Consider the following 54,604-nt stretch of genomic DNA (forward strand, 5'->3'; position numbering starts at 1 on the left):
ACGCAGGTGCCCACGGGCCGAGCCCCCGCGGCCTCCGACAGCCCCTGCGAACAGGCCCCAGGACGGAGCCCGACAAGCAGGGCCCCCACAGGAACGGCTCGGCCACGTGCGGGGCCGGGGGAGGGGAGGCTGCCCACAAGGCATGGCAGGGGGCGACGGCCCGAGCTCGGCGCCAGCTCCCGACGGCGCGTAGGCGCTTGCACACCCGCGCCCGATGCGAACTTAACGCGCTTCACGCCGCGTAAGCGCGGCACTTTGTTCCCTCCGGTCAGGGCAGAAGGGCCTTCCCGGTGCGGAGCACGCGCAGCCTGAGGCCGGGTCAGCGCAACGTGGAAGCCGAGCGGGACGGTCCTTCAGGGCCCGGATTACGTCGATGGGCTTTGAAGGGTCCGAAAACCATGTTGTCTTCGGCCTCCGCAGCTCCAAGCGCCATTTCCCGGAGGCCGTGCGGGTTCATAGAACAGTTCAGTTCTCTGCAGCCCTTGGCTGTTCGAGCCACGAAGTCTAACGTTTTCATGAGTGAGACGTCCGGAGCGTACAGCCCAGCAGCTGAAGACCCCTGGGGCTCCGACGGGCAGGGCTCCTTGACGCCAGCGCCTCCCAGACGCCCAGAGGACGGCCAGGCCACGGCAGGTGCTCACCGGGCACGCGATGCCCTCGAGGGCGAGCGGGGCTGAGCGGGGGCGGCACTCGGCACCCGCCCCTGGCCGGGGGCAGCACCCACTCCGGGCGGCTCTCAAGACCATCCCCCGTTTTTTCCTGGTTTCCCCGGGATGGGGGCAGACGGGAAAGGACCGCCTCGCTGGTGGAGACGTGACGCCCACATTAGCTCCCAGGCCCGGAGCGGGTGCGGGTCCCTTCACACTGCGGGAGCAGCTCGATCCTTGACTGCCGCCCCGGGATCCCGGGATCTCTTCTTAGTGACGGGAAAGGTTTCCCGAGTGGCCCATAAAGGGTCTGTGCTTCTCGAACCCTCTACAGACACTACTCCAGGTGCTGTGACGACGCACAAACATCCCCGAGCCGGGGCCCACGTGGGGCCCGTGGTGACGATGGGTCACACAGCGCGGGCGTGAGCCCCCGGGCCAGTCTCGGCCCCCCCAGGACACAGGGGACCATGTCGGCTGCAAGAGGGCGCGGCACCTGGAATGACGCAGGGTTCAGGCCCACCCCCCACCCCCCACCCTCCCCGTCAGCCCCTCCAACGAGCCTCCGGGCTAGCCCGTCGGGGTCCCATCTCGGTGGCAGCTGGGCTGCTGTGACAGGATTTTCCCCGCACACGGGGCCCGTTCCCTTGAGGCGACCATGGCGGGCCGGGTCACGGCGGGTCTGCGGGGAGCGGGGCCGTCTTGGCGAGGGCAGGCCGCCACCTCGGGCAGGGCTCCTCTCCTCCCGGGCGTCTGCGCTGGAGCCGGGCCTCGACCCAGGACACGGCCCCACGTACGTAGGTGCATTCTGGAGGCAGGGCCTCCATCACCAAAATGCGCTTCGGGCCACTGCCTGCCCGGGGGCACCGGGGGCCGCTGCAGGTGGGACCCACCCGGCCATGTCGCCCGTTGGCTGGGACAGCGCTCCCGCGGAAGGCTGCACCCTCGGGTCGGGTCATCGGTGAGGAAGAGGCCAGGCACACCGCCGACGGGGCGGGACGCCTGTAGTGCTCGGAACCGCGCCCAGTCTGCTCGGAGGGCTCGGGGGCTGGGGCGGGGCTTCAAGGAGGGCAGACGCGTGGCCGGTGGGCGGCGGGGGAGTGCGGGTGTCGGGCCGGGCAGCGGGGGCGTGGGGGCTCGGGTGTGCGGGCCTCGGCCATGCAGGTACTGCCTGAAACCCGACGATCACGCACCGGATGTTCCTACCTTCCCTTCCCTGGTCCTTCCTCGCTTCTACTGAAAGTCACTGCGCAGCCGGTCAGGCCCCGTGGCCCCGTGAGCACGGGCATCTCGCAGACACACGCACCTTCAGTTTGCACTTCACGACAGGCTGCAGGCCACGTTCACCCCCACCGGGAAGCGCGGCCTGACCCAGTAACGGGGCCGCGGGTTGGTGGTGGGCCATGGAGGGCAGCCACGCAGGCCCCGGCCCCTGGGCTCCCGAGGCCCGGCCACCCGCCCACACCCGGGATGCGTGGGAAGCACCACACGCTCCACGGAACACCGCAGAGCAGAGTCTAGAAAAAGCACAGCAGAGATAATGGAACCGTTTTTGCAAATGTATTTGTCAGAGACACACAGTTATCAGTGAGGAACATGCCGCGGTCAGTGCGGGTACACAGGACGGGGGCTCGAACTGCGGGGTCCTCCCACGGTCTCAGGTCGGCTACTCATCACTGCCTTTTCTTCTCAGCCTGGAAATCCTATGATGAAGACTCACTACTAGCCACTGACAATAAAGACGCATTAACCCACTTAAGAGACACGAGTTAAGTTTCTGGGTTGGTCCGGATCTACGATCGATGTTAACGTCTTGAAAAACAGCAGGAGTGTGGCCCTGAGGGAGCCGTCGTCAACCTGGCTCCCTCGGCCGACGGAGGGAGACCGTTTCGGTTGCCAGCGACCACGACGAAGGCACAAGGTACTGGGCTCTGGGCATCAGGGTTTAAACGCAAGGACCTACTCACAGGCTGGAAACGCACTTCCCTGTGCTGACGTCAGCGGCATCGTAGAGCCCGTCAGACAGCAAAGCTACGTCTCCCACGAGAGGGCATTTGCTTGCGGCTTTGAATGGCCGGCGTGCAAAACGCTGCCAGGTACAGAACTCTGCTCCGCCCCCGACGCGGCCGGACACCACCTCTGGTAACAGCTGATGCGATTCTACGTGACTTGGCTTTGAACTAGGTCGCAAGTAAACCAATGGGAAAACCTGCAGCCACACGTGAAGCAGAGGGAACGAGTTCTCCAGGACAGACACATGCCGACCCTACAGGAGCGGCAGAGGCGTCCCCAGGTGGCCGCGTGATCTGTCCGACGGCCTGCGGCAGCTGCGCACCCACGTCGGGCACGGCGCGTCTTAAGCTCCACTTCTCGCCATTCCCAAAGGAGTCTCGTTCTCGCCTGGGGGTTTCGGGGTTATCTGGGAGTTTCTCGTGCCTAACACCCACTCTGCGGAGAGGGCCTTGCAGCGTTACCTTTCACAGGTGCACGAGGCCCTTCGCAGTAACAGATGTTTCTGAATTAGGGGAAAACCCGCTTGCTATCCGTGGGCTGCGGCAAATGTGCTCGTCTTTGTTTCGTTTCCCTAGAAATGCAGGAGGTGAAGGAAGAGTAGCAGGAGGGAGTCACAGGTGGGAAGGAGACATGTCGCCAGGGGAAACGTTCACGCTCTACACCGCGTGCATCTGTAAGAGAGACGAGACGTGGTTAAGCTTCCTCCCCGGGGTGCGGACCGCGTCCTCAGCAGCCCCGCCTGCCCTCCGACAGGGGAGGGGCGACACTGCCCGCAGCACGTCGCCCACGGAACCGGGGCCTTCAGCATGTGCTATTCATCCTTTCTGTGGGGCGGATGGAGGCCTTTTCTATCCCCTAAGCTGACGGATTACTCCTCTGCTGCCTACAGGCTTAACTCGGTCAGTTCACGCAGGCCACACAAAGCTTTCTGCTGTTCTGCACGTCTGGGGCAGAGCCACGTGGCAAATGTGCTTCTGCACAACACGCAGGAGGCAACACGGAGCTGCAAGCGGGGGGAAGGGCCGGGCACCTGCTGAGTCTTCCTTAAAGGCCACGCCGTGGGATGCCGTGGGGGTCTTGCAGGTGCAGGCTAGGCCGGCAGCCCCGGTGGGACACCCTGTAGACGCCAAGTGCGCGGCCAGGGGACGGCGGCCTGCCTACTCGCCCCCAGCCCCCTTCCAGGCCGGGCTCTCCCCTCAGACCAGGGCTCTCCACGGGGCTGACCCCGCCCCCAGCAGCGTCTAGAGGCCTGACAGCCACCACTGGGCTCGGAAGTGGGTGCACTGGTGCCCGGCGGGTGGTGGCCAGGGACGCCGCAAAGTACTCTCCAAGGCACACAGCAGCGCCGGGCACAGAACGGCCTGGGTCCCCGACACTGAGCCTCTCGAGAACTGGGCTAAACCTTAAGGTCTCAGAGGATTCCTGCAAGATCTAAGGAGCCACACGGTGACCAGGTAACGGAGTCAGAGCTCGTAAGAATTCACAGCTTTCCCTAAAGACTCCCGTTATTTTTAATCCTGGGTGCCCGCTGGCCGACAGCCCGTGGGCTCCTCCACACGCTACGCAGGGTCACGGCGCAATGGAGGCTCCGCCCGATGCTTCAGCGTGTGCCTGGGACGTGTCGTCCGGGGAGCAGACACGGGGGGGAGGGGGGGCAGAAGGCCCGGGTCCCGCCACCTAGGCCCCCTCCGCCTGCAGCCCGAGGTCTTCATCCCCCAGACGGGCTCCCGGTGCCGAGCAGAGGACGGCGGGAGCGAGTCACAAGAGACCACGCGCGCCGCCTGGCACGGGAGGCAGACGGGAACAGAGGGTCAAGGGACGCGCCTGTCACCCTCTGCCCTGGCCGAGGCCGCAGGAGCAGGCCGGCCTCGCGGGCCCGGGGAAGCCACCCAGGGCATGCAGACCGACCACGGTGAGGCAGCCCACGGGAGACACGGGGCCCGGGGTCGGGGGACAGTGTGCTCAGGGGCCTGTGGCCCTTCTGTCCCTGCGCCTGGGCCACGGCCGCCACCTCCACGCGCGGCTGGACCCATGGCCAAGGGCAGGGACACCGGGACAAAGTCGAGCCCACCCAATCTGGGAGCAAACCCAACTTTTATCTCGCCTGGCTCGTGCCTTGCCGGGATCTTTGTCCTTTGGGCTCTGACCCGGAGGCGCGCGCACAGCGAGCAACAACTTCTGCCCTGCAAGTGGCGCGGGTGCAGAGCGTGGGCGGGAGGGCAGGGGGCGCGCCCACGGGCGCTCACGCAGGGCAGTCCCACGGCACCGCAGGACCGGCCCACGAGCCCAGGGAAGGGCCGCACCGCCTCATCCTCCCGAGCCAAGGGGGAACGGTGCTGATGACGCAGCCGGACTCCCACTTCCAAATCCCAAACACCGGCGTCTCCCCGAAGGCCGCCCCGCCCCCGCCCTAACACGCTGACTAAATCCTACTGAGTCCCATGCAGACAGTTTCTGTGGGGTGGGGGTTTAGGATGAAACAAAGCTCGGCTCTTCCCGGGCAGCGTTCCAGGAGTGGGGATGAGCGGGGCCGAGCGGGGCCGAGCGGGGCGCGCCGGCTGGATTCTGATGGACTCACTGCTCCCTGGGCTGGCAGCTGCTCTCAGTCACGTCACACGGCTTGGGGCGGGGACGCCCGGGCCTCACCACGACGTCCAGAATAGTGGTCACGCCTGCCGGGAGGCGGCCACGAGGAGGGGCCAGTGGCGGCGGGTGCCCGCACACGGCAAGCCTCACCTGCAGGGGGCTGGGGACCGCGAGGGCAGCGTGACGCCTGGGACGGCGAAGAAGGAACAGAAGGAGGCCCACCGTCCTGCGGTTCCAGCAGCGGATGTCACGTTCGTGGAGTGACAGGGCTTCACGTTGCTCCCATTTTTGTGACGGGCTCCTAAAGCACTTTCGGGCCGGCTCAGGGCCGCCGTCCAACAAGGACGCACCCTCGCGCCCAGAAGGGGTCGCGCGACACATGCACAGGGCGAAGGGCCCTCTCTCTGTTCTCAACCGTGAGGAAGGCGGAAGGGTCACATTTCTGAAGGTCTGAGCCTGAGCTTCCTCAGGTGACAAAAAGGGACCAAGAAAAGGGTACGTGCCGGAAACCCAGCTCGCAACAGGTGCTGCTGAGGTCAGGGCTGAGGCCGGGGCACGCACCCCGGGGCCTGAGGGCTGGCACCCCGCGTCCGCCCGTCCCTTCCCACGGGGCCGCCTCACCCCGGGACGTCTCCGGGCCGCGCGCCAGTACACCGCCATGAGAGGGCAAGAAGAACTCAGGGAGGGTCTTTTTTTTTAAAAGATTAAACAAATTTTAACAAATTAACTGGAATAGCATCACGTGGAAAAGGAGCCTAAAATTAAACAGTGTCACCAAGATTCCAACCAACCAAAGTCTTCAAGAGGAGGGACTGCGGCCTGGCAGGCAGATGATGCTACTTGGTAATTTTGAAAAATATTTCCCTGGGCCACCTGGGAGCTCCGCTGGCTAAGCCCCTGCCTTCAGCTCGGGTCGCAATCGGGGCTCCCAGGACGAGCCCCACACCTGGCTCCCTGCTCAGCAGGCGTCTGCTCCTCCCTCTCCCCGCCGCTCATGCTCACGCTCTCTCGCGCGGTCTCTGCCTCTCCCTCAAATAAAATCTTTAAAAAAAAAATAAAAATAAAAAATTAAAAAAAAAAAGAAGAAAACCATCCTCCCAAAGGGAACAGATCCCGTCTCATGTGGACGATCCTGCTCCTACCCTGGTCATGACACTCGCGGCGACTCCACTCTGGCCGAGGCCCGGAGCGCCTGGGTGGGAGCAGGACAACCAGTCGTCAAGCGTGAAGCAGGTGGACGTGCTTCCCGGCCACTGGGGAGGGCTCGTAGGATGCCCGCTGCCCAGCATCCGTCCTCTCTGCCTGTCTCCCCCCCGCCCCCTGCGCCCAGACCCAGAGCGGAAACGACGGCCGAGGGAGAGCACCTCCGTGTGGCAGAAGCCCGGGTTCCTTAGTACGGGACATTTCTCCAAGGACGACTTGCAGAGGGCGGAGGGGGAGCTTGTGAAATACCAGCCACGTCACTGAGTTTTCGCAAGGGGCTGATGGGGTCTCGGCACTGGGGAGACACTGCCCATGGGGGCTGTGCCCGAGCGAGCCCCCCCCGCCCCCATGCCCCACGCCCGGCGGGCGCCCCCAGCAACGCCAACTTACCATGCTGTCGAACTCCACGGAGCCCACTATGCGCGACACCTCGTCAAACTCCTCAGGAGACATGGGCAGAAGGTTATCTGTCGTCTGAAGTCGGGAGGGGTGGCTGAAACGGGGAGAGAGGAAAGGACACGTTGGCACCAGATCCCGGGGGCAGCGGTACGACCTCCACGTCGTCGCTTTAGACTCTGATCTCCGCTACGGTGCACACACTTGTGCGGTACGTTCTGGAACAGAATGGATCACGGGGGTTCCTGTCCCCAGCCCAGCCCCTCGGGAAACGTCCAGGGCTCTAAAGATGCGAGAAATAGCCAGCCTGGAACCTGCGCCGCTCCTGCCTGTTGGACCTGCGTGCGAGCTTGTGCAGCGGGTCGCCCTGCGGTGGGGACGCCTCGGGGCTGAGCCTGGCCCGAGAAGCTCCAGAGAAATGTCTGGGGAGTCCCTCCCTCATCCCTACCTTGAGGTTTGTATGCAGATAAAGCTGCTCCAGTGTTTTTACATGAAGGCTACATCCATTCACCCCAAGACAGTGCTGCAGGCCAAATAACTGACAATGACTTTTCCAAATTTTTTTCTACCTTTTATAAAATGAAACAACAAAATAAAAGCAAGCGAGAAGAATGTATCTCAACCATCACTTTGGCCTTTCCTCGATTGAAAAGAACTTCTTTCCCACTCTCATCAATTTTTGTTTATTTTATTTATACTTTTTCAAAGTATCAGTTGGGCGGGGGAGGGGATCTTAAATACAACCTTGGATGCTGGTGGGGTTTTTTTTGCTTTTTGTTTTGTTTTGTTTTTTATAAAGGCAGTAAAATTCTGAAAGGCAGTGACACCAGGATCTCTAGTTAGGATCTTTCCAAAGAGTCCAACTGCGGCGGCAGCAGCAGCGATTATAATGAGAAAGCAAAGTACGAGCATCTTCAACAGGCCCTGGCCAGCAGCGGGGCTGGCTGCAGGGTTTTAAACACGGCTCTCTTCCGTGTTCACTTACACTTCAGACACAGAAATCAACTCAGTCTTGATGTATCCAGTTCCCTTAGGGCCATCAAGTTCCATCGGTTCTGGTGCTAGAAGCAAACACATCGGGTACAACTTTCTGTTAGCAGGCCATCCGCAGAGACACACCCAACGTTCTCTTTCACCAAATTTTACTATTTTGCTGTTATAAACCCTGGGGTGCAGATGGCCATCGACCCGTCAAGGGATAAAGCAGGTGTGGTGTGCACATGGAAACAACGGAATATTACTCAGCCATCAAAGAGAATGAAATCTTGCCATTTGCAACGACGTGGATGGAACTAGAGGGCGTTACGCTAAGTGAAGGAAGTCGATCAGAGAAAGACGTTGATCATGGGATCTCACCCATGTGTGCAATTTAAGAAACAAAACAGGATCATAAGGGAAGAGAGGAAAAAATAAGACGAAATCAGAGAGTGAGACAAACCATAAGGACTCTTAATTACAGGAAACAAACTGAGGGTTGCTGGAGGGGGGAGGGGGTAAGTGCACGATGGACATTAAGGAGGCACGTGATGGAACGAGCACTGGGTGTGATAGAAGACGGATGAATCACTGACCTCGATCTAGGGAACTACTAATATACACTGTATGTTAATTAATGGAATTTAAATATAATTAGTTAATTATTTTTACCATTTTCCCTGACAGTCAGGTTAGAGTCCTATAACCTTACGGGGCTGTGACACCTGTCTGGGTCACCTGAAATTCTGGTGGGAATGCAGAAACAACTCAGAGGGAAGGGAGGAGGGCTCAGCATGGAAGTGAAGTGGAGAGGGTTCTCCTTCCCAGCCTTGAAATCCTACAGAAGTTGGAGCACAAAATGTGCACAGTTGTGTGGGTTTGTGGTCCTGGCCTGGCTGGTAGGACTCAGCCAGCCGTCAAGGTGACGCTGGGGGCGTCTTCTTCCCTAAGCAGCCTAACTTGAATGTTCTCAAATACAATTCAGTAAAGACACAGAAGCAGGGAACCTGCGTTCTAAGCCTACGTCCGCTCCTAACAGTCATCACTAGAAATAATATGATCTCATAAATTACGGAGATCACCCTCAATGAACCATTTGCTTCCCTGGGCCTTAGTTCTCTCAATTTTAAAAGGAACAGGCTGGTATAAATCAGTTGGCCACGGTGTTCCTGCCTTTTACGACTTTGCACGTGGAAAAGGTAATAACGTGATTGATACACAAGACCAGAAATGACTTTTTCAACACGCCTGAAATAAACTCTTTGTTCATCTGTTTGTACCAGGCAGGTAACACGTTATATGTCCACTATGCTGGGTTTATACCATCTTTGGAAAGCCTGCTTACAGCAATTCGAAAGGGGCAGGTTAATGCTCAGCATGCGTGAGGTTTGTGCAGGAGCTTTGCAGTCACGGGAAGCCAAAAGCCCTGTGTGGTCTTTTTTTTTTTTTTTTTTTTTTTTTTAAGATTTTATTTATTGGGCAGCCCGGGTGGCTCAGCGGTTTAGCGCCGCCTTTGGCCCAGGGCGTGATCCTGGAGACCCAGGATTGAGTCCCACGTCGGGCTCCCGGTGCATGGACCCTGCTTCTCCCTCTGCCTGTGTCTCTGCCTGTCTCTCATGAATAAATAAATATTTTAAATAAATATATTTATATTTAAAATATAAATATATTTCTTATTATAACATATATGATAATAACATACATTAAATATACGATAGTATTATGTTTGAAATATATTTTAAATAAATATATTTATATTTAAAATATAAATAAATATTTATTATTTATGAGACACACAGAAAGAGAGGCAGAGACACAGGCAGAGGGAGAAGGAGGCTCCATGCAGGGGGCCCGACGCAGGACTCGATCCTGAGAATCTGGGATCAGGCCGAGCCAAAGGCAGACGCTCGACCGTGGAGCCACCCAGGCGTCCCCCCCGTGTGTTACTAAACCCCATCTCCAGCAAACCTCTGGACGATGATGAAATGAGAACATAATCACGGCAGATAGGACTTGTGTTATTACTCATCAGGGCAATGATCCTTCGCTTTCCCCACCTACCTTCCTTTGGCCTGGAGTAATACTTCCCGAAGGCATGGTCTTTATCAATATTCGGATACAGAAACTTCAAGGGATTCTCTGGAATATTTTCAGCAGCCATGACTTTGTAATTGCGAATAATATCGGGGAATGTAACAGCAGACAGTTCTTTCTTCGTGTAGGGCTCAACTGCATGGAAGTAAGGTTCTAAAAAGAAGGAGATCTCAGTGAGTCCCCTGGACTGTCCCCAAACAATAGGAGAGAAACAAAACACTGCAGAGTTAACGGGCTTGAGTGAGCCTGGTAAGAACTAATCACGATACAGGATTCATAACACAGTGTGCTGCTTCATTTCTAAATGAATCATAATCCTTTCTTAAAAACAGGAAAAATAAAGGCAGCCACTACTTGTTACTAATGCAACAGTGCTGCACTCGTCATTGTTTGCTTAGGTCTGTAAATCTGGCAAGAAGAGGTTACTAAACATTTTTTAGCAGCCTGCATCTTTAAGGAGGGACCCACCCACAGGTAGCTATTAAATAAGTACTAAGCAGGTCATTTTGGCTCAGATTAATAAAAAATGAGGTTTCCGGTTGCTTTTCTTTTCAGATTGAAAAATGTAACTTCTTATTACAATAAATAATGACAATACATGGAAAACAACTTTTTAAACAACAAAAAGATCCCATTCGCTACTTTTTCTTCCAGTCCTTATGCAGTACACCAGGGTGATTCACTCGTGGTCCTTCTCCCAGACGTCACTTGCATCCTGCTTCCTGACCGACCCAGAAGCCCGCGCTGGCGCACACACCCAGGCACTGCTCTGCTACTGCACCCCACGCAGGCCTCCTGGGCTGGCGCCGGCCCTGCCCCATCTCCCCATCTCTGCCCCCTGCTTTGCTAGCTCCGCCTCCCACTCCACAGGCAGGGCACTGCCTGGGGGACTGACACTACTGCCCCCTGGGCCCTAATTCCAGCTTTCCTGAGTTCTCCTTTGGAGAAAAAAAAAACTACATAAATAGGACAAGTATCCCATGTTTTCTTGCATCTTTGCTCTGAAAGCAGGAAAGTCACTGGATCCCTCCAGCCCCTTGAACAGCAACCACCAAATGGCCTCATTTGTCTTTAGCATTGGCTCAGCTCTGCTGTTCCACCTCTGCCCCGGGTGCAGGGGTGTGGGGGGACACACGGGCCTGCGACCCCATAGTCAGGGGCAGGGACGACACACATGGGGCTGGGGACCTCAGGTCGGGGGGAACACATGGGACTGGGAACCCCATGGTCGGGGGTGGGGGTCACACACACGGGGCCGGGGACCCCAGGTCGGGGGGTGGGGCACACATGGGGCCTGCAACCCCAGGTCGGGGGTGGGGGGGACACACACGGGGCTGGGGACCCCAGGTCGGGGGGGACACACGGGGCCTGCAACTCCACGGTTGGGGCAGGGTCGGGCAGGGGACCTGTGACCCCATGGTCGGAGTGGGGGACACACATGGGGCCGGGAACCCCAGGTTGGGGGGGGACACACATGGGGCTGGGGACCCCACGGTCGGGGGTGGGGAACACACAGGGCCGGGAATCCCAGGTTGTGGTGGGGACACACACGGGGCCGGGGACCCCAGGTTGGGGGGTGGGGCACCACAGGGCCCGCAACCCCAGGTTGTGGTGGGGACACACACAGGGCTAGGGACCCCAGGTTGGGGCGGGGGTGACACACAGGGCCGGGGACCCCAGGTCACAGGGTGGGGCACACACAGGGCCTGTGACCCCAGGTTGGGGGGGGTGACACATGGGGCCGGGGACCCCATGGTTGGGGGGGTCACACGGGGCCTGTGACCCCATGGTCGGGGGGGGGACACACACGGGGTCAGGGACCCCAGGTCACAGGGTGGGGCACACACAGGGCCTGTGACCCCAGGTTGGGAGGGGGGACACACATGAGGCTGGGGACCCCAGGTCGGGGGGAAACACAGGGCCTGTGACCCCAGGAGGGGGGACACACACGGGGCCGGGGACCCCAGGTCGGGGAGCACACGCAGGGCCGCTTACCGCCTCCGCCCTGCGCCCGCTCCACCCAGGTGAACGTGATGGCCCCCTCCCGGCAGCTCTCGCTGAAGCGCAGCAGGAAGGTGCCCGGCTGCTGGTCCTTGAGCAGCGTGCGTTCGCGCTCCTTGCTGATGAAGCCCACGATGCACCTGCGGGCGGAGTCAGCGGCTGAGGCCCGGCGTGCTGGCAGCTCGCACGCTGGCTTCCGAACGGACACGATTACCGAGACTCGACGGGAGCCCCCCGGGTGTGCAGGCCGTTTCAGAGGCCCTGAATTTAACTGACCCTTCAGGCAGCATCTCGCCTGTATGTGCGCACGCTCAGGTCCACACAAGCCAGTAACGTGGGGACAAGGAGATGCACAGATGATCGATAAATACTCGCTGGATTCACGAGCCTTTCATACTTATTCGATGACCTTTTTTTTCACTTGATTTTTAAAAGGCCATGAGAATGTCTGAATTTCTGCATCTTTTCTACTGGAGGGGGAGGCTCCCACAACATAGCCCCATGTCCTGGCCCTTCCGGGAAGTTAAAGCCTTTGTTGAAATAGCAACTGACCCCAGGAACAACTCAGATAAAAACGATTCACTGAGTTGAAAAGGTTTTTCTTCTTTCCTAGCAGCAACATAATAAGTAAGGGCTTAGGGAATTTTTATCAAAGGAGTGAATGCATGAGCAGCACTCAAAAGATCTTAATTAAGAGTTGAAAACATTATCCACAGGCTATGAAAGTGGAAGTCTGGTCCTCGGAGGTTCCACGATCACGAAGCCCTGGTGGACGGCCTGTAAGTGTCCATTTCTGTGAGGGGCACATGAGTCTTGTCAAAGAAGAACGTCTGTCCAGTCAGGCCAGGCTCAGCCCCGCAGCAGGAGGCGTACGCTAAAATTATGTCTCGAAAATAAATCTATCAAAGGCCCTTACCCATCATTCCAGAGGGAGAGCAGGTGTTTTTTAATGAGTTCAAGGATGCTTTCAATCCAAAGCCAGAAAGGAAAATTTTTATCATTTATATTTTCCTGCAAGTGTAGAAAACGCACACATTAGGAGCAGAGGAATGCAACAAGGTGACTTACCAAGCCTCTTCCCGCTGTCGGATTTGTTTGTGAAGCTGCCCTGCTGCCCCCACACGCACTGTCCCCCGAGGAGCCACCGCCCCTTGGCAGCAGGCGCACGCCGGGCTCCCCGCTTCCGGGCCCAGGCTCTGCTTCTCTCTGCAAACTGGTGAACCAGCCCAGGAATGGCCTCGGCTCGATCGCGGAACCAAAGCTGCCCTCCCGCTAGTGAAATCCAGCTGTGTGGCTCGTCCACACGGTCTGGGGATCTCAGCGGGTCTGGTCATTCCCTCCAGCGGGCCCTGGGCGGAGCAGGCCGGGAACGTCCTGGGCCGTCCAAGGAGGCACAGAGCTCACACGTGTCCTCGCCCGAGGAGCGAGGCTGAGGGAAGGGCAGGCTCACTCGGGTGGGAAGACCGTTATCACACCTGCGGGCGATTCCCATCAGACATGCTTGGGGACTGGCCTCCCACACCCAAGAGAGCGACCGACTCTGGGGCCAGGGCCAGGGCCAGGCGCTAGCACGCCGCAACACAGGGCGGACGGCCGGCACAGCAGGGCCCCGGGGAACCTCCACGGACAGCGAGAGCTCGGAGGCGGACCGAGGCGGCACCCACCTTACAGAACCTCGTCCACGGGATGAGGCCGTCGGGGCCAGCGTTGGGACCTAAGCAAGCAAACACAGGCTTTTTCAGGAAACAGAAGTGGATTCTGAAGCTTTGGCTGGACGGGTGGCTCCTGTATTTCCTCTCAAAAAGCCAACACCCAGCAGAGGAAGGCCGAGATTCTCAGACACGGGAGCGCGAACTAACGGCGCCCTGGAGAGGCCTCCCCTTGGTCCCTGTCGGTGCAGCATCACCTCCCCCGCTGCCTCCTTCCTCAGCAGCGTCCTCTCCCACTCGTCCTCCAGAGCTTCTTCAAACTGCAGACTAAGGCCAAGGTCACCCCTAGGTGATCCACTGCACGGACACTTGGCTCTCCAGGCTTACTTCGGGTAGCATCTGGCCATTTCCCTCCACCCTCCTCCAAACAGGACACGGGCTCGGGGAGCCTGATGCAAATCAAAAGCCAAGTGAGAGAGAGGAGAGCAGGGAAGGAAGCCTGGTGGTTATCACTGCACAAATTAAAGCAGCCCAGGCCGTGCAGGTGCTGAGGCGCCATCTCTGTAGGAACCACAAACAAGCCTGTCCAGGCAGAAAGGGCATCTGTCTTCATTGTCACCAAATAAGGAGCCGGGACAAGGTGAGTTCGTATACCTTACTGAGCAGCGTAAGACCCCTACCCTGACGGCTGTACGGCCACGAGAAGACAGCCGGAGAGCTATCGGGTGAGCGAGGCTCTCCTGGCATTTGCAATATGTGCGATCCTGCTGTACAGAAGCAAACCTGGAGGAAAGGTGCCTGTGGATGTTTAAATTGCTCATTCTTTGAAGACCTGACCTCGAGACTAGTAGGTCTCCAATCTCCTTACGTAAATGACTAATAAATCCATGATGTTAGCTACTGAAAGGGAATTCTCGTGGATTGGACCCTGCCGAGCTGTCAGGGACATCACCCTCGTGGGGCTGCGTCTCCATGCACCTCGGCCCCCTGAGGCCGGAGCCCGGGGTGTAGGCTATGTGGTGGGCGTCCCCAGGCCCTTCCTTAGTCTACTAATGCTGGGGACTTACGTTTTCCTCCCCAAGGTTAATAAGACTTCATCTTTCTTATCAAAGCATTTCTTTTAGCCACCAATAATATATTTTATGGAATTCAAACATATTTCCCTTAGGCAACCTGCTCAGAGATGCTAATGTGAGATAATCAGGAAATGATTCATTCGTTTTATCAGGTGTATACTTCCAAGGTGAACTGTCTTCTTTTTTTTTTTTTTTTTAAAGATTTTATTTATTTATTGATGAGACACACAGAGAGACAGAGGCCAAGGGAGAAGCAGGCCCCATGCAGGGAGCCCGATGCAGGACTCGATCCTGGGACCCCGGGGTCACACCCTGGGCTGAAGGTGGCGCTAAACCGCTGAGCCACCCGGGGATCCCCTGAACTGTAATTCTCATTTAGCCATAACAAGCTGCAGTTGGAAAAGCCAACAGATTTTTGTTTTTTTAACATTCTCCTACCTTGAACAAAATAGAGAGCAAAGAGGGAAAGGAGCAAGTGGAGATATTTTGTGTGAATTTCAATTTTCATAGACATGCAGCCCATACCGAGTAGCTTCTCTCCCAGCATGTTCAGCTGGTCCACATTGAGACCTCTTTTGGTGACAGAAGAAAACTGCCAACTGAGCACCTCCGAGAGCTGGGACCATCGTGCACAAGGCGGGTTCAGGAAGAAGGACAGGTTCTGGAGAAAAAAAACACCCGAAAGCTCAGGCCGTCGGTTGTAAGCGAGGCGGCTCAAACACTTGGGGACCTGCACCAAAGCTCGGTTCTAGTTTCTGTGACACACAGAAGCTGTCACACAAGAGAAACACAGTGGATTCTCGTTATTTGCAGGTTCACCTTTGTGAATTCAATCTACTCACAGAAAGCTACTTTACCGCTCAAATAGCTCCTCAGGGCACTTCTGGAGCTTTCTGTGGACATTCCCGGGAACAGAGCGTGAGCGATGGGAGTCGCCCACATGTGTTTCCAGGAGAGGCCAACAGAGCGACTGCCTTTTCGCTTCAGCTCTCCTACTGCAAACCACTGTCCTTTTTGAGGTCTATTTAGTGCCGTGTCTTTTGCCTTTTTGTGGGTTGTTTTTTAAAAATTTCATTTTTAACGTGATTCCAGGAAGAGCACTGAGGCGTCGCCTGATGTTCCTACGCACAAGATGGCCCCACGGGGAAGATACGTGTGCTTAGGGGAGCGTCGTTCGGCCACGAGGTACCGTGCCGTTGGCCGTAAGCTCAATGCCAATAGACCAACAAATAAATTAGATAAAGTGTCTTTAAACAGAAGCACACACAAGCAAGGCCGTGCCCTGACAGGTGTGCGGGCAATCGCTCAGTGCTCGCTGTGGCAGTGTGCACGGGCCCAACGAGCTGTGAGTAATCAGCAGGGAGCATCCACGCTTACGAGTGAGCTGAGCACACCTGTTTAGCACATAGATATGCTATTTTTTTTTTTTAAGAAAAGCAATAAATGAACTCTTCCACGGTAAGAGTCCCAGGAAAGCTACTGCCTGAGCTTATTCCCACAGAAGGAAAACCGTAATCCTCATTTCTAATACACGTATACGCTTCCCTTTCCTAGAATTACTCCCTATTCTTGATGAAGCCACTGGAGTCCTGTCCCTTTTCTCTGCACGTCCGGCCCTGAGGGGCTCGGCAGGAGCCACACAACGGGGTCTCTGTCTAGCCCTGGTACAAAAGCAGATGTGTCTTCTGTACCCTGGGTTCCGTCACCAGCATGTTGTACCACAGGATGGAGGCCCAACCGCTCGGGAGCTGGCTGACATTGGAGATCACCACGACGGGCAGAGAAGTCGTCTGAAAGGGGACAAAGACCGTGAAGTCGTCAGAACCACAGAAATACCGCCTGCAGACCCTGGGTGGCCTCCAGACCGAGCAAGCCGTGGTTGTAAACTTGCGCGTGTTTTGTATTTGAGCACAAAAGATGTAAAGTTAAGTTCTTTTGTTTCTAGTTTTTCATTATAGCTTTCAGTTAAGAAATAAGTCTCCCTGCTTCGTATAAAAAAATTAACATAGGACACCTCAACCAGAACATTTTACAAACATTTCGTTTGTAGCATTTAAATGGGAGTTCAGTACTCTAGCTTCCCAAACCATTCAATTAATGTCAAGACAGCATTAGCTAAAAAGGATCGTCTTTTTTGGCAATTACGACGTCTGAAACAAAACCTGACAAAGAAAAATACAGGTAACAGTGAAAGGTAAAAATAAAGATGTCCACGTCTGAACCACTAAGTCTCACCTCGAGGTCGATGACCAAACCAGGCTGGCACAACTGGGTCTCAAAACTAAGGGAGTGGAGCTCTTCGGTGACGATCAGAGGGCCCTTCGAAGAGAAGGGGGGGGTTCAGTGATTCATCCCCGCGCCCTGCAACTTCCAGGGGTCGGATAAGCCCTGCGGCAGCTGCAGAAAGCCTGACCCCCAACCAAGTGCAATCCAGAAAAAATATTCCACTTTTCAGGAACAATCTCAGATGTAATTATCGTACCTCAGTGTTCTCTGTCTTAAAGGTACAATTTCTGGAGCCATGGCAAGGGCTACAGATTAACAGAAAGACCGGCCCACAGGAAAACAGCAGCTTCTAAGGGGTTTACTGGCGATGCTGGGCTTCCAGCTCTCAGCCCCCTCGGCCTGCTGGCCCGCTCCAGCCCCGGCTGACCCTGCCCGCTGGCAAGCGCCCGTGTCCCCGTGGGATTACCTCCTGGGGGACCGATTCGCATAAGCCTGGTGGGTCACAAAGTCCTGGGCTTACGCGGAAACCTAACAGTTTCCAAGCGCCTTCACACCATCAGGTGGGAGCATCCCGGCAACTCGGCGGGACAGGCGGCTCTGGGGGCAGGCAGGGAGGAGAGGAAGCCCCAGGAGGCCGCGGGGCGAGCAGGGGTGAAAGCAGGGTCGGGCGGCGCAGGTGCACCCAGCCCCCCCGGCCCCCCCGTGTCCACCCGGCAGGGAAGGACGGCTCGCTGTGGGCCGCGGGGGCCCAACACACCCTGCACGAGAGCAAGTGCACAGGGTCTGCCGTGCTACCAGTTCCCTCGCATCACAATTGTTAACTCCTGCCCCAAGGACCTGGCTGTAAAATGGAAACCGACGGGACGACGATGCCACTGGGCGCTGAGAAAGCCCTCGGGTCCCGTCATTTTCAGCACGGCCATCCCGAGTCCGAGTCATCCCCGAGCCAGCCGCTGGCTCCGGCCCAGACAGTAATTCCCGTGACCCTTAGCTGAATCCCACACGCTTCCCGTGAGCCACACTCTTCGCCTGTGAAACGTGAGTAGTGCAGGAGCCCGCTGCACCCCCTCTGCCGCGACGGCCACAGAGCGTGAACGCGTGTTTTTGCCATCACTCCAGACACGCTGGGTCCCCAAGCTCACCCCCGGCTCTTCCCTGCTGGGTCTGAACCCCTCCCACAAGTGTCCCTGCCCCCCGGGCTGCTGAGCCAACCTGCCTGGACACACGTGCTGGGTAGACACCATTCAAAACAGAGGGAGACTCACCTCGTTTGTTCTGGTGCCAGCATTTTTCTGTTCCTTCAGTTGCTGGGGAACAAGAGACCGTGTTAAGCAACAGCACGATAGTGTTCACAGCCGTAGGTCGTCTACGAGCCAAACCGAGGGCAGGGTTTATAAAGGATAAAGGGCGTGAAATGATCTTCGGAGGGCCGGACGGGACAGGACCCGTGTGGGCTTCCCGGGCCTCGGTGCCTTTTGGCAGCAGCCTGACACCAGGCAAACGGCAGAGTCTGCATGGGTCCCATCCTGCTCCCTCCCCCGCGAGATCCCCGTAATCTTCATGACCGGCCTCATGCTCCCCAGGCGCAGGGCCCCGCTCACACTGCCCTCGGAAGGACCGAGCCCTGAGGCTCTAAGGAAGCCTGGGGCGCAGAGCGGCCTGGGGGGATGGGCTCTCGGGGAAGCGCTGGCTTCACTACCCAGGGTTCGCTGGCTTACGGAAGGGCTGCCACCGAAGCTGCCCGCGGCTCCCGCCCCGCCGGGCTCTGTGCCCGCGCTCCAGATCCACCAGCAGCCCCCACTTTCCACGGACGCAGGCCAAAGGCACCACCTGCTTGCCACCCCCGCTGGGCTTCTACGGCTGCTGGAACGGGCCCACTCCCCGGGAGACAAGGCAGGAGACGTGGTGGTCGTGGGCAAGGTGGCCGGCAAGGGATCGTGACCTCCTGGGGTCGGCCGCGCCGGGAGCCCAGAGAAGCCAGGGGACTGCAAGGCTCTGGAGCGAGCGGCCACATGTTCCTTCTGTGCACGCCGGCTCAGGGGGTACCCCGCCCAGACTGCTGCACCCTGGGAGGTGGTCTCGGGCAGAGGCAGCGCGAGGAGCAGCAGGGCTTCCCAAGGGCTGCCGGGGTCCCGGCCACGAGCTGCAGAAAGCCGCCTCCCGGGGCTGTGTCCCCGTCACACAGGGAGCCGAGCGCTCGGTCCTGACGTGCCCGACCCAAGGCCGAGAAGGGGAAACTGGCGTCCCTACCAGGTGCCGGAACTCTGCTGCCAGGCTTCCGTTGGTGGACTCCTCCATGTTCATCACTTTCGTATGCGTGCCCAAAATGTTGAACTTTCTAAACCTAGACAATACAGAGTAGAGACACCTCAGAGGCTCAGGATCGTTAGACAGACAAAGACAGTACAACCCGGTGCAAAGTGGCTGACATACCCTTTTACTGTATTCCTCTCGCTCACATCTCTGGGGAAAAAGAAAGAAATACACAGATCAATAAAGTCATACACACGCATATTGAAGTTTTGACATGAGCTTTACCAAAGATGTAAAAGCCAAGTCGAAGATCAACATGGAATCTACACCTGTCACTTCACTCCCTCCTGCTCCCCCACCCCGAGTCAAGCAGCACCAGCTCTGTCAAGGAGCCAAGGATGCCTGTGACCCTGGGCAGGTGCACCACCCAGGCCCCCATCTCTCGTCCAGCGCGTTGCGGGGAGCACCAAACGCACGGGATGCCGTAAGTGGCGAGCTGGCTATGTGCTGTGACCACCGCGAGGCTACACTTCTGGCCACTTCCTGCACACCCACAGGCCCCAAGAGGCTGCGCAGCCGCGGGGCAGCAGAGCCCACGTCTGTGGTCGGCCTGGGGAGCTCCCAGACGATGGCTAAATGCTCTCCACTATCTTTAAGGCTCTCGTGAAAGTATCGGAAGAGTCAATGATTTGAGGAAGCTTTCAAGTTTTAAATCTGAGGTTAAATCTTGAGCAGCTCTGGTGGCTCAGAGGTTTAGGGCCACCTTCAGCTCAGGGCCTGGTCCTGGAGACCCGGGATCGAGTCCCACGTCGGGCTCCCTGCGTGGAGCCTGCTTCTCCCTCGGCCTGTGTCTCTGCCTCTCTCTGTCTCTCTCTCTCTCTCTCTCTCTGAATAAATAAATAAAATCTTTAAAAAAATCTTGAGCAGCCTCGCCTCTAACGTAAGTTCAGTGACTACGCGGTCATGTTCTGGACTCGCAAGAATCTGTCAGGTGGAGGCGCAGACTGGACGCCATTAGCCACCCACAGGGACGCGGCCGGCTTCCTTTCCTACCTCCACCAGGAGTCCAACATCTCTGTGAATGACAATCACCACCAGCTACGCGGGTGACCAACACTTCGGGGCGGGTGGGCAGGGCGCGGGGTGTTGGAGAAAAGAAAAGGAATAGTGTGGCGCAAAGATACAAAGCTGCCCTTTCAGAGCTAAGAAGAAAACCCAGAGCTGGAACAGAGGAGAAACCAAAGAGCTGAACAAACCAGAAGAGAGACCGCGGTAGACAAAGTGTAACGGCCGTGAGATCTCTGCCGCTCTTCCTTCCGAGACACAGTGTCTCTCCGTCCCTGGGGGCGCAGGTGACTCAGGTCGGCCAACAGAGTGGATGGGAGGATGCATCCACGCCAGGAGCTCCAAGCCTCGCCTCCACGGGCCTAGCACGCCGCCCTTCTCACCCACCTGGGGTGCCGTCACCATGCAGGAAGGCCAGGCGGGCTCCTGAGAGCCCCACGGATGGGGCCCGGTCGTCCCAGCCAGGACCTCAGACCTGCCATGAGCCCAGGCTGACCCCGACCAGAGGACCACCTAGAGCTCAGACGGGGACGAGCCAAGCAGCTTCAGGTTCTATTAGGTTTCCAGGTGAATCATTAAGCAGCAAGAGCTGATACACAGAGAAACCACAGCTGATGGCAGGAAAGGCACAGAGTCCAAGGAAGAACATTGTTTCAGGCTGGAGACAAGACACCAGAGGAAAATGGCCCGGATCGTCACCTACAGTCTTGGCTAAGCCAGTCGGTTACATGCAAAACAGAACACGGACTGTATCAGGGGCCGGGGCCACGAGGGAGCCAAGACCTAGGTCAGGCCTAGTCCAGGTCCAGGGCCTAAAGGCAAAATGCGGTGGGACTGCCCCATTCAGGCCCCCGTGAGAGCCTGGCAGTCCTGGGGGTCCCTAGGGCCCAGGAGAGACAAGGGTGGATCCTGCAGGCTCCACGCAGTCCCTGCAAAAGGCTGTCAGCCACATTCCAGAAGCACCCACGACCGGGTGCGGAATCGCTACCGCATGGACGACCGTGGGCCTGGTGTTGGACCAAGGGTCTTGTCCTCTTCCAGGAAGCAGGAGGGGTGGTGTCCGGGCCCGGCTGCTCCTGACCTGATCCTTACAAGTTCATATGCACAAAATACGCTCGTTCTTTCATCTGTTTTTGGTCTAAAAAGGCACCAGCAGGTTGATGTCAGCTCTAGGGGAAGCTCCCGGTGTCTGGGATGGGGGCCATTGATTTACATCTCCTAGGATCACTTATACATAGTCCCGGCGCAGCACTGTGTTGGGTTAAGAAACTCGGCATTTCAACAGTGTATGTGGCGAGATAATATCAAAGATATCTTACTTATCAAATAAGACTTTGACTTTCAAATTGTAATTCAGCTCCTGCAGTTTCACCAACAGTCTGGAAAGAAAAACAAAAGTCATTATTACTTTAGGAAACGGTCTGTCCCAGTTTATTTATTAAGCCCTTTCCCTCCCGGTGAACATTTCCGTGGTCCAGTTACCATGAACAGCTGAATCGACTTCCGTGTATGTCGAGTTGGATGTTTTTTTAAGTGCATCTGTGGGTAAGTCCCTGGCTGTGGAGTTGCTGGGGCAAAGCTGTGACACTAAACTCCGAGAGAAAGCAGCAGCTTTTCCATATCCGCCAAACGTGAGTGGGGGTACGGCTTCCCCACACAGCCTTGCCAACACTGGGTTTTATCAAAACGTCTAGCTGGGGCCAATCACATGGGTAAAGGGTAAAGCCTAGCAAACATATTTTTACTGGCACCTGTATCTAATGTTTGTCCTGTCGGGGAAAATATGAATCCTTACCCATAACCAGGAAAAAGAGGTTAACATCTATAGTGATCCCAGGGTGGTGTGAAGGATGGGACGAAGCCCTGCGGGGGGGCGTGCGTGTCTCCTCTGATGAGCTGGAGACCTTGGGCAGGAGCCCCTAACTGGTCTGCTCCGCTGGACGGGGTGGGGTTTCTAGACCCCCTGCAGCGGCGGCAGAGCCGGCCCTGGGGACCTAGGTCGAAGCCCCCCAGAGAAAGGACTAAGGCCAACTCGGAAGGCGCGTCCAGCTCCTCGCCAGTAGAAGAACAGCTCAATAAATTCGCCATTCAGCAGAGAAAGGAGAGCCATCTGTCCTCACATGGAAACACTTCTGCCATTTATTAGCAAGGGAAAAAGTAGGCTGCAAAACAACTTGTAGAGCGGGACACTAGCTTTTAGAAATAAAATCCTGTACATTGTAGTGTGTGTGGGTCTTTGTGTATGTGTGCAGACACGTGCAGAATTCTGGGAGGGAGGACTGGCACTGGGCTGTTTTCCGTGGTGGTCTACACACATTCAGACCACAGGGAAACTCTGAAACCCGATGGAAGCTTGGACCCAGTCACCAGAAGAACACGTGTCACGGGTCCGTATTCACACACACTGCACGTGGTCTCGGGGGCACGTGAAGCCCAGGTTAGAAGCTCATCCCCAGGAGGGCATGACACTGCCGGAACTGATGCTCTCCCCCAGGTGCAGTCCTGCCCTTTTGAAGTCCTTTTTAAGGCAAACATGCATCACATTAACGGGTGAAAAAACCCGGTGTGGTGTGCATACATAAATATTTGTTGTATTCCTATTCTTTTTTTTTTTTTTTTAACTCTTTCTTTTAATGGAGAAGATAGACTCTTAGACGTCCCAAGCACGAACGCAGGCTGGAATGCCACTGCAGGGTGCGTCCTCTGGAGCATCCCCCGTGACAGTGCTGGGGGCCCAGGGACACAAACTGCATAGCGGAGGGCCCGGGGCATCCACGTCTTGGGGTTACCTCAGCTTCACCGTGAACTGGACCCCCGTCTTCAAGACCAGCGGCCTCTGGGGATGAGTTGGCATGCAAGGCTGTCTTTCCACCACAAAGGAGCTGTGAATTCCGAGCAAAGTGCACATTAGCGTTTCCGTGAAGGCTGAGGCGGGACAAATTATTTTCCTGAAACAGGAGAGGGGGCTGGAGCGTGCAAGCGAAAATTCGGTTTGGAAGATTCGAACAAGTTGATGAACAAAGTGAGGTTTGTCGGTCAGCACGGAAACCTCCATACCGCATCTGCACTCGACGTGCGGCCACAGTCGCTGCAGCGACCTGTGACACCTTCGCCAGCAAAAGCCCCAGGTTGGGCTATGTTCATTTAGGAAGATGCACGAAGAACCAAGTTTGCTAACTAGACCCGCACTGGCCATCACTGTGCAAAATACATGAACACCCAATCGCTATGTGTGCACCTGAGCCCAATGTAAGGTCTGTCAGTTTAAAGATAAACAAGAACAAAAAATAAAAAGGAATCTTGCTATAGGTACAAATGAACCAGGTAACGTACTGCTCACTACCATAATCTGAAGCGGGTATTCCAGTATCCGTTAGAGAGCCGTTCTTCTGGTCCAATTGTTTAGTAATACTGACTACCTCACAAGCATTTCCAAATATTAATTTTCATTTTAAAAGGGACCAAATTTGCATTCCAAAACCCAAGTAAATACATATCCTTGGTTATTTCAAGATACAGCCCTGAGGTGGTTCTGTTTGGACATTAGCCGCAGGACGCGGAGGGTATTTATGTCAAGTGAGTATGAAAAAATCTACAATAAGGACTCGTCTTTCGCTCGCATTTGTATCTACTAAGCACATCTGGAAGGCCTGCCCACGGGCCCGGTACTGGGTACTGGGCCAGGTCCCCATGGGGGGAAAAGGATGACAAAGGCGCATCTCTGTCTTCCAAGAACTTGTAATTTATGTCACAGGCAACAGAAATACACGCCCACAGGTACATAAGAAATCCAGAACGGGCGAATAAAGACTGAGTCGTGCAGATCCGGGAGGGAGGTGCTGTGTTTGGAAATTCTGGGAAGATTTTGGGACAAGATAGAAGCTGCAACTTGCAGGAGGATACAGTTTTGAGGTGAGGTTCCGAGGGGGCGGCTTGGTGGTGGGGGGGCGGGGGGGCACAGGACAGGCACGGCGAAGTGACAAGCTACAGCCCAGGGGCCACGAGAACAAAGAGCCAGCGGCACGGACAGGGGTCCCGGAAGACATGAGTGCCCTAAACGAATTACATGACCTACTAAACTTTTAAAGCAGCTGAGAGAGCAGTAAACTGCCCCCCCTCCCTGCCCGGGTAAAAGAGCTGCAGGAGAAGCCCAGGGATCCCTCCATTACCTCTGAATGAGCTGCTGGAAAAGGTTGAAGGTGCGGTCCCACAGCCCCTGCTTGTTTTTTGTAATCGGGTCGTGTTCATACGTGTACTTCTGTTCCAGTTCCTCGAGCTTTTTAAGCTGCTGACGCACCTGCTGCAGACTCTCAGCGACTACGGTGAACCTGGGGGTATGAGACCCACGGGCCTCCCTCAGAAGCAGTGTCCCCACGGCCCAGCTCCCAGCCCTCCCCTGGCTGCAGAGACGGCCCCCCACGTCGGGCTGCAGCCTGCGGGCCCCGACTTCAGGGGAAGGGTGAGGGCAGCGGGGACATGGGGCCCTGAGAGCGGGCGCGAGGGCTGCAGGGAGCCCAGGCAGGCTTGACAGAGGTTGACAGGACGGACGGGACAGATGAGGACGGGGACAGGGGGAGCCCAGGCAGGCTTGATGGGGGCGGACGGGGATGGGGGGCAGTGCAGGGCTGTGGAGGGCAGGGCGCTCAGGCCCCTCGGCCTCACGCCCTGGAGGCCCAATTGCAGGAGCCTTCTCCCCGGAAAGGCCACGTCACTGCGCAGTCCCCGCCAGGAGCCCCACCAAGTGGCCATGTGGCCATGACGGGGACGCAGGCTCACCCTGGCACCCAACACAGGCTCAACAACCTGCGGGCAGTACCGCGATGGCCCCAGAGCCCAGCTGCGGCCCTGAACAGGCTCCTGTGGCCTCGGCGACAAGGCATCGGGGGTGGGGGGGTGGGGGGGGGATGGGGGGGGGAGGGTGACAGTACCTCTGCAGGGACATTCTAACTAAGCACAAGACATTCGGAATATGAGGAGCCAATCCACAGAATAAAAATAAAGGCTGAGTATGAAGTGTGAATTCTAAAGAATGTATCAATTCAGAGAACTTCCTGAGATCTCTGGGCCTTGGGCACCTGGGGGCCACTCAGGCCACCGTCCCCTCACCTCTACCCTAAACCATCTGTTCCGTCCACTCTGCTGGCGGTGTCTCTGGGGCGACACTAACATGCTCAAGTCACCCAACTGGCCTTTCTGTCTATAGTCTACTCTCCAGACTGCTGCCAGGGTGACCTAAGTCAAAAAAGCCCCAGAGAAGTGAACCTCTACTCCAGTAAACAGCCTTCCTGGCTTGTCAGCAGCCCCCAGACACGGTCCTGCTCCCGGCAGCAGGTGAGATCCCCCTAGAACCAGGCTCCAGCTTCCTGTCCTCCTGGGCCCCCTACTCTGCAGCCACCCAGCCGGGGCTGTGCGCAGGACTCCTCTTCCGGGTCACGTCACTGCAGGGCCACTTCCCGGGAAACCTTCCCCGATGACTCCTCCCCTCGCCTCCGCAGACCTCCGCCAGCAGCCTTCTACTGCACAGGAGCACACCTGGGTCCCGCCCCCACACAGAGACTCCTTACTGGAAGGACCGAGAATCCCTGGTCGCGCACTCCTAGGGCCTAGCCCAGGGCCGGGCACACAGCCTCTAGCAAGCGTTTCCGAGATGGAGGACTGAATGAGTGATCCAGACTATTATTTCATGCAAACCTGGAAAATGTCTTACGTGGTCTTGTTTTCAATAAGACACAGGGCTCAAGTCACCAAATGTGTTCTGTGACTATGTCGCCAGCGTTTTGGCACAAATGACGTGTCCCATGGTGCATGGACAGTGGGGAGGGGCGTGCTCCCAACCAAGCAGAACTTGGCTGAACTCGGTCACAGGCATGAACAGCGTGTGCTTTTCAAGTGCTTCCAGGGCCAGAAGAAGCCGGACTAAACCACAGTCTAAACCAAAGTTCTGACGGGGTCCCTTCCACTAACCACTCGAATGCGCACTTTGAGTTCACAGGGTCGGCCAGTCGGATTAGGAGCAGCTTACCAGTTCTGCAGCTGATCGAGACAAGCATTGGGGGGTCCCCCAATGCAGGCGCTCTGCTGTCTCCGCTTCCACTCTACCAGTTCATCATTAATCAGGGCTTTCTGGGTAAGTTCTGTGACGTTCAACAACTCTATTATTTTGAGAACTACTTCCTAAAGGGAGAGGAAGACACACAGTGAGGTAAATTCATCTTTAATCACTGAATTTACTTATTTTTTTAAAAAGACTATTCATGAGAGACAGAGAGAGAGAGGCAGAGACACAGGCAGAGGGAGAAGCAGGCTCCCTGTGGCGAGCCTGATGCAGGACTCGATCCCAGGACCCAGGGGTCACGTCCTGGGCTGAAGGCAGTGCTAAACTGCTGAGCCACCTGGGCTGCCCTAATCATTGAATTTAAAAATCTTTTTTAAAAGCAAAGCAAATAATAGCTCAACTGGGGCTCTAAACCAAGTGGTTATAAAAATAATTTTTCAAAAAAAAATAAATAAATAAAAAAAAATAATTTTTCCTCTCTTCTAAACTTCAGGCCTATTATTTATAGTCTGTGATAAAAGCAACAGGTTATTCTGGAAAGCAAATCACTACCTTTCTCTTATTGTCAAGCATTAAATACATCTTCTGGATCAACATCTGTTCTTGCTTCTGATCGTTCTTTGCCACACCATTGGCTTCATGTTCTACGACATGAGGGAGAGAGCAGATAAATGTAAATGTAAAAAAAACAAAATCAACTAAATCGAAGGTTCACATACACTTAGAAAAAATATAACCCAAACACTATCAGCTGACAGATCAAAGTTTCATCTTCAGTTTTGATTGAAGGAGAGAAATGCCCTAAGTATAGAAGCTGGACAGGCTGAAACAAAGTACTCGTTTCCAGTGACCCAAGTAAACTGGAAACAGTACCAGTTGGCTCTTGAGTCATTGTTAGAATGTTACTTAAATGAATACAAGTGACAAAATTGAAAATCTCAGATAAAGAATGTATACAAAGTGTATCTGTAGCTTTGAAAGACAAGCCCACAATTGAGAAGCAGTAGCTCAGGTTCCTTTCTCTCACACCAGCCCTCAGATTATCCTAATAATCTTTCCAGATTACCCTTGGCGTCCTCTAAGCGGTCACCAGGGTCACAGTAATGCCTCCCATGTTTTACATAATGCACGCATTTGGGTTCTTTTCACTTGATAGTCTGTCATCGTTAAAGATGAGCAACAACAAAATGGAGCGAGATGGCTTTAGAACATGAAGAGCGATGCTGAACTTCTCTGTGAAGTGTACGTAGGAAGCTGCAGTGTCTGGGAGAGCTTCCAGCAGGCAAGCTCCACACACCTGTCAGTCTAAGTCCATCTGCGGGCTAGGTACAAGAAGCCACAGGAGACCAGCCCTTGTCAAGGGGGGCGGGGGGGATGATACTGGCCCCACCCCTACCCCAGCAGCTGGCAAAGGCTGGAGACTGCTCTGTTCCCACCCACCGGGGGATTTGAGATAGTTCTACTGCCACCTGGTGGGTAAAAGTCAGGGATGCTGCTAAACATCCTAGAACACACAGGACAGCCCCTCACAACAAGAAATTACCTGGCTCAAAATGTCACCAGTACAGAGGTTAAGACCCTGGCTTGCATCATCAAGAGGCCCAAACTAGCAATTCAGAGTCATAAAACATCTGACAAACACGAAGACCTACTTGCCTTCCTCATCGAGTGTACACAGAAGTGACAGCCAGCCAAACGTTGACTCTTACCTCGGTTCTGCAAGGTTTTGCACTTAAAATCATATTCATCCTGTAAATCTTCTAGGGTCTTGATCTCGTGCTCTATACACTACAAATAAGGATATAAACAGGTTTTCCACCAATCAGCTTCCAGAGACTTTAGGAAATAAGATTACTATAGGTCAATGGGACCCAGAAAAGCACGGTGACAATCCTCAAATATGAATTCAACTTGCAAAATTCTAATCACATACATAATACTGTCTATTTCCTTAATAAGCACATAATAATTTTTAAGAGGAAAATGTACAGTTATTTTCAGACTGGGCTCACTTGATTTCTACTTGAATGAAGTGTTTCCTTGGGAGGCTGCAGGATAAAGTTGCTTCCAAGACTCTGGAGTTTGGAAAGACCCTGCCTGAAGCACAAAGTCCAGTCCATGCTGGTGAGACCCAGATGCCCAGGTGAGATGGCGCGCCTAGCTCAGGGCCCTTCCCAGACTCAGGCCTGCTGCCCCGCAGGACTACTTCTCCCTTCCGGTAAACAGCCCTAACAGAGGAGAGCGGTGAACACGTGCTCCCAGGGCACCGGAGCAGCCCTCTCCTCCGCAGATTCAGTTCTCTTGTAGGTTTCATCTTAAAATTGTTGTATTTTCTTTTAATCAGAAATGTTATCAGAATTTCTTTTAGCAAAAAGTCTTTGTTCCCCTTCCAAGTCTTAGAATAAAACAGGTGCTTGAGAAAGATGGGCCACGTTCACCCAGGCCTCTGTGTGAGCCCAGGAACACCCCAATTGGAGAAGCGTGCACATAAAAGGCTACGCAGAGCAGCAACACCCAGTTTACCGAGCGGTGGGGCAAAGTCAGCAGTTCCTGCACAATCTTGCAAAGGAAAAGAGAGATAAGCTCAATGTCTGGAAGTTAGAGCAGCGGCCATAAAGGTCTATCTGCTCGTTGGTTTAGCCAATTTGTTTCCTCGTGGTTTGGAACTTAAGCAAACCTCTTCTCCTCAGCTACGTAGAAGGCTGAAATCACTTACCACGTTTACACGCCAGCAATTGAAACCTTTTCCTGTCTACAAAAAAGCTAGAGGCTAGACATACATATTTACTCAATACTCACCATAACTTTGTCCTTCACGTTTCTCACTTTGCTGTCAAGCTCCTTCTGCTTGTCTAACATCACAGTGCTCTGAACGTTCCCCGACTGCGCCTGTAATGGGAGGTGGTGCGTGGTTAACAACTGGTTAACTCCTCTCCTCCGTTGTAGTCAGCTGCTGGTTAGTCTCCAAAGTCAAGTCCATACCCTGTGCACACCTCCCTCCCAGACCTCCCAGACCTTCCTACAAGCTTCCCACGTGAGCAGTGACACGAAACCACTCAGTTCTCAAGACCCCAGAAAACACTGGTCAACTACTAAAAAGGCTACAGAAAGACGAAGCTCCGCTCAGGTCTACTGTAAACAGAGGATTTCTGCAATTGCCCATTAACCCATACGGTTGCATCGTACCACACAGGAAGTTTATCTCAGGGTTTCTCAAATTTTGTAGACAAGGTTATTCTCATTAACCCTGTACCTATTTGTCTTAAAACCTCGCAAGTCACAGTGTGGTACCCAGACCAGCGGCGCCTACCACCTGGGAGCCTGCTGGAGGTGCAGACTGTTGGGTCCTGATCTGATGACCGCATCAGAAGCCCCATTCTGACAAGACCCCAGGTGAGTCAGAGGCCTATCAATTGAACAGCACTGCCATTCAGGACTTCAGTGGGTATCTGCTAACATAAGAGTGATCATCAGTGCAGGCACATCAGTGTTCAGTCCTCATCCTTGATGATCAGAAGACTCCGACGTAGCGGTGTCTGTGCGTTCGTGACCTAAGGTGTTCCCGTTTATCCTCACAGCATGGCTTACTAGGTGTTAAGTCAAGGTCAGGTAACGTCCCACACCCAGGCGGTGGAGTGGTAAACCGGAGACTGTTCTCCTACAGACTGGATTCTAGAAAGATGCTATTTTTGTTTAGAGTTAAAGCCCCTCCCATGGCAAAAAGTGTGCCCATCAAACTGTCTTACATAGAGTCCTACATGGCACAGATTCCATGTGAGTATTTTTACATATTCAAACTTGCTAGTGTTTTCTTCTTTTATATCTGGATTTTCCACTTGCATGGTTTCTTTATTCCTTAAAATCTCTAATTCATTTGAAGTTGATTCTTGCGTTTACTGTGAAGAGTGGATACAATTGTAACTTCTTTCCTTCGTCTTAAGATTCAGTGAAAAGTTCGTATTTTCCCCAGAGCTTTGTCACTTTTAGCACACAAATTTCCTTATCTACTTGGGTTTAAGTTGTAGATTTTCTCTGCTTTCCCACAAGTCTTTCTCTTCCTAAACCCAAACCCCTGAACAGTGTTTACTTATAGAGAGTTTGGGGTATATCTAGCAGGGATGGGCCCGTCTTACTGCTGAACTTCTCCACGAGCTTCCTTGCTGTTCCTGCACGTTTATTTTCCTGATGACTTTCACAGCTTCAGAAAGCGACTTGTTATTTCTATTGGGATCACATTAAAATTATGAATGATTCAGGGAGAGCCAATATCTTTATGATGTTGTCTTTGGATTCTTATGCCTCTAACGATCTTCTCTTGTCTAACTGTATTGGCAAATAACATAATGTTATTTAAGTAGCAGTGGAAATAGAGATGCATGAACATCTCTGCCCTGGTTCTGACTTACTTAACTGAGGTTTTCTGAACTACGGGACACACTGTCTACAGAACTGAGAGGTGTATATTTTAATATGCTGAAGAGGTATCTAGCAGTTCGTGTTTTTTTACTGTCTTTTATCAGGGATGGGTTTTGGGTTTTGTCAGCTCTTTTCAATAACTATGGAGATAAGCATAGGCTTCCCCCCCCCCCCCTTATATCTATTTACATAATGAATTACATTAATGCATTTCCCAGGCACAATTTACTCTGTAATTATAATCTGGAATAAATCCCACTTGGTCATAATATACTTTTTTCTTAATGTATTATTGAATTCTGATCAATGAACTATTTTATTTGGGACTTTACGTCGATTATTCATACGGGAAATTGGCCTATAGTATCTTTTGCTCTATCTTTAGTACATTTAGGTAATCAAAGTTATTGTTTACAGAAAACTCTGGAAGTTTTCCCTCATTTTATATCCTCTGGAATCACCGAAGTTCAAAGCATCTGAATTTTATCTGTGTAAAGTGTGTATTAAAAAAAATATATTAAAATGACTGCTGAAAAAAATAAAATGACTGCTATCTTCAGGTGCCACGTGTCACTCAGAAATAAACGGGGCTGCTCTGGCCATTCAAACACATGTTTGTTTGTAAGATTTTATTTACTTCTGAGAGAGAGAGAGAGAGAGCACAGGCAGGGGGAGAGGGAGGAGCAGACTCTGCCCTGAGCAGGGAGCCCCATGTGGGCTCGACCCCAGGACCCTGGAGGCAGATGCTTAACCCACTAGGCCGCCCAGGTGCCCCGGCCATTCAGAATGAGCTGCAGCCCTGAGAGGCATCTGTGCTGGTGTCTGCTGGGAGCCCGATGTGGACGCCCTGCGCTGCGGGCTCTCCTGACAGCTGGGCTACTTCACCCGGTCGCAGGGACCAGGCCCTTCCTCCCACACCGTCAAGGGTTAATTTAGCAAATGGGGACAAAGTGGACATGCGAGTGCAGCCGCAGTGCCAGCTACCAAGTCTCTTCCAGCTTTCACACTGGGAAATGCTGGGTGGAAAAGCTCTGTGGCAGAGGCCTAAGGAGCGTGGGCTCCACAAAGAAGCGTCAGCAGTCGGGGCCCAGCTCCTCCCACACCCTGGGTGCTCCGATGTCGCTCCCCCCGCCCCGCTCCCTCCCTCACCCCACTGCTGGGTGGCTGTTAAGCATTTTCCCATCAAGTATTTTAGAAACACCAACAAGATCACTATGACCGCCCTACACCTGTGATTCTGATACTACTTCCAGAGACCGGGATCTTTGACTTGTTCACTGTCGGACAAGCCAAGAGAATCAGGAAACCACGGGAAGGTGGGAAGGTGGGTACAGAGGTGCTGACCCCCCCACTGCACACCTGAAGCTATCATCACACTGCCTGTGAACTAACTGGAGTCTAAGTAAAAGCTTTGCACCAACTGTTAAAGTCGCGAGGGACCTCTGCGGTCTTCTTGTATTTTCTCACTGCTCACCAGCACCTCTACCCGCCTTGTTTGGAGGGTTTTAATTAGAACCGGGTTGGGATCCCTGGGTGGCGCAGTGGCTTGGCGCGCCTGCCTTTGGCCCAGGGCGTGATCCTGGAGACCCGGGATCGAATCCCACGTCGGGCTCCCTGCATGGAGCCTGCTTCTCCCTCTGCCTATGTCTCTGCCTCTCTCTCTCTCTGTGTGACTATCATAAATAAATAAAAAAAAAAAAAAAAAAAAAAGAACCGGGTTTCTCATGTGCCCTAGACCAAGGAGAAGTCTGCTTGGGGACTGAGGCGGCCTCCCCCTCGATGAACAAGCAGCTTCCAAGGAAGAGGACATGTGACAGGCACCCTGCGGGTGTCAGAGCCCCAAGCAGCATGGGACTCCTCTCCCACCTCATGAGTCTGAAACCCCAAGAGAGATTAAGACACTTCTCTACTGAGCGGGTTGTAGTCAGACAATTCTGACTCAGCTCTGTGGCCTGGGGCAAAGCACGTGGCCCCTCAGTCTTAGTCTTTTTCATCTGTAAAATGGGGATAAGAGGACTTAATTTCAGTGACAGCTTTGAAATCCTGTTTATAAAGCATTTAGCACAGGCCCGGAAATAAGCCTGTGGTATATGGTAAGTCTGCTATTGCTGAGGATCACAAGGACGTAACAGCAAAGGGAACCCTGAGAGCCACTTTATGTCTTTTTTTTTTTTTTTTTTTTTTAAAGATTTGATTTATTCATGAGAGGCACGGAGAGAGAGGCAGAGACACAGGCGAGGGAGAAGCAGGCTCCATGCAGGGAGCCCAACATGGGACTCGATCCTGGGACCCTGGGGTCATGGCCTGGGCCGAAGGCAGACACTCAACCGCTGAGCCATCCAGGTGCCTCTAGGTCTTTCCTTACACCACTCACTGTGGTGAACCCTATGAACCTCAATTTTATCCATACATATAGTTTTTCACCCCCCACACACACACACCCACACCCACACACACACACACACACGAAAGCCTGGTGTTCTAAAATGGTGGCAAACAAAAATTTGTAGTCTACCAAGAAGTATCTACATACTTTCTAAAGTTCTTCTGTTAAGACAAAAAAAATAACAGGAACCAGATTTTCCTATCCTGATGTTTCTACAGAATTCTGCGCTCTTTAAAAGCTCTGAACGGACTCTGAAGTTTGCATGTTTTTAACCTGTTGAACTTCCTGAATCCCCGTGTACCCATCAGTTCCCCAGCCGTCTGTCCATTCATGAACATTTTTGTTTCATCAGATTTCCCCTGTGCCTCTGGCCCCAAAATGAGGTTACTTTGAAGCAAATACGGCCATCGCCACACCCCACACATGGTGTGTCAGGATGAGTAACGGCCGGCCGCATTAAAAACATGTGGTTGCTTCAACCAGGGGAGAAACAGCAAAGGAAGGTTTCTCAATTTCCCAGCCCAGAGGAGGCTGGGTAATGTCAGTGCCTCTTCCCTTTCCCCGATGGCCTCAGACATCTGGATCCTTCCCTCAAACCCAAAGAAGCCCTTGCTTCTCGTTCTCAGCTGGACAACCAACTAAACCTCCTTGAAGGTGTTCACTGATAACGCAGGTGTCTTCCGAGGGGCTTGAAACGATCGTCTCCCAGATCACCGACATTCTTTAAAGGGGAGACCAAAGCTGGTGAGTCTTCTAGACCCAAAGAGGAGCTGATTTGGGAGAGAAGATGTTGCGTGCTCCGCCTCCCAAAGGGGCCAAATGTGAGGCGAGGGATGCCTGGGTGCCAAGGAGGGAGGCCCACTCTGCCTCCCTCTGCTCCGGGCAGTCCTCTCAAGGTGGACACAGGAGCGGCCAGCCCATCGCATAGCATCCTTAAGACAAAAATGTCACACAACCACAACGGTCCTGCTGGACACCTCCCAGGTGCAGAGGGCCACGCTGACACGCACACCTCCTGCGGGGAGGCCGGGCGGCCAACACCGGCACGCACGCACTTAGGTTCATAGGCCATGAAGCAGACGGACTAGCTTGACATGAGAACAAATAATGCCGATCTTTACCTGCTCAGCACAGCAAGGTGCTTTCAATGTGACAGGAACGAAACGCCCAGGGAAGCAGCAGATGCCCAAGGACTGGGTCAAATGCCCAGAATGTGCATGGAGAATGGCATTCAGCACCGCTACTTGGGCTCTAGTACACGGGCACGGTGTCCCCTCATCCTGGAAGGGTCTTAGCCAGAACCACCCACGCGGTGGTGTCACAGCGACCTGCCTTCTGGGTTGTTCCCACCACCCCCTCATCCAGGAAAGGAATAAACAGATGCCGTGGCAACTTTAAAAATCTGAACCCTAATCGCCAGGTAGGCTCATAATAGTACTAGTAAAACCATGATCAAGAATCTTGGTACTAAAAAAAAAAAAAAAAAAAAAAAAAATCTTGGCACTAAAACAAAGTCTGACTCATTCCGTTTGGATGCCTTATATATTTAAGATTTAAATTCGACACTATTCAAAACAAAGCTCTTGATTTTCCCAACAACTTGTTCTTCTCCAAAACATACCAGGTCCTACAGAAGTCCGACTCCTGTCCTTTCTTTCCTTCCCAGCTCGATAAACAATATGTCCAAGTGACTCAGGTTTCAAACCACCAAATCATCCTGTTTTCCCCTTTCCCTCACTCCCACCTCTGATGCTCAACGTAAGCCACGCTGGTACCATATCCATAACCTCATCCGCCCACCTCCTACCTCTACCCACTGCACCTTCTCCGAGGACACTTCCACTTCCTCGGGCTGCCGCTGCACGAGCTCTCAGTCAGCCTGCTTCCTTCTCTGCCCCAGGGCTCAGAGAAGCTTCCTGCAGGATCTAAAGACACAACCCCAGGGCACCCGGGTGGCTCAGTGGTTGAGCGCCTGCTTTTGGCTCAGTTCATGATCCAGGGTCCTGGGATCGAGTCCCGCATCGGGCTCCCTGCTGGGAGCCTGCTTCTCCCTCTGCCTGTGTCTCTCATGAATAAATACATAAAATATTTTTAAAAAATAAAACAAAGACACAAACCCATCCCCGAATACTCCAGTACTCTCTCACAGCATCCTGCTTTGGTATCTGCATAGTAATTACCACTATCTGAAGCTATTCTGTTTATGTTTTATTTCTCTCCCCCACCAGAATGACTTCCATTAGATTACAGTCCTTTCTTACAGCCTGGGTCCCATCAAATCTCTGTATCTGATCTTTCCCATTTTCTGGGGCTGTCAAATCAGAGGACTATTCACTACTGGCTTGCACAGGGGTGTTGATAATATTTGTTGGATAAATGAATGAATTTTTTATTTTACTATAATCTTCGGTGTTTAATTAGAAAAAAAGTACCTGATTGAATCTCTGGGCATTTTCCAGGATCTTCCTTTCCTCCTTCAGACAGTTATAGATGATCATAGACATCTGTATTGGGTCTTCCTGAAAATTATCCTAGATAGGGATTGTTAGAATAAGAACAAATGAAATTTCAGAATGTTTAAGCCATTGTATATTATAAATTGCATTTGTTTCTATCTACTGAGATAACTCATCTTGAATTTATTAAATTCTTACACAAGCTATTTTTGGTAAAATCAAAATATTCTTTTCATAAATTATGACAAAAGCTTTCCAATAAGTGTAGGTATCTAAGTTATTTCTTGATTTAAAAAACCAAGTATTTTCAAACATGGTTCCTCTAATGACTTTTTAATTTCCGTTCTTCATGAAGCCATTTATGTTCCATTAGGATCCTGAGACAATGCAAATGATACAAAAACTATGCCATTTCTCAATTAATTTATCTGCTAGTCTCTGTATTGAATTAGTCAAAGATACTCTTTTCAGTTTTCCTATATCCTTGTCAACGCGGGTTGCAAAATACTAGCAATCGGGGGGCTCTTCAATAATAGGCACGTTCAAACAAAGTCTATAGCAGAGCAAATTTCTGTAAATTTAAGCTGCCTTCCCCTGTCACTGGTATTATGTAATCATAGATATGTTCACAAAGGAAGAAAAACCTTCTAATTACCTAAGTTGAACAGTTTGATTGTGTTGTATGACTGATTTTTTTTTTAAATTTATTTATGATAGTCACAGAGAGAGAGAGAGAGAGAGAGAGAGAGAGGCAGAGACACAGGCAGAGGGAGAAGCAGGCTCCATGCACCGGGAGCCCGACGTGGGACTTGATCCCGGGTCTCCAGGATCACGCCCTGGGCCAAAGGCAGGCGCCAAACCGCTGCGCCACCCAGGGATCCCCGATTGTGTTGTATGAAACAAGAAAACAATCGCTCTCGTTTCCATGGAAACAGAAAAATTCTGTTAATATAGAAGTAAATACAGTAGCCAGGCTTAAGGAACTCCTGAAATTCTGTAGCCCATTCTCTCCTGCCTGGGACTCCCTGGGACCATCCCATCTGTGGGAGAGCAAATCTTCCAAAAGCAAGGAAAGGTGGATCTAGCTCCAATTCACCAACTCAGTATCAGGCCTCAGGAACGTCAAACTTTTCCGGGCTTCTTCTTCATCTGTATACCAAGGACTTATTTTTAATTTTATTTTTTTATACCAAGGACTTAGACCAGATTCACACTAAGTTCCTTTGAGCTTCTACATGTTACTACAGCTCACTGCTTTGACAATGGGACCCCTTCCCTTGGGTTTCAATTTCAACAATGTTTAGTAAAACAGGTGACAGCATCACATTTCTCTCAGAATTACGGACACCTCGCAGGTGATACATCTAAACCTCAAAATTCCCTGTATGTTTACAAAATGAACTGATATTTTACTCTGCTTATATGCTGTAAAATATTAGCTATACAAAGGGAGTTTATTTACCAGCTCTGAAACTTTAAAAAATACCAATAAAATGCATGCTCAAGAATATTCACTCAGTGAAGAAGACTCTTATGCTTGGGAACATTTTGGCTAAAATGCAAAAACCAAGTCATACCTGAAGGTTACGCTTGCTTTTCCTTATGTTATGCTGCAACAAAAAATTATTCTCCAAAGAAAAGCGACTATACTGATCATCCAGCTGTGATAGGAGGTCGTGAAAACGGATGGTGGCAAATGAAACATCATTAGCAGCATGCTCCCTGGGAGATTTAAAATTCACACATTTCATTTTAGATACTATAAACAGACAAAATAAACATTGCTTTCCTTATGAAAATTATTCAAGAAGCCAAATTTTTAGCGTTTTCTTAGGATTTTTCCTTCTTTTAAGGCTGACATTGTTTTTAACAGCTGTTTGTACTATATTTCTATTACACACAATTAGCATAAAAAAATCCAGAACTCTGGGGCAGCCTGGGTGGCTCAGCAGTTTAGCGCCTGCCTTCGGCCCATGGCGTGATCCTGGAGACCCGGGATCCAGTCCTGTGTCGGGCTCCCTGCATGGAGCCTGCTTCTCCCTCTGCCTGTGTCTCTGCCTCTCTCTCTCTCTCTCCTTCTCTGTCTCTCATGAATAAAATCTTATAAAAAAAAAAAAAATCCAGAACTCAGATTGTGCACGAAACTGCTAATGGTAATTATCTCTGGAGGGGAAAAAAAAAACAGTAGGGGCCTTTACTTTGTACGTCAAATACTTTTAAAAACATTTAGAATTTTTGCAGTCAGCAAATAGTAAATTTTTTTTTTTTAAGATTTTACTTATTTATTCATGAGAGACACAGAGAGAGGGACAGAGACACAGGCCGAGGGAAAAGCAGGCTCCATGCAGGGAGCCCGATGTGGGACTTGATCCCAGGACCCCGGGGTCACACCCTGGGCCAAAGGCAGACGCTCAATCGCTGAGCCACCCAGGCGTCCCAGCAAATAGTAAATTTTAAAACAGAATACTTATCAGTTTTTAGAGACGTCCTCTAATTTTATTATCTTCATATTTCTAATCAATATGTCGCCATAATTTAGCTATAAATGACTTCTTTTAACTTACTTCTTTCTATAACCTGGATCTTAATGTGGAAAATAATTGGTGCCAGCATTATCTAACGTGTCCAAAGCATTTAGGAGTATGCATCATAATCAAATGGACAGAACTACCTTAAAAGACTCAATGACTAACCCATTTACTTTTGTAGAGTCAAATGCCATTTTTCAAACCAATACGTTTCTCTGCAACAGATAATCCAAACAGCTACAATGAGATTCATCTTTTAACCAGTGTGGCTCCGAGTCACTTAATCACTTTAAAAGCATAGAAAAACTTCAAGTGAGCCTTCCTTCTTACCAGTCTTGTTTTTCTAGCCACTGTGCCAGGTACTGTCTGATTTCCATGGGAAAACAGTCATCATAGAGCTGGTGAACCTGCTCCAGGAATTTGGAGTCAAGCTGCTGAAGCTCATACCACTGGGACATCCTGTAAGGACACAAAACACAAAACACAGATCATGAATGGAAGACCGTAATTCCAAAGAAAGCTTATCTAGCATTATGCTTCTTTAAAAAATCATACTTAATCCAAAACGTAATTTGTCTCTGAAATATATAATTTAAGTGATGTTTATACACTAAAGCCTGTTTTTTTTAAGGTTTGGGGGTTAATATTCTTTTCCTCTCCAGAAAACACATCTTTGGGCCTTTTGCTCAAATGTCAACATACCAGGGAAGCCTTTTTGGATGCTTTGCTTAAACTGACACCACTTCTCACCTCATAAACACTCTCCCTCTGCCCTGATGTGTTTTGTTCCATAGCACTTACCACCATCTAACCCACCATATATTTTCTTTTTTATTTTGATTACTGTTTTCCCCGCGCGAAGGGAAGAATTTGGAGGGAAGTGGACTGTTCACTGCTATCTCTCCAGAACAGTGCTGGGCACATAATATGACTTTGGAATGAATCTGGACTTTCATCATATAAAAAATGGAAAATAGTATTTCATTAGATTTACTTTCAGACAAATTCTAAGAACCCTCCAAAAACTGCTCTCTTAGGAGCACAGTACATTTGGGGTGCCTGGGTGGCTCAGTCAGTTGGACGTCTGACTTTGGCTCAGGTCAAGATCTCAGGGTCCTGAGGTTGAGCCCCAGCATTGGGCTCTGAGCTCAGTGAGGAGTCTGCTGGGGATTCTCTCCCTCTCCCTCTAGCCCTCCCCCTGTTCACATGCCCTCACTCTCTAAAATAAATAAGTAAATCTTAAAAAAAAAAAAAAGAAAAAAGAAAGAAAGAAAGAAATACAGTGCATTTGTAATTTAACTCGAAGAATTTTATTTTTAAATGCTTTTTTTTTTTTTAATTTTTAATTTATTTATTCATGAGAGACACAGGCAGAGGGAGAAGCAGGCTCCATGCAGGGAGCCCCATGCAGGACTGGATCCCAGTTCTCCAGGATCACACCCCAGGCTGAAGGCAGGTGCTAAACCACTGAGCCACCGGGCTGCCCAACTAAGAAGAAGAAGAATTTTAAACTGGTATTTTATATTTTGTGATTCATATGGTAAAATGAATTATTTTTGTCCTGTACCTTTTAAAACAGATTTTCTTCTTGGCTGACTACAAACAATAAAACTAGCTCAAAAAGTCTTTAATATCAGTAACAATTTAAAGATTGAAACCACATTGTTAAATATAATTTCAATATATTTAAATATAATTTCACTTCTTTGGATAAGTGTAAGTCAGTTTTTGCATAGCAGTTCTAAGGAAATGAAAACAGAACCCGAATTTAAGGAAGTCCCAGCATCTATGAAGAAAACAAAGGGCGTCCCATTACCACAGCATAACTTAGGATTTACACTAGTGCACAGCTGCAATATGCAGAGTGGGTATATGTGAATCTTGTCCCAGCAGGCCTCTGGGAAGGGGTCTAGATTTTCGTGCAGGGTGTGGACAAGCACACATGTGCAGGCAAGAAGTTACATCTACTCCACGAATTTCCTTCCAAGGAAAGAAAAGCAAGAATATGGTGGGACTATAAAACTCATTGCCATCACAATACGAGTAGAAATGGACACAAACAGGGATGCCCGGGTGGTGGCTCAGCGGTTGAGCAGCTGCCTCTGGCTCAGGTCATGACCCTGGGGTCCTGGATCAAGACTCACATCAGGCTCCCCACATGGAACCTACTTCTCCCTCTACCTGTATCTCTGCCTCTCTCTGTGTCTCACACGAAAAAATAAAATCTTATTAAAAATAAAAAAAGAAGAAACGGACACAAATCTCCCCTCTGGCATACCTGCAACAGGAATCTGATTTTTCACTTCAAATTAATTTTACCTGAGTGGGAGACTCCAAATCTGTGGCTCTTCCCTCTCTGCTAAGTGTTTATTTAATAAGGATGTGCCTACAGCAACTACACTGGCCAGAGGTCAGCCAGAGGGAGTATAACACCTTTTTTTTTTTTTTTTTTAAGATTTTATTTATTTATTCATGAGAGACACGGAGAGAGCGAGAGGCAGAGACACAGGCAGAGGGAGAAGCAGGCTCCATGCAGGGAGCCTGATGTGGGACTCGATCCCAGGACTCCAGGATCACGCCCTGGGCTGAAGGTGGGCGCTAAACTGCTGAGCCACCCAGGGATCCCCGGTATAACCCCTATTATTAGATGCTGGACCTCGGGCAAGTCACTTCCCTATCAACAGTGTGGCTGTTAAGAATGAATGAACTGGTACAGACACAGCACCGGGCACAAAGCAGGCAACTAATAAATTCATGCTAACAACTCCGAATCCGTGTCATCTTCTCACAAAACCTGTAACCAATGCGAAGAGTGCCATGACCACCTCCCCGTCACCATGCTCAAGCTCCAGTGCTATACGGACTCCTTCCTGCAGTCCCAAGACCTCCCACCTCCCTGCTTCCCAAACCACGTCCCAGTCTAGCCTCCTGCTGCACACACTTGGACCACATCACTGTCTTGCTCAAAAGTGCTGCCGTTTGCCCGTTCCGAGGCTGATGTGCACCCTGACCCTATTTTCACCCATTAACAAAGCAAACCAACTGCCAAATGGTCTACTGTGTTTTGGCTAGGCCCAACACTGTGGCGCTGCTCCGGCTGTCATCCACCCTTGGAAACAGCCTCCCCAGGGATCTCTGCCTCTCTACATCCTCCCACTATTCTAAGGTAGATGTGAATGCCCCTTCTTCCAGAAAGCCATCTGGGACTTACCCAGGGACAACTAAGCTGTCTTTAACTTGTGTGCCACAGCATTCTGTACCCTGTCTTGGAGCATCAGCTCCTTATAAAGCTCCAGGATTTCTCCCCTGAGTGAAGTAAGTTGCCAGGACTGTGTCCTCCTCTTCTTTCTTTCTTTCTTTCTTTTTTTTTTTTTTTTAAAAACATCCTTGGTACATTACACGGTGTCTCGCACGTAGTATGTGTTCAACAGGTTTACTGAATTGAAATCTAGTGTATTTCACATTGAATTAAGAGTAGGGGGTAAGGGGATCCCTGGGTGGCTCAGCGGTTGAGCACCCGCCTTGGGCCCAGGGCGTGACCCCAGAGACCTGGGATTGAGTCCCACCTCGGGTTCCCTGCATGGAGCCTGCTTCTCCCTCTGCCTCTCTCTGTGTCTCTCATGAATAAATAAATAAAATCTTAAAAAAAAAAAAAAAAAAAAAAAGAGTACGGGGCAAACCACATTATGCTGCACCAAGCCTCAGCTCTGCATCCTTGTTAAGCAGCAGCTGCATCCGGGATTGTGCTGGAGGCTCAAGTCCTCTAGTTCTGTGCCATAAAAATGACCTTTCCAACCTATACAAACGCTTGGAGCACAGTCAGCCACACACATGCACACACACGGCCCCCAAATCTTCAGTATTAGTCACCACTTTTTAAACAACTGACATCGCTCGGGGGTTTGCAGGAACTTTTATATTCCAGGAAGACGTTAAGCTGCTCCGTCTGTACGCACCGGTGCAGGACTAAGAGTCCCAGACGGGACATTCATTCCTCGGGAGCAACTACTGACCTGCTCCCGGGGGGCCCGCGAGGGCCTGAGGATCCAACCCAAGCGGCAGCTGTTGGCTGCTGGCGAGGCGCGGGCGGCCGGGCCTGCACGCACACGGTGGGAGCGTCCCAGCTGGCACAGGGAAAAGGGAAACTTTCCTGCGGGGAGAAGAAGAGGTGAGAAGGGGACAGGGTGGAGGCGGGGGGTGGGGGGAGTGGAGGTGAAAGGGGGAGAGGCAGGGTTTGGGGGAGGGTGTCTTAGGAGCTTCCTTTCCTGCGGGGCGCCAGCGCCTGAAGGCTCGGGGAGCGGGCACCCCGCGACCCCCCGACCCCGGGAGCGCTGGGCCGCCCCCCGCGCCGCCCCCCGGGCTCCCCCGCCCAGCCCCGCCCCGCGAGCACCGGGCCCCCCGCCCCCGCGAGCACCGGGCGAGCAGGCCACTCACCGCGCGCGGCGCTGGCCCGGCCTCGGCGGCGTCCGGGTCCGAGGGCTCGGCCCGGGGGGTCACAGCGCCCGGGTCCCTCGGCGACTGTGCGGGAAAGCGGAAGCGCCCGGCGCGTAAAAGACCGAGGCCGGCGCCCCGCCCCCCGCCGCCTCGGCCAATCAGCGGCCGCGGCCGCCTCGGCCAATCGGACGCGGCTGTTCCGCGGGCGCGCCGCCCCTCCCCCCGGACCCGCCGCAGCCCGGGCGCTGGGCCCCCCGCGGAGGCGCGAGGCCGGGCGACCCCGGCGGTGACCGCGGCGGTGACCCCGGCGGCCGGAGGGGCGGCTCGCAGGGCTCGCAGGCCGGTGCACGGGCCCCGCGGCGGGGAGCCGAGGCAGGCGGCGGGCGGGGAGGCGGGCACCCCCGGAGCCGCGGGGGCGGCGCACCTGCTCGGCGCCCAGCGCGGCCCGTGTGAGCCTCCCCGCCCCCCGCCCCCACCCCCCCCCCCCGACCTCGGGCCGCGGTGCGAGGCGGCGTCGGGGGTGTCCAGGTGCGGCCAGGTGCGGCCAGGTGTGGACGAGCCCGGGCTGCGCTGGAGACCCGACGGCCCCGCGCGCAGCGGCCGTGCGGCTCTGGAGGCAGGCGCTCCTGCTCCTGCTCCTGCTCCCGCCCCCGCTCCCGCCCCCGCTCCCGCCCCCGCCCCCGCTCCCGCCCCCGCTCCTGCTCCTGCGCTCCTCCCCGCACGCGCAGCGTCCGCTCCGGACACCTGCCCCGTTGACACCTGCCCCCTCTGGACACCTGCCCCCTCCGGACACCTGCCCCGTCTGGACCCGTCGCCTCCGGACACCTGTCCCCTCCGGACACCTGTCGCCTCCGGACACCTGCCCCCTCCGGACACCTGTCCCCTCTGGACACCTGTCCCCTCAAACCTGCCCCCTGTTGGAAGAACTGGCACGTGTCAGAGCGTCGAGGCCCTTGGGGTCTGGGTGTGGGCTCCTCCCGCCCCCGCACACCTGTTCTCCAGCCCGCTCGGTGCTCCTGCTGGCGATGCCCCAAGTCCCACCAACTTGTCTCCAGCTCCTACACCATCCCCCACATTTTCCTCATTTTGATGATTGCAGTAGATTCCCAAATGGCTGCTTCACTTTAACTCTTTTTTTCAAATTGAAGATTTATCTGTTCATGAGACACAGAGACGGGCAGAGACCCAGGCAGAGGGAGAAGCAGGCTCCCTGCGGGGAGCCTGACACGAGACTCGATCCCAGGACCCTGGGGGTCACGCCCTGAGCTGAAGGCAGGTGCTCAACCCCTGAGCCACCCAGGTGCCCCTCACTTAAGCTCTTAATTGCCCCTCCCCTTTTTAAATTTTTTTAAAAAATAATCTCTACACTCATCATAGGACTTGAACTCACAGCCCCAAGCTCGAGTGGCATGCCATACCAACTGAGGCAGCCAGGTGCCCTGCCTTTAATGCTCTTTTAATCCGCTCTCCCTACGACAGTTTGAGTGATTTTTTTTTTTTATTTCAAAGCAGATCATGTGTTTGCCACTTGCAAAATCCTATGATGGGTTTTCTTACCGAATTCAAATTTCTCAATATAGTTTACAAAGCCCTGGTTCCCCATTTCTTCCTCTAATCCTGTCTTTCTTGCTATTCTTTCTTTTCCAGACTTCAGCACTTTTGTCTTTCCCCAAACTCCGGGCCTTTCACCAGCAGTTCTCTATTTGGAAAGTCCCTTGGGGCAACATCCCTTTCTCTCAACCTCTTTTCTGGCATCCAGGAGGCCAGCCTAGATGAGATCTTCTTGGAATGTATGCCCACAAGATAAGTTGGCGCCTTCAAGTAGATGGAACTTGAATCAAGCCATGAATAATAAGACGCCCTTGGGTACAAAAAAGATCTCAGTAGGCTCCCAAAGCTATGCTTATGCTCTTTCTTGTCACATATTCAGCCTCGCAAAGCCAGTACCGACCTGCGATAGCAATGACCCCTGGCACCAAAGTGGCAGCCTTCTGTAAAAAGAGATGCCAGGCCGCTACAAAACGCCCTTTCCCCCCTACTTATGTGCATTTAGGACCCAAGACAATGTTGGAGAAAATCTGCCTCTAGGAAGAGTCAGCATTTGTTATCAAGTTCTGTGGATGCCTCCTTCCCTGTGCCTTTGTTGTCCTTCGTTTTACTGTCATGGACCAAACTCCACCGTAGCTCTCATCGCTTCAGAACTGGAATGCGACAAAAGACCAGTTCGACTACCGTCTTCCCTTCCCTTTCCTCTCCACTGTTTGCCAAATTAAGTCCTTGAAAACGTTAACCACATTGATACCCTCAGTCCCTACTCAAGAACCCTGACAACTCTCATTGCAGTTAGGATAAACACCAGCTCTGCTAGTCTGGATCCTCCACAGAATGTTCTTACCTTTTGGCCTTGTCCCCCATTGTCCCAGGACCCAGCGAAATTCTATCCATTGTTTTACTCCCACCCCCAAGCTTTTAATTTGCCTGTTTCTGGCCCTTTGCTCATACCATTGGCAAGTATTGTGCTTACTCAATGGCATGTGCTGCCCCTTACTCACTTTGAATATCAAGTCTTTATGCAACTCTTAAAACTAAGCCAAAATCCTATATTCTCCTTCTGGAACCATTTAATCCTGTGGTGATTAATCTCGTCTCTGAAATAACATGATATGTGTCTCCATTTATGTCAACAGTCCCTACATTATGTTTTTTGAAGTCTTCAGGCCTTATTCTCTCCAAGATTCTAAGTTCCAGGAGGGCAAGCTTATGTATTTTCTAAGTGTGACTAACATACCAACTGCTGAAAAAGCAACCAAATACAGAACCAAACCGAATAAAAGAACTAGAGATCCAGAAGTGGAAAACCCAAATGTGCGATGGCTCCCTGGAATAGTCAGCTTAGGAAACCGTATCTCTATACTAACAGTGCCCACTTCGCAAAAGACATCAATCTGGAAAAAAAAAAATAGCTAATACCATGTTTGGTAGATTGCATTATTTTTCCATTTGTTTCGTTCCCTTCCCACTCCTTGCCCTGGTTCACTCTGGCCGTGACATGGCGGTGACATGGAATATAAGCAGATGTGAGGTACACTCAGGTATAACCCACCCGAGACCTTGAATGTCTGTAGGATCAACATGCCCTCGTGCACTTTCTCTGCCCGGAGCAGAACTGCTGCAGCCTACCCACAGCCCCATGAGGAAGGGGTGTTTGTTTGTGGTCCCTGTTGGAAGTCCCTGCGGTTTCCTCCCCCACTACCCCGCCCACAGGAAGGGCTGACTGCCTCACCGATGACAGAATCAAAAATCTAAATTATCTTCAGCAGAGTGTTGCTATGCTGAAGCTAACGGGATAGAACCTGGTAAAACACAGTAATTGCAAAGACCTGTATTTGGGTTTGAAAGGGGAAAAAAAGGGCAACAAATGACAGGGTGCTCTTTGCTGCCAGTGGCCAGCTTGGGAGTCCTTTGCGCACTGTATCTGGCCAGTTGCTAGCAATCCATCAGAAAGGGCAAGTAAGGTGAAACTGACTCCTCCCCCTCCCTCTCCCTCCCCCCCCCCCCCCCCAGCTGGTGTTTAAAGGAGAGTCCGAGATGGTGGAACTACATTTTATAAGTAACCGAAAGCACTGTAGTAACTCATAAATTAACATGACGTTACAGTGAAAAGATTTTTAGGAACCACCCCAGATCTATTTGAAGCGAATTTATTTTTGCTTTGAGAGTCATCCAGAAGACAATATCATTCCTATTCTTCACTCATCCCTTTTTTTTTTTTAAATTTCCAATCACTCGGTCATATTTATTTAATTATATTTACAAGAACAACAAATGTAAAGGATACAGCGCAGTTTGCAAACCAGGGCAAAAAGATAGATATCGTCAGTTACATAATTCTCATCAGAAGACATTAGGATCAGGCACCTGGGTGGCTCAGTGGTTGAGTGTCTGCCTTCAGCTCAGGCAGGGAGCCTGCTTCTTGCTCTGCCTATGTCTCTGTGTGTCTCATGAATAAATGAATAAAATCTTTTTTTTTTTATAAGAAATTAGGATCTCCTAACAAGGGCCACGTTATTCCTTCCTTTTATCTACTTACTTTTGCAATGTGACTCTGTAGCTCCTTTCAGCAACAGGTGGGAACTATTTTTGCACCTGTTGAATCTGGGCTGGCTTCTGACTTGCTTCGACCAATACTGTGCAGCAGACGTGACACTGCGCCGTCCTGAGCCCAGGCCTCAAGGGACCTCACAGTACCGGATTCCAGAAACCCTGCCGTCCTCCAAGGCAAGTCAGCTGGGCCGGCTGGAACATCAGAGAGCACCCCAAACACCGCTGAGAGATGCAGCTGGCAGAGCTTGGGCCTCAGAGGCGTGGGAGCGAGATCGGAGCCCTGACGCCTACGGGGAGAACTGCCCAGTGTGCCCCAGACTCACAAGCAATGATGCGCGGTGCTTGTTTTATCCTGAGTTTTGAGGATAGTTCAGTTTGTTATGTAGCAATAGATCACTGATATAGACCTTATGGGGGAAAGAAAAGCATCCTACTATTGAATTATAAAATGTAATTTCTCAGGGAGTGCCCGGCCCCCCCACAAATATTTTCCTTGGGGTCTCTGGATCCCCAGTAGGACACTATGCTGTGTGTTCTTACTGACACACCCATGAACAACTTACTCCCTCTGTGTCCCATCTTGATGGCCTTGGTCTGTTTCAAAGTGGCAGCGACACATCCGTTTAGAAAAATCTACAGTTCCATTTTGCATTTGCGACACATTTTTCCAATGTTGTACTCATGTTGGTAACTTCTCTCCAATGGGAGAAATGACCCTTAATCAATGGAAGGCATCTTTGCTAATCTGTTAATACAGCGGGGTTAAAATAAGGGATTTCTGAACTCCCCTGTAGTTCTCTGGGTTTTTGATATTCATATGCCTGAATACGAGCGTTATGCTTTCGAAGACCAGTTATTGTATCAAATTGAACTGTATAAAATTGTATAAAATTGAAATACACGGAAGAAATCGTTATTCTATTACTGCGGGAATATATAGCAACGTAAATACAGGGAACACTGGACAAGAGGGAGAGACAGAGGGAAAATATTTGAAACTGTCAAAGTTTCCGGGTGGTGGGTCACTACATAAACTTGTTTCTTTTTCTTTTTCTTCCGCGTGTCTCACGGGCACACCTGCGCTCCCGGCCGCAGCCGCGCACCTGCGGGTCCCGCGCGCCGGCCGCCGGGAGGGGGCGCTCGCAGCTCCGCCACCGGCGCGGCGGGAGGGACGGCAGCGCGCGGAAGAGCCGTCCACGTGCTTTCGGGGAAACCGGCCGCGAGCGAGAAGGCGCCGAAGTGGCAGGAAACCGAAAAGCGAAAGTAAATGGGCGCGGGGAGCAGTGCGCAGGCGCGGCCCGGGGCTCCCCCCGCACCCCCCCCAGCTCTGGCTGCAGGTAGCGACCCCGGCCCCTCCCCCCGCTGCAGGTCGCCGCCCCCCCGCCCTCACCGGCTGCAGGTCAGCCCCCCCGCTGCAGGTCCGCGCCCCCTGCCTCCCCCGCTGCAGGTCAGCGCCCCTCGGCCGCCCCCCCCGCTGCAGGTCAGCGCCCCCTGCCCCCCTCCCCGGCTGCAGGTCAGCGCCCCCTGCCCCCCCCCGCTGCAGGTCAGCGCCCCCCCCCGCCCTCCCCTGCTGCAGGTCAGCCCCCCCCGGCCCCCCCCCCCGCTGCAGGTCGGCACAACCCACCCCCCGCTGCAGGTCAGCAATGCCTCCCCCCCCCCCCCCCGCTGCAGGTCAGCGCCGCCCCCCTCCCCGCTGCAGGTCAGCGCCCCCTGCCCCCCCCCGCTGCAGGTCAGCGCCCTCCGGCCCCCCCCCGCAGGTCAGCGCCCCCTGCCCCCCCCCCCCCCCGGCTGCAGGTCAGCGCCCCCCGGCCCCCCCCGCTGCAGGTCAGCCCCTCCCGCTGCAGGTCGGCACAACCCACCCCCCGCTGCAGGTCAGCAATGCCCCCCCCCCCCCCCGCTGCAGGTCAGCACACCCCCTCCCCCCGGTCCGGGTCGGTGCTCCCTGCCCCCCCCCCCAGTCCGCGGGTACCTGCCCTGCGCCCCGCCGGCTGCGCCCTGGGGGGTGCCGGTTAGCTTGGGAGGGACGGAGCGGAATGACCCCTACGGCCGTCGGGGATGAGCCCGGACCTCCCCCCCCCCGCCCCTTCCTCCATCCTGCAGCACGGAGCCCCCGGAGCCAGGGCCGCATCTCCACGGTCCGGCGCGCGGGAACCGAGGGCCTCTCCCCGCACTCGCACTCGCACCCGCACCCGCACCCGCAGCCTTGTCCTCCGGGTCTTCTTGTCCACCCCCCCCCCCGGGGCAGTTAGGCCAGAGGCAGTGGGAGAGACGTCCCGGGGAGCACAGTGTGGGCGCGGCACCCCGATTTCACAAGCTCGACGGCCGGGCAAGCTGGCTGGGCCCCGCCTGCCACCTGCGTGACCTACTGAAGGGTTCTGGGGGGCTCGCCCCGGGTTCCTTTGGGCTCAGCTCCAGCCCCTGCACAGGGTACCAGGTCCTCAGGGTGACAGAGGCCCCAGCTAGGGCTCCCAGTGTGCGAGGGACCTCGGCCTCCAGCCCCGGGCCCCCCACGCGCTCTTACACGGTCCCCACGGTGCAAATGGAGGTTCACTTCCTGCGGTTACACGGACAGGGCGGGCTGGGTAACTGGCGGGGCTCCGTGCAAGATGAAAACACGCAGCCTTGTGTTCAACACTAAAGAATTTCAAGAAGGCGGCAGTAGAGCCTTAATCCCAGCGCGAGCCCTTGTGAGCGCCCGCCCTGCGCAGCGGCTCAGGTTGCGCACTAATGCAGTTAGTGTGAAATTGAAGGAAAGGTGAGTTCTTCCACAGAAACCTTGTTACGTATTTACTTTCATTTTACAAATGAAAACTTAGATAAGGGAGGAACGAAAACAATAACACCATTCTTTCCTAGAGCCCTTTCAATAAAGTCCAGAGCCTTCAGCTTTCCATGTAGGGACCTGCAGGGTCTGGTCTTTCCCCTGTCGCCCACCCATATTTTCCCCTGCGTGCCCCTCACCGCATTCCCCTCCCTGTGGCCTCCTGTTCCTCAGGATTTTCTCAGCGGGGGCCTCCTGTGCTGTTCCTTCAGGTAACTGGGCTCCGGGCTCCGGCCCTGTCCGTGGACTTGCTCCTGCTCTTTCTTTAGGTCTCAGATCACATGATCTCCCCGGAGAGACGTTCACTCACCACTTCTTGCAGTTACTCTAGTCTCCACGGTACCTGTCATTTAATAACCTGTCGTTTGTGTGTTTTCATCTCCCCACACAACAGGAAGGACTGTCCCGTGACAGCTGTCCCGGGCTCCGGGGGAGAATCCGGCCTGGTGCCCCGGGGAGCCCGCGTGGCAGCTCCTGTCTCTCCTGTGCACGTGGAACGGCCGCGTATCGGCATTGGCACAGCCGGGAAAATAGTCAAGCAAATCACCGACTGTGTCTTATGGTCCAGATGGGAAGCCCTAGTTGAGAAAGGCGGTCCCTGATAGGCAACCTCAATGTTTTTTTAAAAAATATTTTATTTATTTATTCATGAAACACACACACACACACACACACAGAGAGAGAGAGAGGTAGAGAGACACAGGCAGAGGGAGAAGCAGGCTCCATGCAGGGAGCCGGATGTGGGACTCGATCCCAGGACCCAGGATCATGCCCTGAGCTTAAAGTAAGTGCTCAACTGCTGAGCCACCCGGGCTGCCCATCAATATTTTTTTTAATGAGCGCATGACAGCACCAAACAACCTGGAAATCAAGAATCACAGTTAAGTCAACCACTCAGACCTCCACGTGGGCTCTAGACCTCCTGAGCTGGGAGAAGAAAGAGCAGGAGTATTCTGAAACCCGGTCTGAAGGATTTTAGGGGGAGCCTCACTCGTCTGTCCCCTTTCCAACCTCTTCCCCATCTCCATCGGGCCTAGCAGAGCCTCCAGGCATCTCAGTGAATGCCCTTGAAGCTTCACGTAAGAGCTTTCACCTGGCCCAGGAGTAGGAAGGCCCAGGGTCCAATAGAGGCGGAGTTCTGGGAAATTTCAGGAGCACTTCGTTCATTCCTGGAGGGGCAGATGTCTGGGATGTGAGGCACACATAAGATCCCTGAATTAAAGAGAAGTTCGGATGAGCTGACAATCAAACAATGTAATCCAGAGCACTTCTACAGAGTCTGGAAATTACGAGGTGAAGGAGAAGGAAAGCAAGGACAAGCATACTTTGGTTAATCGGTCTGTAGTATTAGTGACTGTTCCATAATTTTGGAATTCGGAGGGTCGTGAAGAGAATTCTTAGTCTTGCAGGTTAGGGAGCAATAGAGGGAAAGGAACTAATTGTTGTCCTCTACGTGCTCAAATATTAAATTGTCAACAAATACTTATTCGGGGGCAGATTGGACTAGATTTTAGGGCTAGAACTGGGAACAAAGGCTTCTTGGTCCCTGTATGTGCAGAACTTGCTTAGAGCCTCATGAGGAAGACCGCCGATGCGCCTTTCCTACCGAGGTGGTAGCAAGGATGCTGGGGCATCCGCAGGATACGGAGGAGGGTGGAGTGACCAGAGTCCTCCGCGTGTACACATTTGGGGGCAGGAGGCTTTTTAGAACCTGGAGGTTGGGGGAGCATTGTCCAGGTGGCGGCGTGGACGGGATGGGGTTGAAGAATTGAGAGGATGCAGTGCAGGGGGCGGGAGGGAGGCCAGGCCCTCAAAGAAACAGAAAGTAGTTCAGTCCTGTGTGTGTTTATGTCCCGCGGGGTGAGAAGCCGTTGCTGGGGGAGGAAATGGGGGATGAGTTGAACACTAAGAAGAGACTACATAACTCTGGAAAGATCCATTGAGAATTGTGGTCCTCACCCAGAGCTGAGATTTTTTTTTTTTTTTTTTTTTTTTAAGATTTTACTTATTTGAGAGACAAAGCGAGAAAGAACACGAGGGCGGGGGGGGGGGGCAGTGGGTGAGGGGGAAGCAGATTCCCCTGAGGGGGGACCCCAAAGCAGGGCTGGATCCCGGGACCCCGAGCAGAAGCCTAACCGGTGGAGCTACCCAGGTGCCCCGAGAGCTGGGATGCTTAGGTTTTGTGCCACGGGCCCCTCGGCAGCGTGATGAGACCTGTGGACTCCTTCAGAGGGTAATGTTTTTAGTTGAATAAAATGCAAGAGATTAAATAGAAAGCCAACGAACGGCATTGAAATGCAGATGTCAAGGTATTAAAAGCCAACTTTGTGACACGGTCATCAGTCATCTACGTGTTCACGGCTCAGTACATCAGTGGGTCTGATGAAGGCAAGTTCAAAATGGTCACAACTGACCAGTGACAGCTGCGTGGCCCACGGCTCGTTGCCTTCGTTCCTACCGAAGGACACCCCGGGTTTGTTGGGCGTCTGTGAAGGCGGAGCTGACCTGCCGGCCGGGCGCCCGCAGCCCGAGTGTCCGCAGGCCCGTGAGCCCCTCCAAGATCATCAAGCCAGGACACCCGTGGGGTTTCTTTTCAGCGGGGCCCTCGGTCTACACAGGGAGCCGCAGAGTTGTCGCATTTGTTGTAGCAGGTGGCGGGGTGGTCGTGCCTCGTGTTTCTGCAGCTTCTGCTTGGGGCCCTGCTGGAGCCGTTCTGCTCGGCGGGTGGCCAGGAAGGGGGTCTGGTTGCGTGTGCGGCGCTGCAGCCCGAGCCAGAAGGCAGCGGCCACAGCCGCGGGGCTCAGCTCCTGTCCCTGGGGGGTCGGCTGCAAGGTCCCTGCCCCTGCCCACCCCACGGATGCACACTCTCTCTAATACATACCTGACTCTTAAAAAAAAAATGCAGTCAAGTCAATCAAAGCTCACGGTCATTTTGAAAAAGAAAACCATCTGCCAGAAATTGGGGTGTGTGCACAGGGCGGCTGGCTAAGCCTGCACACGGTTTCCTGTGGGGAGAGTAGAGCAGGGACTGCTTGGACCTCAAATCCTGTCTGAGCTCCTGGGGCTCCTGAACGTAGGAGGTAAAGGAAAAGCCCTAGAGTTTGCCAGAAACAGGCTCGCTCCTTCCTTATGGGCCTCCGGAGGCCTTCCTTGCTACTGTAGGACTTTGAGGAGATCCCCTGGGGGCTGCCTCCTTGCAACATTTATTCCAGATAAAGTCGGTGACTTTCAGTGCAGTTGGTCCAAGTGAGTCCATGTGAAAAAGAATTTGCAAAGGGATTAGCAGAGTGGACATCTGGGGTCGGCCTGGGGTGGGGGAGGGGAGAAGTGAAAATGTGATTAATATTTAAAAAACAAAACAAAACAAAACAAAGGGATCCCTGTGTGGCGCAGCGGTTTAGCGCCTGCCTTTGGCCCGGGGCGTGATCCTGGAGACCCGGGATCGAATCCCACATGGGGCTCCCGGTGCATGGAGCCTGCTTCTCCCTCTGCCTATGTCTCTGCCTCTCTCTCTCTCTCTCTCTCTCTCTCTCCTCTGTGACTATCATAAATAAAAAAGCAAAAAACAAAAAATACAGGGCGGCCCGGGGGTGTTCAGCGGTTTAGGTTTAGCGCTGCCTTTGGCCCAGGGTGTGACCCCGGGGTCCCGGGATCGAGTCCCGCATCGGGCTCCCTGCACGGAGCCTGTTTCTCCCTCTCCTGTCTCTGCCTCTCTCTCTGGGTCTCTCAGGAATAAATGACATCTTTAAAAAATAAAAATATTTAAAAAACAAATCTACATTGTATTTCATTAAATGCTATTTGTTGCCAGTTGTGACAAAAAAAAAAAATATCTTGGAGGAGGATTTGGAGGATGTAATCTAAATTCCCTTCCCATTCACTGCACTTCATCTCAAGTGGCACAGCTCATCCTGAACTGCAGGTGTTCTCCAGGAATCCTTGGACAAAATCCCCTAATTCTACGCTGTCATAAAGAACTTGGTTTTGATTTCCCGAATCTAAGTACAAATAACCACATGTTGAGCTCTTACTAGATGGCCTCTGCCTCTACTATAGGGAGCACAGTACACATGTCCTTGTGTTGTCTGCCCTCCGACGATGGTTGAGATCCCATATGGAACTTTGGCGTTCTGCTACCAGGCTCTATGTTGAGAGGTTCAAAAAACCATGCTGAATAAGGGTGCATCGTACTTTTACTACATTTCATTAGTGAAAAGCTTCCGCCACCTTGGTTGGCTTCCAAATCCAGTTGAGTATTTCCTGGTAGGAGATTACCTCTTTAAAGACAAAACTATAATAATCATTTTACAATTCAAAATATCCACCAAACTATATAGCTTTAAATAAGGTTTACGGTGATCTCCTCTACTTTTGCTGCCAACTGATACATTGAATTTCAGGAAATAGGGCATGTGGAGGAGACACTAGGAGAATGCACCTCAAGTGAGCCTGACGGCCCTCCATCCAACAGACGCCTGGACCACGTAAGAGGGCTGTCGGGAGCTTGCAAAGGAGTAAGGTTGCGGGCCTTGGGGCAGGTGCTGGAAGAACAATACGGAATCCAGTTGGGCCCATGTGAGTAGATAGAATGGATGAGATTGGTAAGATGGAATCTCTGAGAAGGCAGGTTATAGCAAAACCTTTTTTTTTCTTCGAATTCTTTTCCATTAGATGTTAGCCTCTCTCTGTCTTGCCTCAGGGACAGAAGATGGGTAGGAGTTAGAGAGCTCCAGAGGGAGCTGTTGTCTGACGCTGCAGTCAGACCTCACCTTGAACACCTGCCTCAAGATTTTTTGTAGTTGGGCTGGGCAGATGCCTTGGTATCATGACCTCCTCACCCAGCTCAACAGCTTCCCCAGGGCTTGAGACACAGAGACCTCCCCAGGTCTTGGGCAGTGGGGACCCCACACTGTTACGAAGGGCAGCATCTGGGCAAAGGCACCACTGAAGCAAGGCAAGGATCTAAACAGACCTGCAGCTCATACACCTGCATCATCATTCCAGAAACCCCCTCCCCTCCCTCATCACCCAAGAAAACCGAAGGGATGAGCTTCTCTTCATCCTCGAGTCCTTTCCCAGGCTCAGACTGGATTCATGGGACTGGGGACTAAGAGAGCTGGAAAGGATCATAGGGCTCACCTAGTCCACCAACCTCTTCTAGAGTCGTCCTTGTTTCATGAAATTTTTACCTATGAATCTGCTTTTGGGGCAATTTACCTG

The 54,604-nt window shown here is 52.9% G+C and overlaps 3 protein-coding genes across 3 annotated transcripts; all 3 read right to left on the reverse strand.

The window, feature by feature from the left end:
* Positions 1 to 2,185: 2,185 nt before the first annotated feature.
* On the reverse strand, positions 2,186 to 42,616 carry STAT1 (signal transducer and activator of transcription 1). Its single transcript, XM_025441554.3, has 25 exons — positions 42,460 to 42,616; positions 42,039 to 42,175; positions 38,356 to 38,484; positions 37,075 to 37,219; positions 35,474 to 35,572; positions 29,039 to 29,128; positions 27,949 to 28,027; positions 26,792 to 26,883; positions 26,207 to 26,358; positions 24,354 to 24,512; positions 22,974 to 23,066; positions 21,504 to 21,563; positions 19,300 to 19,329; positions 19,117 to 19,210; positions 18,132 to 18,173; positions 16,876 to 16,959; positions 16,332 to 16,430; positions 15,166 to 15,301; positions 13,580 to 13,629; positions 12,832 to 12,926; positions 11,910 to 12,055; positions 9,882 to 10,067; positions 7,831 to 7,906; positions 6,840 to 6,942; positions 2,186 to 3,331 (listed from the first exon to the last, which is right to left on the reverse strand). The coding sequence occupies exons 3-25, from the start codon at positions 38,481 to 38,483 to the stop codon at positions 3,317 to 3,319; spliced, it is 2,253 nt and encodes a 750-aa protein (XP_025297339.3). The 5' UTR covers position 38,484; positions 42,039 to 42,175; positions 42,460 to 42,616; the 3' UTR covers positions 2,186 to 3,316.
* LOC118353472 (uncharacterized) lies at positions 3,408 to 6,829 on the reverse strand. Its single transcript, XM_035710829.2, has 2 exons — positions 6,389 to 6,829; positions 3,408 to 6,287 (listed from the first exon to the last, which is right to left on the reverse strand). The coding sequence occupies exon 2, from the start codon at positions 5,904 to 5,906 to the stop codon at positions 5,235 to 5,237; it is 672 nt and encodes a 223-aa protein (XP_035566722.2). The 5' UTR covers positions 5,907 to 6,287; positions 6,389 to 6,829; the 3' UTR covers positions 3,408 to 5,234.
* LOC112656438 (putative uncharacterized protein WWC2-AS2) lies at positions 42,014 to 44,874 on the reverse strand. Its single transcript, XM_025441791.1, has 3 exons — positions 44,855 to 44,874; positions 42,460 to 42,883; positions 42,014 to 42,175 (listed from the first exon to the last, which is right to left on the reverse strand). The coding sequence occupies exons 1-3, from the start codon at positions 44,872 to 44,874 to the stop codon at positions 42,014 to 42,016; spliced, it is 606 nt and encodes a 201-aa protein (XP_025297576.1).
* Between the last annotated feature and the right edge of the window lie 9,730 nt (positions 44,875 to 54,604).

This window comes from Canis lupus, chromosome 37, assembly GCF_003254725.2.
Source record: "Canis lupus dingo isolate Sandy chromosome 37, ASM325472v2, whole genome shotgun sequence".
In the NCBI taxonomy this organism is placed as follows: Eukaryota; Metazoa; Chordata; class Mammalia; order Carnivora; family Canidae; genus Canis; species Canis lupus.

Bases quoted from the DNA above. Each gene is read 5' to 3' on its own strand.
- LOC118353472 (XM_035710829.2), bottom strand. From the start codon at position 5,906: ATGGCGGTGTACTGGCGCGCGGCCCGGAGACGTCCCGGGGTGAGGCGG.
- STAT1 (XM_025441554.3), bottom strand. From the start codon at position 38,483: ATGTCCCAGTGGTATGAGCTTCAGCAGCTTGACTCCAAATTCCTGGAG. The intron at 12,056-12,831 runs GTAAGGGCCTTT...CTCCGCCCGCAG, and splicing joins CTCTCCCTCTGGAATGATGG to GTGCATCGTGGGCTTCATCA. The intron at 6,943-7,830 runs GTAAGTGAACAC...TCCCCGTTTCAG, and splicing joins TTGATTTCTGTGTCTGAAGT to CCACCCCTCCCGACTTCAGA.
- LOC112656438 (XM_025441791.1), bottom strand. From the start codon at position 44,874: ATGGGGGACAAGGCCAAAAG. The intron at 42,884-44,854 runs GTAAGAACATTC...GGCGCCGAGCAG, and splicing joins ATGGGGGACAAGGCCAAAAG to GTGCGCCGCCCCCGCGGCTC. The intron at 42,176-42,459 runs GTGAGTGGCCTG...TTCTCCCCGCAG, and splicing joins CCGGGCCAGCGCCGCGCGCG to GAAAGTTTCCCTTTTCCCTG.